The 60,948-nt window shown below is 37.7% G+C and overlaps 4 protein-coding genes across 6 annotated transcripts; 3 read left to right on the top strand and 1 right to left on the bottom strand.

Moving 5' to 3' along the window:
* Nucleotides 1-3,061: 3,061 nt before the first annotated feature.
* On the bottom strand, nucleotides 3,062-20,662 carry ZBTB49 (zinc finger and BTB domain containing 49). Of its 2 annotated transcripts, none has more exons than XM_031588373.2 (8): nucleotides 20,579-20,662; nucleotides 18,886-19,055; nucleotides 16,146-17,251; nucleotides 11,609-11,655; nucleotides 7,951-8,024; nucleotides 7,122-7,204; nucleotides 6,875-7,036; nucleotides 3,062-4,949 (listed from the first exon to the last, which is right to left on the bottom strand). In XM_031588373.2, exons 2-8 carry the CDS (start codon nucleotides 19,035-19,037, stop codon nucleotides 4,282-4,284), a joined length of 2,292 nt encoding a protein of 763 aa, XP_031444233.2. In that variant the 5' UTR covers nucleotides 19,038-19,055; nucleotides 20,579-20,662; the 3' UTR covers nucleotides 3,062-4,281. The 2 variants fall into 2 exon arrangements, with proteins under 2 accessions (XP_031444233.2, XP_089995789.1); XM_090139663.1 differs by lacking the exon at nucleotides 20,579-20,662 and adding an exon at nucleotides 20,344-20,571.
* LYAR (Ly1 antibody reactive) lies at nucleotides 20,656-28,052 on the top strand. The gene is made up of 9 exons (XM_031588374.2): nucleotides 20,656-20,782; nucleotides 21,015-21,201; nucleotides 22,331-22,445; nucleotides 22,971-23,078; nucleotides 24,309-24,392; nucleotides 25,047-25,389; nucleotides 25,629-25,727; nucleotides 26,484-26,569; nucleotides 26,871-28,052. Exons 2-9 carry the CDS (start codon nucleotides 21,080-21,082, stop codon nucleotides 27,003-27,005), a joined length of 1,092 nt encoding a protein of 363 aa, XP_031444234.2. The 5' UTR covers nucleotides 20,656-20,782; nucleotides 21,015-21,079; the 3' UTR covers nucleotides 27,006-28,052.
* Nucleotides 28,053-38,626: 10,574 nt separating this feature from the next.
* Nucleotides 38,627-44,242, top strand: TMEM128 (transmembrane protein 128). 2 transcript variants are annotated; one of them, XM_031588376.2, is made up of 5 exons: nucleotides 38,627-38,812; nucleotides 39,353-39,494; nucleotides 40,515-40,676; nucleotides 41,404-41,512; nucleotides 42,617-44,242. In XM_031588376.2, exons 1-4 carry the CDS (start codon nucleotides 38,695-38,697, stop codon nucleotides 41,501-41,503), a joined length of 522 nt encoding a protein of 173 aa, XP_031444236.1. In that variant the 5' UTR covers nucleotides 38,627-38,694; the 3' UTR covers nucleotides 41,504-41,512; nucleotides 42,617-44,242. The 2 variants fall into 2 exon arrangements, with proteins under 2 accessions (XP_031444236.1, XP_031444238.1); XM_031588378.2 differs by lacking the exon at nucleotides 42,617-44,242 and adding an exon at nucleotides 41,618-42,609 and having other exon boundaries at nucleotides 38,653-38,812.
* Nucleotides 44,243-46,648: 2,406 nt separating this feature from the next.
* On the top strand, nucleotides 46,649-58,500 carry OTOP1 (otopetrin 1). The gene is made up of 6 exons (XM_031588732.2): nucleotides 46,649-46,934; nucleotides 50,506-50,642; nucleotides 53,906-53,964; nucleotides 55,709-55,839; nucleotides 57,011-57,957; nucleotides 58,330-58,500. The coding sequence occupies exons 1-6, from the start codon at nucleotides 46,649-46,651 to the stop codon at nucleotides 58,498-58,500; spliced, it is 1,731 nt and encodes a 576-aa protein (XP_031444592.1).
* The last annotated feature ends 2,448 nt before the right edge of the window (nucleotides 58,501-60,948 follow it).

Raw genomic sequence — 60,948 nt, 5'->3', positions numbered from 1 at the left:
TCTAATAAATAATTAGTGGTTATTCAATTATGCTACACCAATTTGGATAATATCCTCTTTCAAAAAAAAAAAAAATTATTATTATTATTATTTTAAGTAGCATGTCTTCTACATTGCTAATAATGGCACTTCAGCTCTGCTTGCAACTAGCCAGTTGAGTGATGCTTATTCATACCCCTCAGCATGCTGGCTATAGATATTTATGAGCAATAGTTATGGCTAAGCATCTGTTGGTGGTAGAATACTATTGGCTCACTAACTGTGGCACGGTTTCCACCTGTTCTTCAAAGTCACAGGGTAGCTGCTGTTTTCCAGCTGTGTGGGTTTTATGGCAGCATCAGGCCTATCAGACCACATTTGCTATTCTCAAACATCCTCTTCACTGGTGATCTACAGGTTGGCAAGAAAATTGTTAGGATATAGTAGTTGCTGCGCTTTCAAGGTCACCTTCTAGAGAAGTTTCACTGAGAGGAGCACTAGATGATATTAAATTGGAATGATGTACGACTATACAAAATACACCTCTTACAAGTCAGGCAGTGATGATCTCACTGCAAAGCAGCTCCAGGGACAGGTCATCTTAACCCAAAGCTTCTTACTTCATATGTAGAAACTCATTCTTTTCCATCTGACCCCCTCAACTAATCATTTTTTGAGATCTCTCTCTTGCATAGCCTTTCTTTCAAGCCAGCTAGCTAAGTAGTAAGAATTGTTCCTGCATTATCTCCTGTCTGTCACTGCAATTCCTGCTTTTTTCAGTCCCAGCTGTGCAGAGTCAACACAGGCTGTTTTCTCCTGCTTTCTTCTCATGTAGGTATGCCACATTGCAAAATGGTGTTTTATCAAACACCCCAAATTGTAAACAGTATTCACAATCTGGTAGCAAGTCTGAGAATGTTAATGTTTTTGGTGTGATGCACTCACAGATAGAAATGCTGCCAAGCAAGAGACATTATCCTGCATGCATGACTGTCCTTTCAGCCATAAGTACTTGATGGCTAGCAGTCTAATCTACACATTTACAGCAGCACAGTAGATGTCATTTTCATTTTAAGGTGTTCAGTCTTCAGCAAGAACGTCTCTCCAAAAGCAAAGTGTGCAGACACATAGTAGTACACTGCTAGAAGAGCACAAAGGTTGTGACACAGTTTCTGTTTTAAATCTCCTCTATCGACTCCATCAAAATACAAGAGAAAGCAAAACAAGAGTTCCAGAACTAGAGGTTACTGAAAGGTTACAAGGTTTGCAAATTCAAGATTAGTCTTTGCCAAGCAACAGAACCCACTGGGAACAGGATCAAATTTCTAATTTCTCTTGGGATACGTAAATCTAAAAACAATTTCTGACAAGGGGAGAAGTACAGGTCTAGTGACTGGCAGATATCCACATTTTGCCTCTGGCACTGACACATGGAAAAGAGTGAGAGCATGCGTGAGTACATTTGGTCATCATAATACATGGATTTTTGAGCAGCATGCTAAAAATTTCCACAACAATCCACGGCATTCAAACAGGAAATAATATAAACAAAAAGAACAAGAGAAAAATTAAAGGTTCAGATACATACATTCCCTTAGTCCTAAGTAGGACTGTATTCTGTTAGCCTGCTATTTTTAAAATTTGGCATTGAGAATTCCTCTTTGTTTTGACTTCACTGGCTGGAAAGATGTGTGTACTTTAGTTTCCTAGTATATGTGCACTACAGGAAAAGAAAGGTAAACCAAGATTCCTTAATACACTCTCCAGTGCCTCTGCGTGTAATTTAATCAGTCTGTTAACACAGTTAAAGTCTTTTCAGAATATGATTATTGAAATAAATTACTATTTTTCAAGACTTACATACCAAGTATAACGTTCTGTCCCTTTATAAGGGTGCTATCTCTGGCCAACAGTATCACCTGTCTTACTTTGATTCAGGTTGAAAGCACATATAAAAAAAAAAGGAGCACAAGGAAAGGAAGCGAAGGCATAAATTGTAATGCATAACGGTAACAGGAAATTGAACAGCTAGTTTTTGTATTCCTGAATAAAAAGTAGCAAGATCTTTAAAATTTTGAAAAATATTGTATTTACAAGGCTCTAAATTTCCACAGAACAGTACACTGTAAGTCATCTATGGCCTACATTCTTGCTCTAGAAAAACTAATTTTTGCTCTACCAAGAACTATTATAACATATTTGAATCTTTATGTTTTACCTGCAGACCATTAACAACATCTTTCCTAACAGCAGAAAAATGAGACATTACATATTAACTAGTAGAAAGTACCAGCTATTGGTTTACAAAAACTTCTCTTTTTTTTTTTTTTTCCCAGCAGAGCAACTGTGATGTTATTAAATTAGTGGCAATATCAGATCTTTTTAGCTGATGCAAAAACACTTTTCAGCCTACAAAATCTACTTTTCAGCCTACAAACTACTTCCTCTCACAAGCAAAATTTTTAACCAGCTGTTTGGGATTTGTGTGATTTTGTAGTCCCAATAAATGTTGGACCATTTTTCATGCAAGTGCAACTCCGAAGTCTTGCAGTGCTCCCACATAATGCTAGAGATACAGTACTTACAGCTGTCTTGCTAGTGGTGAATACTGAGACTCCTTATAGGAAATGACAGGTATGTACTTCAAACAGCCTTTCCAGCCTATGAATGAACTTCAGAAAATAGGTTAGTACAAGGATATTTTCTTTTCAGAAACTGCAGTATCTAAATAATGTTTTACTGTAAAGCCTGACAGCACAATGCTAAAACTTGACAGACTGGAAGAAGTTAGACTAGCAGTGGCAAGCAGAAAAAAAAATGCAGAAGATCTGTACTGAAAATGAATACAAGCAGCAAAGCAGAAAAGGCCTGTAAGCAAAGTTTTTATCTTTCATTCAATCTATTCATTCCATTAATTAGCAGATGTTTTACACAAATTCACCAAAATGCAGGGCAATTTACTGGTGCATTGATTGCACTTATTTTATATTCCCATCAGCTCTGTAAAGATACTTAGAATAGATGAAATTATGTTATTGAAAAGCTTTCATAAAAAGATGAAACACACTGAGCAATTAAGACATAACGTAAAACATCTTCACTTTATTCAAATTAAGTTAGAATTTCCTGATCTTGATCTTCATCATACAAATAATCTTCTATGCAAAATAGTTTATAAAATACTAAAAAAGATTTTATTGTAAAAAAAATAAAGTTTCTAGATATACAGTTACTTTGCACTATCACAAATAATATTTAACATTTAATTTTAATATCACAATACTCAAGTCATGTAAACCAATGGTCCTACTGGTAAGAAAACCACTTTTCAAACCCAAGTTCACCAGGGATTTGTTCAATATTTTCCATTTGTCACATCTACAAGAGATGCTCTGAAAGTAATGCTTCCTATTTTATGATATCAGCCTATGACATCAAAGGATGGTGGAAGAGCAGCAGAAGTTGAATCTTCCCACTAATACTCCATTACATTTTGTTGCCATGTGACTGATGGGAGAACAAGGACAATCTGACAAAATGGTGTCTGACGTGGAAGTGCATATGAAGAGAAGGTGCATTGCTGATTTCCTCCATGAGGAAAAAAATCAAGCCCATTTGCATTCATCAATACTTGCTGAACATACATGGAGACCAAACAGTGGATGCGAACACAGTGAATGAGTGAGTGGTGCATTTCAGCAGTGGCAACAGTGATGTGAAAGACAGGCCATACTCCAGACATCCATGCAGACTGTTTTCAGTATGACATGCAGGTTCTGTTCATTGCTTGAAAAAATGCACAGCTAATACTAGAAAAAAAAGTATTTTGTAGCTGAGAACTTTTTCTCTTTATCACATAGTGTTCTTGTGCTCTTTGTATCTGTTGTAGTTTTCATGGTAATTAATAGGAGGCATTACTTTCGGAGCAACCTATGTATATTCTCACATCATTCTGATGGCCTGCAGTTGAACTGCACTCCTATAATGAAATTAAACACTGGCCCCTCCTTTCCCCTATTATCAGGTTTAAAGAAATAGTTAAATAGTAAATTTTAGTACATCAGCTACATAATGTAGTCACAGAAGAAGAAAGATCCTCAAAACTAGAACTGAACTTTACTGAGCAGCAGTGTAAAGGCAGCCTACGCTGTATTCTGGGCACGTACCTTGATTTCTACCAGTACTCAAGCTAGTGGGTTGAAGAACTAGTTCAGACCTCTTTACACCACAGTGTAATCATAATAGAGACATATCTATTGCATGAAATGCCTTTAAAAATTTTTGATTTAGTTATTTGACCCTTCACTGTTCCAATTCACTTTCATTCTGCAAAGTCTTCATAGCTAAACCCCAGAGGGTCATGCTAGAGAAGAATGGTCCTTCAGTATTCTTGTATGCAACAGATGATGTTCGACTGCCTAGTGGATCACTACAGTGACTGTCCAAACTAACCATAGAGGAACGAATCATGGAAATACTATCAGACTCTAACGTTTCTTCAGCAGAAGATCCATCTACATCTGCATAAGCATATGGTGGTGGAGTTTGCTGTGTCTGAGCTTTCTGGAGTTTAGCTGAATCCACATTCAATTTCTGTTGGTTTGCTGAGTCATGATGTTGAATCATTGATCGCAGCTTACAGTAAGAATCTGCAGAACTGCCAAATTCAGTTGAATCTGCAGTTGGACGAATGGGAAATTTAACTGACACTGGTAACAACGTAACAGACATTTCTTGGCCAAAAGAGTCAGAGCTCTGAGATTTGTCAAGATCAGAAGTTTCAATCCCTTGAGTAAATTCATCTAGTGTGTTTGGACCTTCATCAGTGGCTTTGCAATGCATTTTCTTGTGCCGCCGTAAAACAGCAGAGCGAGTGAAGCATTTGTTACAAGTTTCACAGGTATAGGGCTTTTCTCCTGTGTGTGTCCGCACATGTCTACGCAGGTCACCAGAGCCTGCAAAACATTTCCCTACAAGACAGAAGTGATAACATTATGATTTTGTTCTTAATACAAGCACATAAACAAGCTCTAATTAGAGAAAGTATCAAGTGATGAGTTATGGCACATCCCAGTTGCATACTTTTATTTAGGGTTTCTTCTGTTTCTACAAATCAATTACTTGTTTCTTCTCCCTGAACTGATTTTCTGTCTTATGCTTCCAGTGCTTTAGTTTTTGTCTCCAGAGAAAGGAATATCCATTAATATTTGAAAACCGTGAGCACTCTCAATCTGTTTCAATCTTTGTGGTGGGGAAAAAAGCATAAAATGAAGATCAATAGGAGTCCTCTGCCTGGTAAAGCAGTATGCTTCTAATTATATTCTTCCAGCTAGAACTACATCATAGACAGTAATGATTTATTCGTTAGAGAGCAACTATTCTTAAAATGCTCATAAGTCAGCTTTTTTGTTTACTGTGAGGTAGCATAATGCAGCAGTCCATTTTTTAACACAAAGAATGCATCAAAACTATTTTTTAATTGCTGTAAATATTAAAGTACGATAAAATAGCAAACTGTTTGCCTGTGTTAAGAACCACAGGTTCAAATAACTCAATTACCATATTGTAATTAAAAAAAAAAAAGACCAGGGGTGAACCAAGGCAAAGTGCAGAAGCACAACTGAATGAGGAAGCATTAATTTTCAGAATATGATTCAGACACCTCATGTTCTTTGGAAGAATAAAAATAACTTAATACCTCTTTGTGATTTTCTCATTTCACCTAGGTTAAAGATTACTTTGTTTTGTATGGACAGATACCAATTAAAATCAATTGTATTATCTGAAAGCTCACTGAAATTGCAGTCTGTTTTTGGCATACTTTTCATTCTACTGCTTTCTTTTTTTCAGAAAAGCCATTAAGCAGTAAAAGTTAAGATTACAAATTACTGGAATAGTAAATGTGGACTTTTTGCTTCTGTGAATGATAACAGTTGATCAGACCTTCTTAGTGTATTTCTTGCTCTCAAAAGATTACCTGGCTAAAACAGAAAAACGATCAAAAGACCACTAGAAAACAAGAGGAAAATAAATCCACTTAAATACTAGCAAAGCAAAGTTTTGTTTATTCTTTCACAGCCTGCATGTCTGTATTTCCTCCTTTTGATGCAAGATGTAATTAATTACAGCTTCTGTTGCTGCCTCAGGACATTGCCAATAAAACATACCACAGTTAGACATTATCATATGGTAAGTACCTTCCTCTAAAGCTGATTCCTCAGAACATGAAAGAAATTATATCAATATAGCACTTAGAGGCAGAAAAGTAAGTAGCCTGCAGGATGCTAAGTAATACATGAGATACAGACAGATTGCCATTTCTCAGAACCACGTTATACTAGGATGAATCACCGATTAAAGAGCTATTTTCAAACCATTTGGAAGTAAAATCTACCTTGCAGATTTTTAAAATGGATGTTCTCTGGTGTGAGGCTTTGATCAAGTTCTGATTTTATTACAGAAGTTGAAGCAAAGAAGCAAAATGTTACTATCGCTCTATGATTGACTCCAGTTAAATCTCAACAGCATTTAACCAGCAAAAAGAAAGGAAGGAAGAAAGGAAGGAAGGAAAGAAGGAAGGAAGGTTCTACTGATAGCCAAGTGATGCCAAACCAAGCTTTCAGTTAGAAAATGAACAGGCAGTATCAGTATTTCTATGGCAAACGTGTGTTGATTCCCTATTTCTTTTCCACATTCTTCAACTGAAATTCACTTTTGAACAGTTGAACCGTTGAGTACACCAGAAGATATATTATGAAAGATGCAAGACAGAAGATTTTGTTAGAAATTTTTGCAGTGTAGTATTTCAATTTTTTAGTTGTTATTCTGCTGACACTGTAAACGTTACTTATTTAAAAAACTAAGATACACCAAGCCTATGCACAGTAAATCTTACCACATGCTGAACAGCTGTATGGTCTCTCTCCAGTATGTCTGATTCTGTGCTTTACTAATTTTCGTTGCATGTTGAATGACTTCCCACATTCATCACAGGTGAACACTTTATCTGCCGTATGAGTCTTTTTGTGCTCCTTTAAATTACTGAAGTTACTGAATCCTAGAAAAATACGACAGAGTCTAAAATGACTTCTCACATTTCAGTCAAAAGACCATAAGAGGCAGAAGCTTTGGTTCTTACCTACCTCTGCCACAGATATCACACAGATGAGGCTTTTCTCCAGAATGAATAATAATGTGACGCTGAACATCACCAGAAGCAGCAAATCTGTAACAGAATATATAAACTGTGTAACTGGGTTCACAAGATCCTATATTCTCCTAAATATAACCACAACTATATGGAAATCAAATATAATAAATATTGGATATTCTGAAGAAAAAAAATCTAAACCACAGATGTCCAAATTATTACATTTGAAACTAACATTTTGAAGTTGGCAATGACTACTTAAATATACGCTAGGGAAAAAAAAAAAAAGAAAAGAAGAAAAAAAACAAACATCTTCCCCATAAGTGTTATTAATTTCCTCCACTTAACATAGTCTAAAGTGCTAATAACATTCCTATTCCTAAATTCCTGTTAGCAGGAGGAAGAAATATTTAATACTTTGTTTAAATCTGTCAAGGTTCCATACTGTGTAAGTCTCATATAACGGAATAACAAAGGAAATGATATGATCAAGTAATGAAAACAGAAATTGAGGTTAAGGTACAGAAAAGCAAAATTTACTGTGCATCAGACTGTTCAAAGTACACACAACAGTATATATACCCTTAACTAAAGATGCCAACATAAAAATTTATATCAGGCCACAGACTGTATATGTAGTGACATTCTTATTAACGAGACCTGCAATAAGAGGCTTACATATTTTAGTATATAAATGCAATGTCTTCTTATGAAATTTAGCAGCACACTGCTTTAGTTCTTGGCCCTTACTTTATCACAATAACTAAAGAAAACACAAGTTTTAACATGGTAACTTTACTGGAATGAACAATTCCACTCACCTTTTTCCACAGATCTCACAAATGTAAGGCTTTTCACCAGAATGTCGACGTAAATGAGTCTGGAGATTACCTGCCTGAAGGAACAGTAATTTAACATTTAACTTCAACTATCCTGTTGGTGTATTCAGATAAAAAAGACAATTAGGTTAACAATGAAACAAGCTTTTTATTTCTAATTCTGAGACAGTTATGACTACAAGGCATGTAGAAACTCCAGCAGTAGATTTAGATTACCATGTACTTCTAGTCCAAATTGCTTATGTATGCAATTATATATTGACATGAACAGAGAAGAAGAGTCTGGAATCTGACATTCAGGAAAACAGATCCAACTATAAATAAAAATGACACTAACAAGATTGCAATCAAGAAGAAAATTTAATAGTAATATGTTTGTCTCATTTTCCCTGAGCTACAAACAAAATACTGTTATAACAGGATGCCTAAATTCACCTAGCAGGAGGTAAAGAAAAGGAGTAAACACTTTCCCATCCATAGAAGAGTTAAGAGCTAAGTGCTCCAAAGCCATATTTACCCACATTAGAAGAAAATGGAATAGGGTGTATAGAAATGAACAAATAGGATTACCGCTAATTAATTTTCATTACACATCTTTCCTCCCCCAGTCCTGTAAACATCACACCAGTCTGCTGGCAAGCCAGCTAAGGACAATTTGACAAAACCATGTCACTAATGCCAACTTATTTTTTTAGTGCTTCTGAGTCGTTAAACTATCAAGAGTCCAGTGCTCAAAGAACAAGATACAGCTCATCTCCATAGAAGAGCTGCAGATGTTTAAAAAAAAAAAAATGCGTGCATACTTCCAGGGTCCATTTTATCTAAGTATATTAAAGGGATGTTTCTATCAGAAAGAAAAACGGGAATGTGAAGATTAATACACCCTCCTCAGTCACAGCAAGTCAACAAAAATGTGAACCTCAGGAATTTCTTCCTACTTCTTTAGATATAAATTACCTTTGACAATCAATCACTGTAATCACAGCTCACGATATACAGAACAGACATACTGCAGACACACATGCAAGACAACAGTAAAAGAATGAATGTACACACTGAGAGAACTTTCTTTAACCGTGCAAAGTTTTTCAGGCAGATGTTGAAATGGAAACAGAGAGGCATTGGTTACCTATTTCTGTAGGAGATAATGGATTAAACTGACTTCTCCAAGAAGTAATTTGTACTCTGCAAAGACTGAGGATTTTTTGCAGAGGTGCTTTGGAAAGCAGCATGCAAGAGACAGAACCTTAACCTTTATTATTATTAACAAAATACAACAAATGCATGTGATATTCTAGATTAAGAGAGTCTGAATACGGAGCACAACAATTATTCTGAAATGCCTCCAGTAGAGACATTTTTGGTTCAGAATAAAAATATTTAACAGATAGCAGCAAGCAGATTTATTTCTTAACTGTAATGCTGTATCACTTCTTGCTAATGAGGGCACAAGCTTAACTGCTCCAAGACAATACAAAAAAGTAAAAAAAAATTAGTCTGTCTTCTTCCTAAACCTGTAAGACTGCATACAACCTTGGCTAAAGCACAATATGCCATCCAAGTGAAAAGATGTAAGGGAACTTTTGTGAGGATTTCAGTGAAAGAAAATGTCTAGAATAATCATCTTACTGTTCTTGGTTGCATAGTATTCTTCATAAGTTCAGAGACTGGAGATGATACACTAGACTTGCTCTACTTGCAAGTGGCACGCTTTTAAAGAGAAGGAACTGATGCCTATCAGCTCCCAAAAGGAGCTCTGCAGGAGGCAGTGAGGAAGTAAGTAGGATATTCTGGATCACGAGGAAGAGGAGGACCACAATGCAACATGTTGCTTACTAGTAGGGAAAGATGCAGGCTTGGAAATTCTAAAGAACCCTTTCTCTCAAAAAATCATTTGTGGTTATTCCACATTATGAGTTGCCATTTTAATTTTCCCTGCTTTCTTCAGTTTCTGTTTCACATTCCACAAAATGGAACATCATTTCAGCTTAATTAAACAGGACCTGGCATACCAAACACAACAACTGCACTGTGTCCAAAGCCCAGAGAGCTTAAATAAGAAAAGCATTACTATTTCTGTGTCCACAAGCTGAGAAGTTTGTAACAGAGAACAAGATCTGAGATGGCCTTTTCAGCAAAAGATAAACAGTAATCATCCTCAAATCTTACTTTGGTCTTGCTTATTTGCATGATTCAGAAGCATGCACCTCAGAAGTATGCAAGCTCCTATTTACGACAGGAAGTGCAATACACAGACTGAATGCTATGGCTCATTCTCTGGAAGTTCACAGATTTCAGAGTGTACCTTCAGACAAGCATGATAACAGAAAGGGAAGTTCTATAAGAGCGTTAAATTAAAAGGCAGAAATTTCTGCTTTTTTTGTTTTTGTTTGTTTGTTTTAATTAATGAGGAAAAATGCATATTGCCTTAGAGTCTGCCATACACACTGCATATATGAAGGTTTTTTATTCCCTCTTCCTGCACAGTAAAGATCTACAGTGCAGGAAACCACGTTTGCCAGAAGTGCTTTTAGAGAAATTTGCGAATACCACTTTTTTCTTTTAATGAGTGGCTGCTCAGCCATCAAAATGAATGAAAAGGTAATTTTTTTTCTGGCTAACAAGCAGCCCCAGATTTGCTCAGAATATCTTGATAATAGCTTGCTCACTGGATGCAGTATATATTTAGTTCCAGACCAGACTGTGCAACTGCATCAGATACAGGGATCAAAGAAGCCCCCTGGTCAGCTGCAAAAGGGGCCAGAGAAGCAAAGCACATGTGGGTGGGAGGCTAAAGGCCCTATAAGTCTAATCTTTAAACCTCTAAGGAAGATCAAAGTTATTTGATAATTATGATGCAATCTTGGTATAATAATATTCTGTCTCCCACAGTTCAGCATAAATATTCCAAATAAGAAAATAGAAAAGAAATGGAAATTTCTGAAGGACAAGACAACTAGGCAACTTATTTCTAGAAATACAAATAAGTTGTACTCAGAATAGTAAACAAGCATAGCAGGGCAAGTTAAGACAACTACAGCGTAGGCCCTGTGTATAAGTAGGGAATTTCATGAGAATTTTCTTAAAAATTCTGACTTTTGTAACTTCAGATAGACTATGCTGTACTTATTCATATAAGAAAATGGAGCCCAAATTTATACACTCATTTTTCTAGACAATTCAGAAAAATCTGCTTAATTTATGTCACTTACAAAGATTAAAATTGCACTGTGAATACAACATATTATACAAAATTTTCATGTTTTCTAGACACTTATGCAAAAATGCTATTCAGAGCTAATTCCTAAACATAAGGCAACAGCACAATCTGAGAACGAAAATTCTCTCTATTTCAAATAGGCTGTGGCTCCATACAGATAAACATTCATTTGAAGATAAAATACATACCAGGCATCTACTGAGAGCAGACAGAATCAAAGGTACAAAATGTGTCAAAGACATCTAAAGCACTTAACATGTTATTTTCAGATAAGATGTTAAAATATTTTATCTCTAAAGTCAAGTCTGTCCGAGCAAAAAGTATCTAATCTACAGACACAAAACCAAGTTTATTTTTAGAATCAGAACACGGATGCATTTAATTTTCAAGTGTAAGTACTATAATATAAAATATTCCCACCTGTGAGAAGTGTTTCCCACAAATGTTACATTCAAAAGGTTTTTCACCTAAAAGAAGAAACAGAACATAGAACTTCTAATAGCTGCAGCAGAATACAAATGCTTCAAATTTGTACACTTCCTTTTAAAGCGTTTAATGTCAAAAATAAAAATATCCCCCAAAGGACACTTACCCGTATAATTAAGGGGAAATTTAAGAAGGAAGAACAGCATTTACCATGAAGCTTTTTAAGGCAGGCTTCTCAGAAACAGAATTTATATTTCAAAATAAACAGAAGAGCTTCGATATGAATAGGAATGCTTTGTTGTTTTTTTTTGTTTGTTTTGTTAATACTTTTTGTCCAGATGAAAGGAGTACCACACCGTCAGGAACAGAACAGATGTCAGGTTTCTACCACAACAGCAGAAGCTATGGAAAGTGCACCGGTGCTTCCATTTGTACATGCAAAAGCCCTCTCTTAAAAAAGAATACGGAACATAGAGAAGCTAATTTGGGAGGATTCAGTTTGCCCTGCTTAATGAGTACCATACGCCTCCAATCAGCATATAGCCAGCCATTCATTGACCTTAAATGTCTATTTGCCTTTCAGCAATACATGATAATTAACTGTAATATGTCTGAATTTGTGCATCTAAAACTTCTATCCTTGAACCTGCCCACTCCAGTATTTGAAAATAACTTGATGTCCCACCTAGAATGTGACTGTGCAAAACCTTAAGTATTTCCAGAAGGAAAAAGAGATCTTACACTTTGTTTCATCCTGCTGATGAACCAAAAAAAAAAAAAAATCAGACTATAAATTTTTATTTATGTATTTTAATATGCATTCTCCAGACTTTCAAGAACACCACTTGGCCACTTGTAATCTTATTTTTCACCAAATATTCTCTGCACTGTGATTCTTCCTCCATCCTCAGAAGTGTTACAAGTACCACCTGGAATACCCAGGCACCAAGGTTCTACTTGCCATCACTGCTGCCAAATACATGTGATACCATTTCAGCATCAAGGATCAAATGCAATTGCCTCAGATTTTAAAATCATAGAGTGAACATAGTTATATGGCCTAACAGACAGGCAGCAGTCTTCTAGTTACATGAAAAACTTAATCTAAGTCAATCTTTTCTACTTACTGAAGAATGGAAAAAGTTTCAAGAGAGTTTTTGTCCAAACATAGGAAAAAATAAAACAGTAACTCAACAGTAAGTAGCAGAGAGCGTTGACTTTATTACGACTCTAAATGTACAAATGACCAGAAATTCTGATACTGACAAATCAAATATAAATTAAACCAACAGGGGATCAGAACTCTGGCAATTTGGAAGGCTTCTGACAGCCATAAAAGCATTGAGATAATTTGGAATGGAACACAATAAACTTTAGTGGCGATTCCTGCAGAAATGACCTATATAAAAAAAAAGTTACTGTTGACTCAAAGATTATTATCTGAACAGAAATCCACCCTAAAAAAAGTGGAAGGGCTAAGGTAGAAGTCAAAGGCTCAAATTCCTCAAAATAATTGTAGTAGTCTGTATGCAGCTCCACTAGGACTGTACTGATGCACACACTCTTTGCTTCAACGAACTTAGTAGTCTTCTTTTTCCCATGATAAAAATAGAACAAAAAGGTTCCGTTTGTTAAAGAAACACCCAGCCAATTTTCAGAGAACATTTCTACACCTGCATAAAACTCCAAACAACCAGGCATATCAGGTACCTACTGCAAGAACAAATTCTAGCAGCAATGCTAGATTACTGAGTGCTGCAGGTAATGCGTGGATAATGGCTTCCTAGGCTGTGTTACTGAGAGCACAGCTAGTAAGCTGAAGATAATTCTCCTCTGCTTGTCACTGCTGAGACCATACCTGAAGCCTTAAGAAGGCAAACAGGAAATCCTACTGCTGTCTATGATCATTTAATAGGAGGACTGATGAAACCAGATACTTGAAATGATAAGACACAAGGCAACAGAGACAAGTTAGATTATCAGATACAGGATAAGACTCTTTACTCCATTGGGTAGTGAACACTGGGACTGCTTTCCTGGAGAGGCTGTGGAATCTCTGCCTGTGAAGATACTATAAACTTGACTAGACATGGTCTTGAGCAAAACAACCTAATCTAATTTCACCTGCTTTGAGCAGAGCATTTGGACTAGATAACCTCCAGGAGAATTCTTCTAACCTAAACTATTGTATGACATTATGTCTGTCATTAAATTCCAAACTAAAAACCTTATCTGAGATAAACACTCATCTTCCCAAAGACCACTGATGGATCAACAACAGTAGAGAAATTCGGAGGGAGGGAAGAAAGTAACTGAACTGCACTGTGACAATGCTTAAACAAACATCCAGGAGACTTCTTAACCCTTGAATTGACTTCTGTTTTTTATCTTCTGTTATATCCTCCTTGTTCAACACTGCAAGATGAAATAATTATAAAGTGCACAACAGTGAGACCAGAGCTCCACAGGAGAAAGACAGCAGCAGTGTTCCTGAGGCGAGGAGCATAACCCACTAGGCATGGAATACTGGCAACTTGCTCAAGCAAAGCTCAGAATGAAAAGGTTGGGGATCAATACTGCATTCCATGACAGGGTAGCTGCTCCTGCTTTTTCAATCCTTCTATGAGTTCTTTCCACTTTTTAAAAATGACACATTGTCTGAAAATATGTTTGTTTTTTTTAATAACTGTTTTGTTTTGTTTTTTTTTTTACTAGGTAGGTAAGGAATGTGTTAAGAGGGAACGAGACAGGTTCTACCACAGAAGTCACACTAATTAAAACACATTACAACATTCAGTCAAGTCAAATCCAATAGACTCTACTTCACTGATATGCAGCTGTATCTACAGAAACAAAAATTTTAAAACATTTCTATCAGGAACCCTAAAGTGATTCCTATAAAGTTTAGTACCCAGTCCATCCCCTTAACATTTAAGTTACAATGCATTACACAAGGATCAAAGCTAATCTTACACCTTCTAAAATTATTTTATATGGTTTACCAGACTCAGAAGCATACAATAACACAAATCAATTGTACAAGCAACACACTCTTAAAACAATCAAGAAGTCTAATGGACACCACAATTCATGAAATCTAGACTCCTCCCAATGATTAAGATATCTAAGGGCAAATTATAACACATTTCTCACAGTTGCAGCCTCTCTCCCACATTTATTCTCTAGCAAAAACTCACATTTTACCAATTTCAGAGTCTCTCCCTCAGTTGGGACTTCTCTAGATGCTCTATCTTCTATCTGACCACCTATTCTCCTGAAATTTGTAAGACTTTAAAATATACTTGGTAATGTCAGTTTAAATTCAACAATAGATTCAAAATACAAGTCGAAGAAAGAGAGGATGGAGATAAAACACATGCAACTGTTTCACGGGAGAACAAATTAATACAGTATTACTAGTACATGTAACTACACACATGCAGATGCATTCAAAGACACTGAATAAAAACTTCAAAAGACCAATGGAAACTGTTCATATTTTCAGGTTCTGACTTTCTTTTCTACTAATCACATGGATAACTAAATTCATAATACTCAAGATTAATTAATAAAAGCAATTAGTGTCTGCTAAGAGGGACTCATTTACAGTCAAGGTAGCAATACCTTCCATGTTCACTTGCAAAGAGACGTTTATCTGACAAGACCTAGAGAGATGCATTTATGTATTTAATATGGGGAAAGAAAAGGACAAAAAGTATTCTACAGTACTCATTGTGAATAATGCCATCTCAAGGACGTGGAACCAATGGTGTTACTTGACTAGCTACAGTATCTTTTAAAATCCCTTTTAAAAAGCATTCCTAGTTGTAGAAATAAAATACAATATGCTAATTCAAATGAACAAACTAGTTAATTCAAAATTAGACTCAGCCTTGTTTTTCACTAAAATAAAAATGTACTTACATTTATGTTATGTTTAAAAATAATATTACCAGTAAGTATTTAAAACAAAGCAATTTCAAAATTTCCATTCATTCTGTAACTTGTTTACATGAGTATTACTTTCTAGATAAATATCATGAAATAATATATTTTACAGGTTAAAAAGAAATGACTACCAAGCTCTGATCAGTTCTATTTTACAATGAATAAATCATAATGAAGAAAGGACTATCGTTGCCTAGAACTCTTACAATATCTTCTTCTACTTCACTTTTGTTGTTATCTGCCTTACGATTTCCGGACTTCCAGACAACCTGACTCTTTTGAAGTAATGGCAAAAATGACATTTCCATTAAAATAACACACAACACTCCTTGAAAAAGAACCCAAGAAACAAGCATGAGGCAGGAATCTTCAATACAACAAAAACTCTAAACTAAAATAGACTCAGACTTCCAGTCTTTATTTACTACATGATTATTCACTGAAAATAAACATTAAAAAAAAAACAAAACAACACAAAACCTTTGAAAGCATACCCTAAACCAACATTTCTGAATCAAGAGACACAAGACATTCTCCTCAATCCAAATATTTGGTCTGCAGACCAAGTTATCGGTAACTGTACCTGTATGAGACCTTTTATGGAGCTCCAGATTGCTTGGATGTTTGAAAGCCTTCCCACATAATTCACAAGTATATTGCCTCTGTGACTGAAGAGTCTGTGACTGTCCTTCTTGTTCCAAAGGACCTTGAGATCTTTCAATGTCGACAGTTTGTTCAAAATTCTCAGAATTCACTGAGTCATCAGCTTCTTTTTCTTCAGCAACTCTGACATTCGTCACGCCCATGGTACTTTCATTTACAGATTCATTTACTTGTGTTATTCTACTATCATCTCCTTTAGGCTCTGGGGGCTGCTCTGCAGATTTCTGAGATCTCAGAAAATTCAACTTTTTGAGGTGTACTGCCTTTTTCAGCCTCATCTGCTTGGTGGGCTGCAACAGTACGCTTTCTGTATCTTGATCTGGAGCAGCTTCATTCAAGGGCTGAACCAGAAAGTTTGATGGTAAATGTTCAGAGGTTTCCAGAATACATTCAGGGTGACTGACGGGACAAGAATTACTCTGTACTGTGTTTATTTCTGTAGATGTATTGTAAGAAAAGGACTGTTCTGCTACTCTCTCATTATTAGAGCAAGCATTTTGCTTATAGAACTGTTTGCTATAAAAGTTGCGCAGTTTATAATAGTAATTTGGTTGTTTAAATGGAAGTTCTGTGCAGTTGCCATCTAAGGAGTTGTGTGACTGCTTCTGTAAATCACCTGAGGGTGTGTGAAGATTAACAGACTGTGATGTATGAGAGTGGTGGTCAGCCAAGACTTTGCTAGCTTGTGTGTCGGATGAACATTCTTGTAACAAGTTTGTTCCATAACTGTCATTGGTACAACTAGTATCTGCAGTCAAACTATTCTGCAGGGAAAATACACTATTGCAAGGCATGTTGGTTGTCTGCTCTATGGCTGTAGAAGATTTTAAAAAGGTGTGGCAAATATTCAGCACATTTTGCACTTGAAGACATTGCGCAATATCCAACATAGCTTGTACATTGTCCTGACTAAGATCCAGATGGGAGGTATACATGAAGTCCAAGATCTGGCCAATCCCACCTACATTTTTAATGTCCAAATGAAAGACATCATTCTTCTGGCCTGAAGAATTCTGAAAAAGGGTCCTGACAAAATAAGGCAGATGTTCAAATACACAAATAATTCACAACACTTTTGTAGGAAAAGAAAAAAAATCACATACACACACACACAAACATCTCAGACTGTCTGGTATGAATAAAAAACTTGTGCTACGTAGTCTTAGCAAATTTGTTGTGGTTTTGCAGATGAACTTCTCATAACTGCTCAAATATTTGTTTCATACTATTATCCCTACACTATTACACTTAAAGTAAAAATTAAAGCAGCAGACTCTTTTTATCCTACACTCACAGATTCTTACCCAATGCTCTTTAAATATTTGGTGCAGGGATGTATTTATGGACTGTTTGCAACAGTCTACAGACTCAGAATGGTGTTTTCCCTTCCACCATAGCAATTAGGACATGAGAAATTTGCCAGTAAAAAGGATAAGATAGACCCCAAAGTCAGCAAAATTGCTCTCTTCTAACAATCAAGTTTATCTATCAACCATCATCAGTGAACCTTACTAAAGACAGTTCATTAGTTCTTTTTATGCAAGTAGACAAGAGGATGATAATAGTAAACAAAACAGAATTATTTTCCATTATTTTCAATCCTTTCTGTCATACACCAAAAAAAATTTGGTGCTGAATGACCAGGTACTGAATGAGAACTGAGTAAAAGAAAAAAAAATTAAAAAAGAGTAAATGTATATGAGCCTAAAACAGCATCACACACTGAATTTTATCTTCAAAGTAACTGAATTCACAAGACAGCATCAAAGCTGCAGCTCTTCATATGCATAACCAGTCCTAGACTGACCAGCTTGGCTCTGCCTCAACCAGGACCTTCACACTTTCCATTAAAATCCCCAGTCCCTAACTTGACACTCCCCCAGAAAATGATGATGTATAAATCATGGTTTTGGGTTAACTCACAAATTAGCTTTGTTGAAAGATGGGCATAACATCAATGAGCAGTGAATCTTACACAAAAAGGCAGTTGAGGCTTAAAGAAAAGCAGTTTTGGGTTTTGAAAGAATCTCCTCTGGGAGTTCAAAACTGAAAGCAATTTTGAAAGGATCTTCTCTGGGAGATCAACAGTGGGTGGGCTATAGCGAGGGGAGAAAAACAGGGAGTGATGTTGCTTCATTAGCTACCTGCATACTTTAAAACACGTACTGTCTCTCTGACAATTTCTTCTATGCAGAGGTTCAATATTACCTATGTAATCAAATTTTGTTTTGGACACCATCAAACAGAAATGGATAACATGAACTGTCTGGCTCAGCTCACATTCAGTAATACTCTTCATGTAAATAGTTACCTTTGCATGCTGAAATACTGACTGCAGTATTTCATGCCAGAATCCCCTGTATGAAGCAAATAAATGTAAGCAAATAAAAAATAAAGAGTTTCCAAACTCAAACACTGTAGTAGTTAATGAGGCATACCCAAAAATTAAATTCGGATGATCACTGTTTTTAATTAGGTACAATGCTTGATGTAGGTTCATCTCTGGACAAATAGTTTAACTTTTTACCTTCCACTCTAATAGTTGCTTTGTGTGCAACTACCAGAAAAAAAACCATAATTAAACCACTTCTCATGTAAAACCTCAAAAAACAGCATTTAGTTCACTTTTTTTTTAAACAGAAGAAATTTCTGCCACATACCTGAAATACTGACTAAAAGCAGCTAACACATTTTTGTGTGCTTTGAAGCAGACACCTTTCACCACCAACATGCAGTCACAGAGAAGACCCTGAATGCGCTGCTCGTGTAGCTGCTGGAGTAGATGACAACTATGGCTAGCAACAGTGTCCATGCTAGAAAGTCACATTACCTACAATAAAATAAAATGCTAAAATGAATTTTAAATATCAACTCACAAAATGAATTTAGAACATGAAGAACATTTTTAGCATTTTTTAATCTCCTACAGGAAACACTAGTTTAGACTTGCCATGTGAGCTCTGAAGATATTTCTCTGTTTAAAAAAATCAATCACAGTATCACTCACCAGAAGAAACACAGCAGCAGTTATGGAAAATATTGATTTTAATGAAGTATCTCTTACAACAAAAAGCTTCTGCAAGAATGTGCAAGCGGTGCTGCAAATATACTGATCTCTATATCCACAGGAAATGCAAAGCCAACAACTTTAACAAGATTATATGTCAAAATTGTATCAGACCTATAAAACAGTAATATTTATAGAGGACAAGCTCATTTATTTCATCATCTCAGCTGGGCAGGGAGAACTCTGGAGCAGCACTGTTTGTAGCACATTCACTGCTGTTGCAGCTAAGCACATTTCTCACAAATCTGGTTTAATAGACAAGCTAGAATGGCAACTCTTTTATTAAACAAAATGCAAAGCCTCATAAAAGTCACTTTTTGAACATGTTGAAGAGAATGCAACTGATATTAATCTCACACAATATATCCACTTTGAGTTCAACACTTTTTTTTTTTTTTAAAGGATGAAACTCCAGCCTTACGTACTGGTACACACAAATGGAAAACTTAAAATCTTAGGACAGTGTTAAGTTGTAGTCTTTTAATTGACAAACGAAGCAGAAAAAAACACAATGCTTGAATGTGAGAAGAGCACAGTTATCCCGATTTTCAATACTGATGACAGGCTATAGTTCTCTATTTTAATGTACTCCGTTACAGAATCACAGAACGGCCAGGGTTGGAAGGGACCCCAAGGATCATAAATCTTCAACCCCCCTGCCACAGGCAGGGCCACCAACCTCCACATTCAATACCAGACCAGGCTGCCCAGGACCCCATCCAGTCTGGCCTTGAACACCTCTAGGGATGGGGCATCCACAACCTCTCTGGGCAGCCTGTTCCAGCACCTCACCGCTCTCTCTGTAAAGAACTTAAACTTACCACACGTTTCCTTTCCTCCTAGCATATCAAAGTGGTACTGCAATGTACATTTTTATCCCCCTACTTCACCTTGTCTTTTACCAGGCTTTAAAATAAGCTAGCCGCACCTTTTGCTTGTCTCCCCCCCCCGGAGGCTTCACAAAGCCGTTAGCAACCCACGAATTCGGGCCTCCTTAGCAGCCAGACGCCCCGGTGTCCGTGAAGAAGGGCACCCACGTCGAGCTACTCACAAGCAAGAGCAGCCCCAGCCCCACAGCCGCTATTTACGCGCAAATCGAGGCTTCAGGATCCCCTCAGACCTTCAGGATCCCCTAAGCGCGGAACAGGGGAAGGGCGGAAGGTGACAGAGGGACAGCGAAGAACGAGGCAGGCACAGAAGGGAACAGGCTGGGGAGACAGCGGAGCGCGGCACGGCTTAACAGACGACCGAGGGAAGGAGCCGGCCCTGCTCAGCCCAGCGCTTACCGGCTGCGGTCACCTCGCAGCTCCATCCCAGCGCCAACCCCACGCTCAACCTCCGCCCGCCGCTTCCGGTACCGCTCCTTCCGCTTCCGCTTCCGCTCCCGCTGCCGTTCCGGAGGTGGCGCATGCGCAGAGCGGCGGCCGAGGCGGGAGCAGGGTGGCGGGCGCACGTGTGGTGCCGGCCAGCAGTTGGAGGCGGCGGTTGCGGTGAGAGGGAGTGCGGCCGGGGATCGTAGCCCGCAAAGCGAAGGCAGTGGGGGGAGGAAAGGTCTCGGAGACGCGGCGGTGCCGCTGAGGAGACTCCCTGAGCTGGCGCTGGGAGGGGGCAGCAGGAAAGGGAGGGTGTAGGGGAAAGCCGAACTGCGAGGCTGTTAAACGGGGGAGATAAGAGCTGCAGTGCTTCTTGCAAGCGGTGGCAGCGGGGATCTTGTCTCGCCAGGGCTGTGCTGTGTGGGGAGGAAAGAGATCAGCCCCACCTCGTAGCAGCTGCTGACCCTCACCGCCATGGTCGTCTTCACGTGTAACGCATGCGGGGAATCCGTGAAGAAAGCGCAGGTTGAAAAGCACGTGAACATTTGCAGACACTGTGAGTGCCTCTCTTGCATGGACTGTGGCAAGGATTTCTGGTAGGTAAATAATGGCAAAGCAGCCTTGTTTGCTCCTCAGTGGTTGTCACACATCAAAGGTTTTCCTACAGTGCATGAGAGTTTGGCAGTTTCTGAATAATTCAGATTTATGCTTAAAAAGCACACAGGTTTGTTTCAGGCTCAATCATCCAAGTGCGAATGAAAGCTTGGAGGTTCTCCTGTACTGGCAGGAAGATGTGTGGCACTACACTCACTTGTCCAGAGCATCTTTGTGCACCTCCCATGATCTCACCTGGCCCGAATCACAGAATCAAAGAATGGCCAGGGTTGGAAGGGACCTCAAGGATCATGAATCTTCAACCCCCCTGCCACATGCAGGGCCATCAACGTCCCCATTTAATACTAGGCCAAATTGGACTAGTATTGGACGGACTGGACATCAGTGTCAGACTGACAAGTGTCAGATAGGATCAGTGTTGTTGCTGAGAAGGCCATCAGCAGTAGATAAAGGTGTCATCGGTACTGAGTACGTACATTAAGACCAGGTCTGCAGACTAAATGCTACTTCTGGACATTGCCAGAGGTTATATGAGGTTGGCAGTAACATCCAAAATTGTGAATTTGCCACTTCTTATAACTCAGAAGACAGCAGTGCTACTATCTGCTTTTTAAATATGAATGTATGAACTTGCATTAAAAAAGTAAGCTCATCCTCAGGTAATCACAGTTGGCTTAGGTTGGAAGGGACCTTAAAGATCATCCAGTTCCAGCCCCCCCTGCCATGGGCAAGGTTGCCAGCTGCTAGATCAGGCACCACATCAGGTTGCACAGGGTCCCATCCAACCTGGCCTTGAACACCTCCAGGGATGGAGCATCCACAGCTTCTGTTTATCTCTCTCAGTACTTTGTTGACAACAAAATTGTTGTTATTCATTTCTTTTTGAGGGTCCACACGCATTGATTAGAACTGCATTACTGCAGTAGTGTAACCACATTTGATGTAAGCAGTCTTACAAGCAGGTACTTTAACCATGTTGAACTTCTATCATATAAGAGTTAACAGTATTGAGGCATAAACAATAGATGCTGTTACTTCAATTTATTGATTACTGAGTCTGTTTGGAGGATTGAACTTTTTAGTGAACTATACTTGAAAATCTGTGTTCAGGGGTGATGACTATAAGGACCACGTGAAGTGCGTAACTGAAGATGAGAAGTATGGTGGAAAAGATTTTGAAGCCAAAACTAGTAAAGGAGATGCTAAACAACAGGAGTGGCTTCAGGTAATGTCTATACTGTATACTGATATAAGTAACTCTTGATTGTTGAATTGACTTGATCGTTGTTACTGAAGCAGGCACTGCTGCCAGAAGAAACGCATGTCAACTGTGGCCTCAAAGATGGCTTGTTTTTCACAGTTAATTCCAGAAGTAAAAACGTTTGCAAAAGTTTGCAAAAAACAGTCAGTTGAGAGTTCATTTTCTTAATGAAAGCACTTTTCAGAGTGCAGGGCTCCCCTTTATGATGTGGTTACCTTAATTTCAAGTGTAACTTGTACAACAGAAAGTATCAATGAGCAGTCCTGCTTGCCTCTGCTCAGTATCATAGTATAAGTATTTATACAGGTAACTGATGCTTATGATAAAACTATGGGATAGTGTTTATTCTCAAGCTTATTGAATGATTTCAGTTGGCCTATACAGTCTGTGGGTAATTTTTGTCCAGTGTGTTTCCAGCTTTCATCCCTTGCATGCGTCTTTTGATCATTATGCTTCTTCACTGATTTCATCCTGGTTTTCTTCGTTCAGAAAATTCATGAAGTAATGAAGAAACCCAATATAAACCCGAAAGTGCGGAACATTTTGGAGCAAATGCGTTCCTTTGGTAATATTCCAAGAAAAAAAGTAAAATTCCAGGTATGTTTTAAGAGCTTTGTAGTAATTTGTGAAGTGAACTTAAAAATTGACTTTCCTAGTGTCTCTCTCTTTTAAGAAAGGTGGGACAAATTGTTTTATTTTGAGCATCAGGAAGTGGATGCTGTAATGTCCAACTTTCAAATAGGAGATGTTTGTAAATTATTTCTCCTTTCATAAAAGGTGTCTAAATGCAATTTATCTAAATGCAATTTTAATTAGTTATTAGGCCAGGGACTCACAAAGATGATTCCCAGACTAAGGGATTAAGGTTGGATGTGTAGGCTTGTTCTTTTTTAATACTTCCTTTTTTCTTTTTGCAATTGCTTTTGAATGTCCATATTCTTAGACATATTTGCAAAGAATTTTAATGTCTGTGCCTTAGGTTTTGCCTGGGAGATGCAAGAAACTGTTTGATATAGGGAGTTTTCCTGTTGATTAGTGTTCTGAGTCCCTCTCCCACACAGGGTGCTTAACTGAAGTGCTTCCCAACCACAGCAGACTCCAAATGCTTTATGTGGTGTCTGTGAAGAAATACAAGTTGACCTCTTCTCCACCTCTTTTTGTGTCTCAATTTGTAAAGCTGAGAGAAAATAATGATTGCTTCTAAGTGATTCAGATAGGATGTAATAAAACTGATGTGAACTTGCTACCAGAGAGCTAGCTAGAAGGTTAGACTAGTTGGACAAAATTGACAAAAACATTCTAAGCAAGGGAAATTTTCTAGAATTTTTTTTCTTTTTGGTAAGATGTTGCATTGAAAGATCAAAAGTTTTTGCAGTCCATTATTCCAGTTTACCAGTGCAACCTTCCCAGGTATCCCTAAAGGATTATTTGTCTCTAGTGAAACAAGCAAGAACAGACCTTTAATATTTTAGCTCATATAAACAGTCAAAAGTTTTAGTAGGGCATACATACAACCAGCTCTGTTCAAAAGCTTGAGGATATCATTTTCTGTATATTGATCTTATCTGGATTATTGTTGGTGAGGCAATTGACAGGCATGGCATAGACTTTTAACAATATGCTATACAAAATGCTAACACAAATTAGCATTGAGTTTTAAGGGATTTGTAGAGAATAAACATCGAACAGGGTCTTCATCATGCAAAATAACAAAATTCTTAAATTCAAGAGCTAAATATATGGTAAGAAGAAGAAAAGAGGAAAAAAAAAAAGGAAAAGGAGATACACTTTTTAAAGTTATTGGTAGTGTGTTCTTTTCCTTCACAGAACTGGATGAAGAACAGTTTGAGAGTTACTGACAGCACTTTGCAAGATCAGGTGTGGGATATTTTTTCTGAGGCAACTGGAGATGTAAGTTAAATTAGGGGTACAACATTGTACGACTGGAATGCAGTAAAAAAAATGTTTATCTGCAGAAATCAAAGCTTTGTATTGCCTGTAACTTGATTAATTTTAGCAAGTATATCTTAAAAAACTATACAGACTCTTCTTTAATCTGCACATTCCTTCTTCCTTGTATTCTGATAATGTGACTAATTGTTAATAGCAGTGTTTCAGAATGGTATCTTTGCCTGCTAAAGTACAGTGTTTTAGTTTAGGAAGTACATAATGTTTTGTCTCATCACATTTATGTTTTCTAGCATTCATGTTGATTGTGTGCCCTTAGAAATTCTGATACTGTATTTTAAATGCCTTGAGAGTGGAGTATTTAAACATGGACCCATGCAACAAGTACACCATTTTCATAGTGCAACATGTACCATAAAACATAGGAAAACAAATTAAGCCAAGTCAAAGATTTTTTTTGCAAGATAACATTTCTGCTGTGATGGTGAGGTTATTAGTTAGAAGAATCAAGCCACAGTGTTTACTACTGGTGTTATCTTGTGTAATAAGCTTGGCTGGATTCAGGATATTGGTGTATTTCAGAAATGATGTAGTGGAGAAAAGTTGAACTATCAATAAAGGCATGTCAAAACTGTAATACTCTGTCTTTCAAAAAAGGTGTCAGGTAAAAAAGAACATGACAAACCACAACAGGATGGAGTACAGTCTGCAGAAAGTGGGCAAAAAACAATGGCAGAAGAAAATGGAGTTACAGATGGTAAAACCGAGCGGAAAAAGAATAAGAAAGAACGAAAAGAAGAGAGACAAAAGAACAATAAGAAGGAGAAAAAAGATCTGAAATTAGAAAATCAGCCTGTGAGCTCAGAAGCAAAAAAGAATAAGAAGTCCAAAAAACAGAAGGAGAGCTTGGAGAATGAATTTGAAATGAACGGAAATGGCTATCAAAATGAAATAGAAGAGGAAACAAATGTCAGGAAACGCAAACATAAACATGTAGAAGGTATCTATCCTTACTGTACTATTGTCTCCAGACTTTTGTCAGTGCCTAACAGATCAATAATCTACCTCAGTGGAATTTTTAAAAGGAATTAATATTAATATATTAATAATTAACACAAATTTAAGAGAACATGAACATCCTAGCAAATACAAGCTTATGTTACAAGAATAGAAACTTACTCCTTATAGAACTTTTCTTCTAATTTTATCACTTTTTCTGTGTGTGTATTTCATCTCTAGAGGAACCTTGTATCACAAAAAAGAAAATGAAAACTGAAAGCATGTCAGAAGACATGGAAACAGAAAACACCAATGGCAATGAAGAAACTCTTGGAAAAGGTAAAGATATTCCAAAAGGGAAAGTTTAGATGGTTACAAAACTGTGCTACAAAAGACCTCATGCAGATTATGGTGCTTTTGTAGCAAGCCATGAAATAAGTTGTGCCTCAATCATAACATTCACCTTTCTGTTCCAGAGGAAGAGGCCTGTGCTACACTTTACACCTAATTCTGAATTCTTATGTTACTTTTGTGGTGGCAACCTCTAGCTACACTTAATTTTAATTTAGTGAGGAATTTGGCATATTTCTTTCACCACATTAGGTTTCTTCCCTGCTGCCATATGCTTTAGTCATCACAGAGGAAAAACAATTAGCAGCTTTGTATCTGTTTTGTCTTTTACATCACCATTTTTTCTAATTGAATCATAAATTGGAGTTTATCTGTGTTTGACTTGATTTATGCTTTGATAAGCCAAGGCACTTCATTATCTTTGGGGAATGCCTGTCCTTGAACATGCAGATTGTATACTATGTAACAGTTTCTGATTTACAGCTGAAACACAGAAGCTAAGTAAAGGCCATCTTGACCCTAACTGCTGAAGTTGTACAATGATTCTTCACAGACATCCAATTAAAATATTCAGAAACAGCCTACCTGACTTTATGCTTAAGACACTCTGCTGTTGTAGAGTCAGTAGGATAACAGTGAACTGTGATGGCAGCTGAACTGGTTCTAAAAGTAGTAGGTTGAAGGTTCCTACCACAAGAAGATCTGTATACTTTACAGTTTTATTATTTTCTAATTATTTTCTAGGTAAATTCAATTGGAAAGGAACCATCAAAGCTGTTCTGAAACAGGCTCCAGACAATGAAATTTCAATTAAAAAACTAAGAAAAAAGGTACAGTACAACATCCTTTTTTTAGGTTTTAAGTCTTCTTTGGTCTTGACATTTTTTTTTCCTGGAGTGCTGAAGCTTGTAAAATCCTGTTCCTGTCAAAAATGTTTGATATTAGCAGAACATCAGTTGACAGAATGACTAGAACTAGACTTGTTCTTTAGAACTCAGTAGAATACAGAGGCAAGTTCTGCAAAGGCATAGCATAATAGATTCTGTGCTGCTTTTAATACGGTAACATGAATGTATTACTGCTTTAACTGGATCTTTACTAATTCAAAGCTGTTCCTCTTTCTTTGTGCAGGTTATAGCTCAGTACTATGCAGTAGCTGGTGAACATCACAAATCAGAAGAGGATATTCTAGTCATATTTAATAAGAAAGTGAACAACAATCCCAAATTTAAAGTTTTAAAGGACAAAGTGAAACTCCTGAAATAAGTTTTCATACTTTCCATAGTGTTTGCATTGCAGACTGAGTCAAATTCTGCTGTCAAGTGCACAGACATCATATATTAGTCTCAGTTTAAATTGTTTGTGTATGAGAGAACAGAATTTAAGACCAAATTCCTCTTCTTTTTCTAGATTTATCACAGAATATTTTAGGAGTGCTGCATATCTGTTTTCAGATATTTTTTAATTTTTAAGGAAAATGTATATTTTTTGTACAAGTTTTAAGAGACATTGAAAATAGTAGGCAACAGCTATATTAAAATTTTTCCAGTAATGGATTTAATTTATAGGCATGAATGTTTATCAAGACCAGGGTTGTGTGGCTTTTTGTAGAAACTACTGTAAGAGCAATAGGATTTTCATATTCAAAACCTCACCACAGAAAAATGTTTTGTTATGATACAATTAAAAAATTGTATGACTGATAGTTCCTTTATGCACTGTAGCTTTAATAACCTCTTAATTTTGTGTTGTGAAGTGCATAATTACAATGTCTGTAAAATTTGTGTATATAATACTGCACATTCAGTGAAAATCTAAAGACTGTTACCTGTACATGCATAGCTACATAATGTTATAATTAGCACTACAACTGACTAAATAAGTGATGTCACTTAGACTAAAAATTGACCAATGAAATAAATGACTGTAAAACACCACCTTAAATGTATTAAATCTTGTCAGTTGATGATTGTACCAAAAAAAGAAACAAACCAACCCAGAGGAAATCTGTGCATGAAATCCACAAACTATACATAATTTTTTGTATTGCAGTCAGTGAAAGAATGTTAAAAGGGCAGCAATCTTAAAATACCTAAATTTGTAAAACTACTGAATATTTTAGAAGTATGAAAATGTTAAATGTCTGGGTCCAGTTTCTCTGAGTACATATTTGTCTTGTTTATAAGAAAAAAATACAATAGAAGTCCATAATAAATTTCTCTCTTCACTAAATGCTTGTTTCCCAGTTCATGAAAATGGCTTTGGATGTATGTGAATAAAGTTTATTTATTTATGGCCCTGGGGAAACTGAGTTCTTTCAAAGCATTCCAAAAGCTTATTTTTACTTTTTCTTTTTTTTTTTTTTTTCCAAATATAGGAAAGGACATAAAACTAAAATGAATACACTCCCATTTATCTTTTCACTATTTATTTTACTACAAATATTAATGCTACATAGAGATATTAAGTAGTTTTGTTGGACTAATTGTTAGAGGTTTTAATTTTTGTTTAAAATTCATTTCAGGTTATGCCATTTTCTTACTTTGTATCTTTGAAAGATAAAAAGTTCTTTTGTTGACGATATGATGGTGACAATGTTGACCATGTTGTTGACCATAAGAAATAATAAGAAAATAATAAGAAAGGGAGAGAGAAAGAATAGGCTTTGTGAACCTGTATGTTTTTCCTTATGAATATTGCTGGAAGTACTACAGTATGGTAGAGGAGTCTATGTCCCTATAGATCACTTCAAATGCTACTTAAGTCCAGCACAGTTGCATTACTGACATGTAGCTCAACATTAAAAATAATAATAGAAAAGGAAATCTATATTTTTTTCATTAGACAATTAAGAGATTCCTCGGAGGTCTGAACATAGCTTTTCTACTTAAAACACATTCAAGATTCAGTTTACTACTTGCAGCTAACGATGTCTCTATCCAATTGAAATTACCCTCTTAATAATTACCTGTTTAGTGGTCACCATTTCAAAGGGGGGCATGCTCCCTGGCATTCCATTCAGAATATTTCACCAAGACAGAAAAACAGCAAGACCTTCCTACTTTTATCTCAGAAATGATTTATCAACGTATTTACTGATTTTGTTTTTGTGTTTTTTTCAATCCCATGGGTCTGTTGCAAGGAAGTTACATACATTGGGTGCTCTTTTGTTCTTACGTGAAGGTTTTAGCAAATCCAAGGGGGGCAACAGTATAAGTTTATCTGGAGATCTTTAATTGCATTCAGACAGCATGCAATATTTTAAAAGGATTATTCTAGGCAGTATGAAAGTGCAGCAGTGTACAACCCACAGTGGTAATTTGGAAATTTGCTGCTTGGAGTTTAATTAATATGCTCATTAAGCATTATCTGATTCCAGTTTCTTGGTCAGATGACTAATTTTATTGAACAGCTCTTAAATCTTTTGAGTGACTTTGGGGTCTTTCACCTTCGAGAACTAATGACAAGCCTGACAGCCATCTACACATGCTTGTGTTTCATAGAATCCTTAGAGTTGGAAGGGACCTTTAAAGGCCATCTAGTCCAATTCCCCTGCAATGAACAGGAACACCTGCAGCTAGATCAGGTTGCTCAAAGCCCCATCCAGCCTGGCCTTAAACATTCCCAGGGATAGGGCTTCCACTACATTTATGGGCAATGTGTTCCAGAATCTCACCAGCCTTATTGTAAAAAAAATCTTCCTTATGTCCAATCTAAATCTCCTCCCTGAAACGATTTCCCCTTGTCCTGTCACAACAGACCCTGCTAAAGAGTCTGTCCCCTTCTTTCCTGTAACTCCCTTTAGACACTGAAAGGCTGCTCTCCAGTCTCCCTGAAGCCTTCTCCAGGCTGAATAGCCCCAGCTCTCTCAGCCTGTCCTTGTCGGAGAGGTGTTCCATCCCTTGGATCATTTCTGTGGCCTTTCTCTGGATGTGCTCCAACAGGTCTATGTCCCTCTTAACTGAGGACTCCACATCTGGATGCAGTTCTCAAGGTGAGGCCTCACCAGTACAGAGCAGATGGGAGGGATCACCTCCATCACCCTGCTGGCCACAGTTCTTTTGATGTAACCCAGAATATGGTTGGCTTTCCAGCCTGCGAGGGCACACTGCTGGCTCATGTCCTTCCATTTGTAGCAGGAAGATCTAACAGCATAACTGCAATGGTTTTGTGCATGCTGAACACAACTGCCATCCTTCCACTGCGCTCTATCTTTGACCATCCAGGTCAACTGCAGCATGCTACTGCCATCAATACAAAGTTTGATGTCCAAGGAAATTGAGCTGATACAACCTACAACTAACATTTTAATACAGTTGTTAACAAACACATGATGAACCAGAAAGCTCATCATCTTTGACCTAGTTTCTTAGCAGCAGTCAATTATTATTTTTGCATGGACAGGAAAGTTGTGGGTGCATTCATCAAGCACACTACTGAACTCCTGTTCAAAATACACAATAAGTACAGAATATGTTAAAGAACATCATGACAGTAAACTAAGCAGCCTTTTATTTTAACCTTTTATCTGACAGAAATGCTGTGGTATTGAAGTTTCTTTTAACAGCAAATCAGTGTACTGGGTTTGTGATGCCATGGAGATCTTTAACTACTAAACCTCTGTTTTCAACTTTTGTAGCTTTTTTTTAAAAAAAAAAAAACAAACAAAAAAAACTTCCCCATAAATTATATGTTTAACAGTCAATTGGTAATGTTAGCAGTCACAATAAAGTGATGAGAAACCATCAGATATCATTAACAACATTACAAAGTATTTAAGAATGTTCTGTTCATTGATTTTCTAAACAGCATAGTATATCTCCGTAAGAAAACATGCTTTATCGCTAAGATTTTCCTTTCTAAAATATTGCATTGGAAATTGAATGTCTTTGGATGAGTGAGAAAGATGGAAGTATTGTAGATCAGAAAATGAATTGTTTAAAGTTAGTGGCTTTCTTGCTAAGTATGGCATCAGAATTTAAACAGGGATTTTAATCACTGAAAAGAAGAAAGCTTCAAAGGATGTCTACTTGTTTGTTGTACTCAGCACTCCACCTTACGGGTGCATTAGAGTATTTCACTCTCCTTTCTCCCAGTGAAAAAAGATCCTCCCACCTGTTGCTCAATCTGATTGCATCAGTACAATGTAGTCAGCGTCCAACACGAGTACTGGCTTATAACTGATGACCACATGATACATATTCCCAATACATTACTCCATTCTGAAAATTCTAAAGCTGTAATGCTCACCCTTATTTAGGAAATGAGAGGGCAAATATTAAACTTCTTGTGCAAGATAAGCAAAAAAAAAGGTATATTGTTCTATACATTGGGCTGTGTTCACAGGTCACAAGATATCTCAATCAATATATTCAACATCTATCCCTTTCTTCTCCTGGTTTAGCTTTCAAGAAAAAAAAAAAAAAAAAACAACCAAGAATAAGCCCTCTAAGTTTCTTTTCTGCTCTGTCAGCCGAGAAAAGCAGCTTATTGTGTTCCCCATTAGTTCTTTTTCAGGAAGTGTTATTTTATATTTAATACTAAATTTCACTTGGAGCAGAGAAAGTTTCAGTGGTAACTGTTCTTTGCACTTAATGACATACAATTCCTTTTGCACCTGTAACCTACTGCTTTTCTTTCTACCTGTTGAGATATAATTCCTTTTGCACCTGTATTCTCATGCTTTGACATTCTCACAGGCTGAAACAACTTGAAGAACATATATTGTTTCATTGCTGTCTCCAATTTATTCTAGATGACATGGAACAGCCATTTCTTCAGATAGACTGTATACTCTGATCTTCTGATTTGAGATTTTAAATAGAAACTTCTCTCAATACCGCCCCCCCCCTTTGAGTTTACATCAGAAGCAAAACAACTCACTTTGTATAGAATTTGTTTTATAGTTCCTGAAACAACTTAAAAGCAGCAGTATAACAGAATAGGTATGCCTACCCACTAATCAGGTAGAATGCATTACTAATAAACAGCACTGAAATCCTTAGTGAGGCCTGATTACAAAATCAATCTCAGCTCTCACATGCGTTTGCTCTATTAGAAAGAAGATGCTTTAAAACATACTGAGATATTGCTCTAAGGCAGCATGAATACAAAGGGAAGAGAATGATGTGTATCGCTATCTCATAGAACGTGCAGGTTAACCAGCAAGAAATAAAGGGAAACTTACATCTCATATTCTCTTTTAGCCAATAAAACAAATAAAAAAAAAACAACTTTTATCAAGAACTCAGAATGCCATTACAAATTATTCTGTAAATGACCATTTCATTCCATCTTTCCATATTGGTTTCCCTCTCCTGAAAAATCAGGGTAAATCTACGCTTAAACCTCAGCATTTCATTTTTTGCTTTTATACTTTAACACATCTTTCTCCTACTGGATATCAGAACTTCAGCACAACAGCCTCCTCTTTCCACTAGAATGCATGAGGCACTTGATCCATATAAAAGCATTGAAATCACTACATCTCATTTAGATGACACACAATGAAAAATAACACCAGAAACTTGCCTGCATTGTAAATAGTTCAAGATATGTGAATTTTACTCCTTTGATCTGTTCTTTGCAGTAGCCATGTAATGAACTCTTAAGATTCAGGCACTAAGTTATAAATAGGAAGCATGAAAGTTATAAATAGGAAGCATGAAGTGCACTTTTATGCGCTTGATTTTCTGCCTTTCTGATGGCCTTTGATTCTTGATAATGAGAAGGAATTCAAGGAGGAATATGCAGCTTTTGACACTATACAGTACCCATGCATGACAAAAGCTGATTTTTTTTTTTTTTTTTTTTTTTTTTGTGAGTGAGACAGGGCCAGAATTTTCTCCTAGACTTTTATTGTTGTTTTTTTTCTTTTTTTTTTGTTTTGTTTCAGTTTGATTTGTTGTTGTTGTTGTTTTTTTAATGATTAAAGAAAGTGCTTCACTGACTGAAGTCAATATATTGCACCAGCATTTTTGCTTCGGACTTCTTAATCAACTGCTAGAATGAAAGCTTTTACTGAATTTATAGACATTATGCATACAGATTTTTATTGATTCTTTTTTCCATCTATCCACTCTACCATTTATTATATTTTCATGCACTCTTCGTTCCTACAATTTCCCTATTCTACACCATGAAATCTGTTTCCTCTTCCTTTCCTGCTGCAACACATCTCACTCACCTGCTCTGTGTTTGAAAATTCAGCTTTTTTGTGAACACTTGGCAATTTCAGGGGTTAGCACTGGGCAAGTTCTCTGGGAGAAGAAAAAAATATCAATTCTGTCTTAGTTGTACGCTTTTAAAAACCTGTTAATATGAAGCAGATTTATCAAAGTAGTAACAGGAATTGCACAACATCTCCCAGCTAAAACTTCAGATTGAGATACTGCTGAATTTAGTTCTCATACTAACAAACATCTTTCTTTCTCCCTGTGACATTATAACATTCTGTTGGCTCCCTCTAACTCAGCTGTCCGATCAGGTTAGCAAATCGAAGTACATATAAAAATTGATCTTACAGAAGAAGTAAGTAGCAATGGACTGTGAAGGACAAAAACAAACAAAAAACACCCCTTAGGAACCTGAATGAAATTTATAAGAACTTTGTTTCATGTTTACTTTTGCAGGACTCCTTGGAAAAATTTCCACCAGCGAAGAGCATGGGCTGCATTCCATGCTGTATACATCAATGAGAAGTTCCTATACTGTAGGTGATACAATGTTTTTTCTGTACTTTGCAATCTTGTAGCAGTGATGTCCACATGCCTGGGCAACTTTGTTCCACTGCCTCTGGCAGTGAGGGCACTCTAGACAAGGTCTGAAAAATAGTTGATGTGCTACCAGCAGCCTTAAAAAAAAATGCTCTTCATAACTTCTATAAAGTGTCAAGTCTAAAAAAAGCAATAGTCCTAGAGTAAGCCATTCCAAGTCTAAATAGAGCAAAAAGTTCTATCAATAATAAACCTGAATACTCGTTCCCCCGACTGATACATAGTCTTTCCTATGTAAAGGAAGACCTAATCAAGACCTGCCTGGATTATTCAAAAAAATACTTTAGATGTACCTATGTGCAGTAAGGATGCAGATCTTGTCATAGTTTACAGATGTGCATGGCTGCACAGGCATTTTCCTCAGCGAGGACATCAGTTTCAGTAATTCATAAGTGTTCCCTTTCCTACCCTCTCACATCTGGCCATTTCCTTTTGCCTCTTTGCCATTCCCTTGCATTTTTTTTTCGAAGGCTTTTCAAACCAGATCAAATCCTCAAACTGAGAGGTATTATATACCACTACTGCGAACTGAGTAGTCAAGAACAATTATAGCTGGAGCACTGCTGCCAAATGCTTTGTATCTTTAAACTGTAGTCTTGGGAAAACATTTTGAGAGCCATTGTACTCCCTAAGAAAGTCAGCATAGTTAAGCGAAACTAAATTCAAGAGATGATTTAGGAGACAGACTAGGAAGATTTACTTACCAGCTTCTAGGAGAATGGTTTGTCCAGATTTCTTTCATGCCTTTTTTTTTTTTTTTTTTTTTTTTTTAAACACATTTGAAGATTCAAGCTGGAGTGAACAAAGTTGTCTCATTATATATTCTTAATATCAATTATAGCAAAAGGCAAGAGTATAACACTGAAGCTACCTAAGATTTTTAAACAAGATAATTGAAGGTGTTGAAATGGTCTTTCATCAAAGATACATTCCAGACTAAAGTGATGTCCTGGACCAGCCACATTTTTGTATTTGACAACTTTCAAGGTGAAGAATAAAATAACTAGATAAATAAAATCAAATGATGTGGTTGATTCTTTTTCATTTCTCTTAGATATTTACTTCCTGGTGTTAACTGCCTTTACCTTTTCTGCCTTCTTTTCCTTCAAAAATTTCAAATGTTTGCATGCTGACTGGTAGTGCATTCTTTGCATCAAGCACACTATTATGTCTATTGCTTCCTCCCTTCCTCCATTTAATACTCAACCTTAGTCCTATAGTTTGTATATGTACAACATTCAGATCAGATTAAGTTTAATCTCTGCTTGATTTTCATGTTAATATGAAGACACTAACACCATGTGCTTTTTTTTTTTTTTTTTGTAATATATTTTTTTTTCCATTGACTGAACTGAACAATTATTCCTCAAAATAAAGAATACACCTACACTACAGACACCCTCCTTCAACTAAAAATGCCCTCCCTAGATAAGTAATGAAGGCAGTGCCGGACAAGCTTCTTGTGAACAAACAGCATTTGGGCTCATACAGTTACTAACTTTTGTAACGGGGAAAAAATTGCAGATATTTGATAGAATACTAGGAAAAAAATTTTACTTTTTTAAAAGTAAAATTAGAAATCTAATTCTAAAATACACATGAACCTACACAGGGAATATAAAAAATTAACACTTCTATAGTAAGAGTTACTTGTAAATGAACATTAAAACAACGGTCAATAAGTGGGAAATATCAAGTGAACACCAAGAGAACAAACTTAAATATATGCAAGACTGGAAAACTCAGTTTTAATTTATAATTGCAAAAGCTTGAATGTTTAAAAGCACTGAAATAAAGCATGCTTTTCTCTTTAAGAGAAAAGAACTTGAAGGCGTTGAATGCAATTTTCTGAAACTTTTACTTGCAAGAATTATCCATAACACACCCACAGTTTGGATGCTTTGATGATTATGTTGTTGATTTTGTAACAGCCTCAGTTCAGCTCCTGGTCATTATCCTTTAGCAGACTAATAATGACTGAATCAGAGAAGCTCTGTGAAAAGATCACAGAAAACATCTCGGCTCTACAAACACTGAACATGAGTGGTCTAGGTTAAGGTCAAAAGAGTCAGGGAAGGGAAGCTCTTATTTCAGCTCTTTGCACAATGCCTACTCTGTAGGTAAACAGGAGTCTTCAGTTTAACAACACTAACAGATCTTAACCTTTTCAAGCATACATATTTATTTAATTACTACATTTAAATCAAAGATATTTCCTATGAATAGCTTTAGTAAAGAGAGTGCATGATTTCCTTTGTTTCCTATTTGAGTTACTAGCATGAAAGTGAAGGCTGAGGTAATCATTTCATTCAAAGGAAGTAAAACAAAGAATCCTCTATTTCATTGCTAAGAAAGCTGAGATCAGAGACTCCTATAAGCTGTTAACTTCAAAATATTCAAGTGTACAAAATGAAACATAATCACTGTAGACATTAAGGTCCTTGATGTGAATGTAAGGCACGTTCTACAGCAAATGAAGTAAGCAAATAAATAAATAAATTCTTGCTTTTTTTTTTTTTTTTTTTTTTTACACTGAATTTACTCAGAAGTCAATGCAAAGTAATAAAAAATAATCAGAACTCTTGCTTCATTCAACATGAGAAATTCCTATAAAACAGATGATGGGACATTTAAGAAAATATACTGTGTGAATCACTGTTCGCAGCCCCTTGGCTGAAAAGATAACATCTCCTGCAGATGATACAATGCAGTACATCTGCATACCAGGTGACATGGCAAATAGAATCACAGAACAAGGATGAAAGGGACCTCAAAAGATCATAAGATCCAACCCCTTGTGGGAAAAGGAAGTCTAGATGAGATTATCCAGCATCTTACACAATTGCATCTTGAAAGTCTCCAATGATAGGAACTCTACCATGTGCCTAGAGAGATTGTTTCAGTGACTGATTGTTATCACCATTAAAAAAAATGTCTTATATCAAGACAAAGCCTCACCCAGTGCAGCTTGTACCCATTACTTCTTATTTTCCCCATGTTATCCCTTTGTGAAGGAAGTGCCACCATGCCTTCTGTAGCAACTCTTTAAGTACTGAAATATTGTAATGAAGTTCCCCCTTTACTTCTCCAGGTTGAAAAGCTCTCTTTCAGCTCTTCCTCATAGCCAGGTGTATAAGCCCTTTCAAAGGCCTTCCTCTGGAACCTCTCCAGTCTGCCCACATCTTAATTGAACTGGGGAACAAGAACTGGACTCCAGGTACAGACTGACAAGCACTGAGTGGGATGATTACAACTCCATCTCTGCTCGTAATGCCCCTGTAGGTACAGCCCAGGATCTGCTACGTCAGTACAGGTGCAGGACTTTGCACCTCACCTGTTAAATGTACACCTTGAGTATCATAAGTAATGAAGCCTCATTTCCTTTATCACTGCAATTATTGCCACCGTGTCTCTCATCATCACTCCTGTGCCTTGCTTCACCTGTATGCTGGGCAGGACGTAAAATGCAGAGGAAAAGTACATGCTGATGAGCTAGTAGAGACATGCTATTTCAGCTGAGGAGTCATATAAATGAAGAATTATTTTTCTTCCACTTGGAAAATGCACAGATTAAGCCAAATTCTCCAATGCTTAATCACCTGTAACTCAAACCAAATATAACATAAATTGTTAATGTATTGAAAAACTTGGTCATAACTACTGTTAGGGTTATCATTACACAACTTAGATTAGTGCAAGTCTACTGAGTTGTAAAGCTGCTCTAGCACTGTACTGAATTAGGCTGTATCTACAGAAGACCTATTATTTCTTAAAGATTTATTCAAATTGGTTGTTTGGTTTTTTTTTTCCCCATTTCAAAAGGCCTTTGATAAGGTCACAATTATTAACCACTGCCTATATGCCATTCATCTTGTTTTTCCTGTTTTCTGAACGTGAAACTACAGAGAAAATATCTGCAAAACATTTATGCTGAAGAATGCATGTGGTATTGTGAAAACTTATTTTTCATACTCACTGATTTCATGCAAAATACTATTTACCTTCTAAAAGGGAAAGTAAAATCAGATAATGAAACATTTAAGTTCCGAATTTCAATTTATATACAGCTAGAAGGACGGTAAATATGCTTTTGTTAACTAGAAGATGTACTGAATTTTTTTCTTCAATCTACATCATATGAATCTCAGCCTCTATGGAATAGCTCTCTGAGATCTTTATTTGAGTCCTGTGCTACCTCAATCATACAACCATTAAGGCTGGAAAAGATCTCTAGGATCACCTAGTCCAACCATCAGCCCATCCTCACCATCCCACTGACCATGTCCCTCAGTGCCACATTACACATTTCTTGAACACTTCCACGGACGGTGATCCCACCACCTCCATGGGCAGCCCATTCCTCTCTTTCAGAGATTTCTCCAAATATCCAACCTGAACCTCCCCTGGCACAGCATGAAGACATTTCCTCTCATCCTATCACTGTCATTTGGGAGAGGAGGCTGACCCTCACCTCTCTACAACCTCCTCTCAGGCAGTTGTAGCAATTAGGTCCCCTGAGCCTTCCCTTCTCCAGACTAACCAATCCCAGTTCCACGTGGTCTGCAAAATACGAACAGCAAAATATGTATATGCTACCCATTCTCTGCCTACTTTTCCTATTTTTTTTTTTTAGCTACTTTGATAAAACAAGCCTCATTTTTTGCACTTGGATTTACATAGCACAGTTTGCCATTTTCAATGACGACTGGCATCATCCACAACACCACTAATTTGTAATATATTGCTGGTCCATTATCAGAGTCAACATTTGCTACAGCCGCATTCATAAGACACATTTTCATCAATTTTCTTTAGGGATGTGTAATATGAAGTGTTGTTGTATCAGGTGTGCATTAATTGGTGAATCCCAGAAGGCAATCACTTGGGTGAAACAGGCAAGCAGCTACACCTAGAACAGGTAAGCAGAAGTAGTTCCTGGTAACACTGCACGGCAGGTACTTCTGCTCGGTCTGGTGGGCTTACGCAGCCGCAAGGTTTGACCGCACGAGGCGAAGCACGGTGCCCACAGTACCCACTTTGGAGAGGTAACAGCCGTAGAACCGATGACGAACCTAGCTGGCCGCGACACCCTGCACGCCCCGCAGCTGGCGGCCATCACAGCAGCACTACGCACTGAGGGAACCGCCCGCCCCGTCGCGTCACTGCCGGAGCGGCCCAAGATGGAGGGCGGCGGGCTGCGCGGGGAGCCGCTCCCCAGGCTCAGGCGCCATTTGCGGCAAGAGGCAGAACGTCCGGCCCCGCTGCCGCAGCCGCTGCTCCGAGGCGGCGGGACGGCCGGTGGGTGGTGCCCGGAACGCTGGCGCTGCTGGGAGAGGCTGGGGCTGTCGGTGTTGAGCTGTGGGGCTGTCGGTGGAGCAGGCGGGGGGGACGAGCACGGTCGGGATGTTCGGGGGTTCCCGGAGCCTCGCCCCCACGGCTTGCTAGCGCTGCCTTCCGGCTCCTCCTCGGCCGTAAGGTAGAGGTGCTGCTGATGGTGGCGGTGCTGAATTGCAGAGCAGAGGTCTGAGCGCTTGTAGGAGGCTCAGCCGGTGGCAGTGCTTCTGCGGGCTTCAGGCTGCTGAAGGCAGGGAAACCACCAATAACGATAAGTGCAGTGCATGAAGCACCACACACGCAGCTCAACAGGTACCTCTGTTCCACTGCTTTTGCCCAGCTAAAAGAGCAGCCTATCCTCGCTGTGCATGTCCCCATTCATTGCGAGGGAGTTGGACTCGAAGAGTTTTGAAGGTCCCTTCCAACTCTGCCAGTTCTATGGTTCTGTAATGACACAGCAGTTAGTAACTGGCTTTGGTGGTATCATTATGTTCATGTTTACAGAAGAGTCTACAGCTGGAGAGAAGAAAAAGAAGCCCTCTCCTAGACTGAACGTTCATTCTGCGTTCTGGATTTTGGCTTCCATTGCTGTGACATATTACTTTGATTTTTTTAAATCTATTAAAGAAACAATTCAAGCAGATAGGTAAGATGCCTTACAAAGATTTCTTACAAAGAAAAGTTGTGTTTTCAGCTTATGTTCAGATTGTTACGTATAAGCTTTGTGTTTTGAATCTTGGATAAACAAGATCCACAATAGGAAGAGAGAGAGCAGGGTCTGTTCAGCCTGAAGAGGATAAGGTGAGGAGGGGGGAATCTCATCAGTGTGAACAAATACCTGAAGGCAAGGTGCAAAGAAGATGGAGCCAGATGCTTTTCAGTGATGCACCAAATTGAGACAAAGAGGTTCCATCTGAGCATCGAAACACTTCTTCATTGTGCACTGGAACAGGCTGCCCAGAAAGGCTGTGGACTCTCTGTCTTTGGAAATAGTGCAGAAAAGCTGCCTGGATATAGTCCTGGGTGACCAGCTCTAGGTGGCTGTGCATGAGCATACAGACTGGAACAGATGACTGCCTGAATCCTTATTTATTTTTCTTCAGGCTTGACTGAACCATTTACGTGCATGTAAAATGTGTTCTAGTAACAGTATATTTTAATATGGTACCTTCGTATTTGTGCTTAAGTACAAGAAGCCACTGCCTATTTTGTTGAAAATGTTGAGGTTTTGATTTTAATAAAAAAATAAACAACCTGAAATTAATCTCTAAACATCAGAAGAAAGGGTTTTTTCCCCCTTTTTATTTAGACATCTATTGAGTAGACTGGGAAAATTAGAAATAATTGCTATGAAATAGTTCAGAAATAATTTCACAGAATTATATCTTTTTCATGAAGTTAATTCTCAGTGGGGTTGATAGATGTTTTCATCTATATTTTCAGATAACTTCACCTGGAGGTGCTTTTTGAACAGGAGTGATGTATTTTGAAATTAAACTCCACTAGCTATGCAAGTGTTTCATACAAGTAATTTAAGAAAAATATTTCAGGAGTTTTAGGCTATTCTGTAAATTTAACAGATATCATCAGTTCTGTTTGTAGAATAGAATGAAAAGTAATACATGAACTGAGATGTTACTAAACATGTTTTTCCCTTCTATTACAGTTGGTGGTTTGCCTCTGGCAGTTGTTTATTGGCTGCATGTTTATCTGTTGCCTTTTACTGCATAATATATCTTGAGTGGTATCGTGGAATTGAGGACTACGATGTGCAGTATCCTGTACTGATACCTGTCACAACTGTCACTTTTATTGCAGCAGCAGTTTGGTAAGTTGAAACGTGTATACAGACTTTTGCTACACCTGAGCAGTTAAACTGTATTAATGGGTTCATTTGATCAGAAGTATCATTTCTCGAATTCCACTTAATGTACTGGAGATAGTATAGCATGATTTCTTCTGTTTTCAACATTCATCCATGATGCAAGATTTATGGTATTTGAAGCTGTCATTAAAAAGCTTACTTTAGATATACTGGATCTTTTTTGGTTGAATAAATAGTTTAGAATTAGTAAGATCCGTAATCCTTGTAAACCATTTGTAAAATAAATTTTCTTGCTATCCCTTTGTTTTAATTCATTCTCAAATCTACTTGGCTGTAAGTATAAATTAAGGTTTGATTTTCCTCAGACACTGTGCTTGCCCATGGAAAAATTAAGAATGTTTCTCATAACTTTTACTTTCATAATTTCTGTGCATTTTTATCCTTGATGGGTCTGAGTGGTTTAATTTGTGTAAAAAAAAAAAAAATCTGCAGGAGTTACTGAAGTTTCAGGATGAGATGTCAGTAAATAAGCAGTAAACGAAACCATCCATTTTATAAGTATGTGATCTTTTGCCCTTTTTTTTAATCTCTGAAGTTGTAAAGAAATAAGTATTCCTCAGGTTGATTTGTTTGAATTTCATTTCTTCTTGTGCTATGATTTACTTCTGTGCCTGGTTTTTCTACAGCGAGACAGTTGAACTTCTCTAAAGCTTTCTTCTTTTATTCCCAGTTTTAATGTTGCCTTATGGCCAGTCTGGTCATTTATCACACCTGTGGTGTTGTTCATTCAGTTTATGGGCGTTGTGATGCTTGTGTCGCTCCTAGGATAAATCTTACAGGTAAATAATTGAATTATTTGAGCACATAGAAGTGTTTATCTTGTTGCATGAGTTGCTTTCTTATATAAACCATCTAAAGATTCTTTCTTTACATTTTATATACAGCTTTAGAATGCTGAAATTTTATGCCATATGGAATTACCTGAAAATATGCAAGTATCTTTAAGGGAAGAATATTCTTTTCTTCTTCTGGAAGATTCTCTTGTGGACAGTGAAAAGAAGACATGAGTGAGAGTGGATGGTTTTGAGGAGTATAGGCCAAAAACTTGCAGTTTCTATCCAGGCTGGGAAAACTTCTTAGGGAAGTTGCTTGACATGATAGTAAAGGGGAGAAGCTATCCAAATGCAATTGTCTTCTCTTAAACTCAGATTGTCTTACCTTTATCAGTGAGTGCTTTGATTTTTGTGGTGAGTGGTCTAGTTCTTCCTTAAAAGCAACCTTTTTATGGCAAATACAAACAACTTCTCAACTTGAAAAATTCTTTCTCAACAGCCACCATGTTGAAAAGGGCTTTTCAGATTTTGTTGATATTCTATTCAAACGAATCCTGTGAAAATGGAAAAACTCAGTAGGGAAAACATTAAAGACAGCTCAGTAAGTAGGGTGAGAGATGTTCCCGCAATCACAGCTGTATCATCCAGTGAGGTGACTCCTTCAGAACTGCTTTAGTTTATTTTGGGAGCTTGAGTTACGTTTGCTAATGCAAAATTCTTCAATGCATGTTTGTTCCTTCTGTCATTAGCAATGTTCTGTTTAAGCACTGGAAATGTGGGAAATAAGTACATTGTGAGCTGTTAGAGCTGTGCTCATATTAATAAACTAAAACAATCATACTGCTTTAATTTGTTCTTAGAGGTAGAAAGTAAGAAGTATAACTGAACTGTGATATTCTGAACAGCTATATCTTAGGAAAACATCCTGTTTTTTTCAGTGAACAGCCAGGTAAATTATTTTATACAGTATATTATTACTTGATGATGTAAAATCATCCAAGTAATGGTATCAAATTGGTACAGGATACAGTTTGTGCAATATATACAGCCTTATAGTGTGTGTATATATGTGTATGTATAACATTTGATGTGTTTTTTCTTTTCTTTCAGCTTCGTGTGGAGGATCCAAGTAACAACTATTCTACAGAGTGGGTGTTGCTTTAGTTCCATTCCAGACTTCTGATTACTAAGCTACCTGATTTTATAAATGAAATTGGCATTAACCCATGGTTCGACCAGTGGCTGCAAGAAGGCAGATGATTAGCAAGTAATTGAAAGATGGATAGATTTTATCTTAGTAACATAATGCATTTCATGCTTTCTTTGTAACAACATTATAAAACTGACATAGTCATTCACCTGGTCTTAAATCCCATCTGGGGACTCCAGAGGTCACTTAGTCCAACTTCCTGCTTGAAGCATGTTGATTGGTTTGAAAATAAGTGATGCTTAAATTTAAGTGTTATCGGTTTTTAATATGCTATTTTTACATTTGAATTGATAGCTAAAATACTAATATTTAGAATCTCTTTGAGCTTATAAACTTGGACATAGATGACAACAGAGGAGACATTTATTGATCCACTAAATTTGTAATGTTATGTGTGTTTTAATGAAGGAAATATTTTGTTGATCTAACCCCTTGACTTCAAATATGTAAGTATTTGAAAAAAATATATGGATTTGAGTAAGGGTCTAGAAAACTGGTTGAAATTTACATCACTGATAATCTGACAGTGCCAACAGTGAAATAAATGGATTACACTAGTATTGACATAATTTGTCTACAACCAAAGGCGAGCTATCAAGCTGTGAGTAACCAGCAATACAATGAACAATAGGAACAAGAAATTAGGAGCACGAAGAAAATTATTTTGATGTATGCAGTATGGTTTAATGTTCTGCATGTTTTTATTCAAAAAGTAACTTTTCATTCTTTAAAGTGCCTGTTAATAAAATTGCCATTTTTCCTTCCTCAGCTATGGAGGTCGATATTAAATTAAAAGCCATTACCCACACACATCTGGGTAAACAAAATAACATTGTCAGTTTGTTCAGCTTGGCTATGATTCTAAAGTATCTGGGCACCATTTAGTTTCCAGACCATTTGGTATATGTCATTGTGTTAAATACTTTTTATGGGTGATAGGAGAACATAAAAGCTGGGTATTGAAACTTGCTTAAATTTACTCTTTGTGGTTGTTGCTTGAAGTCTGGACAGTTAGAAGAGCCTGCATTTGTTATTCTGACTTTCAGATTCACACCATTACTGAAAAAAAAATATGTGAAATTTTTAGTAATAAAAAATGTAGGCATCTGAAGTTACTGCTGTTTCATTGAAGAAAAAATGTTGCTGTCAGTGTGCAGTGTAAAGGATTAGTCAAACCAAACCAAAATACATCTAACACTACTGCTAAGTAGGTTGTAAACAGCTTGATTTTTTTTTAAATAAAATACTTGAATTTTCAAAAAGTTGTACTGAAAAGATCTTAAAGTCTTCATCTTTTAATAAATTCCAACAATTTTATGTCTGCAGAGATGTGTACATTCAGTTACTTTGTTCATTGTGATATTTAATTCACTGTTGCTCAGGGATGGTAATAGTCGTATTTTTATTTATCAACTGTATAAATGGGTGCTTTAAGTTGCTTTGTCCTATGTAATATTTGCTACATGTTTGTTTCAAATGTATTCTTCTGGACATCTTAATAAACTTCGTATAAAAGTGATCAATTATTGGTCAGTACTTAATTGTTTAACCATCAAATTCCATTGTTCTTGGTCTGTCAGCCCATCATTTTGCCTGTGTTTGTCTTTTATGACCTCTCAGCTGGGTTAACTGATTGTGTAATACCAGTTTGTATTACTTGGTTAGAGGTATTTGCCCTCTGACTACTTTGTCTTATTCTGAAAATCCCAGGTAGAGAGAGCAGCTTACTGCACAGAAGTCTTGCAAAGTCTCTTGATAATCATTTTGAATATCAAATCGTTGTATGCTCAAAAGCAAGTAGTGGTGAATCTGGTAAAAATGATGTTTGCTGCAATTAACAACCTGACAAAATCTTGCTGCTACTTCCAGTTCTGTCACTCCTTGCTTTCCTTATTTTCCTTCTACCAAATCAAGAACTTAGGGCAAGACATCAGAAAGAGATATCTTGATGGTTTCCTGAAAACAAAGATTAGGTTGTCAAAAGCCTTACTTGCACTAAGGCTTGAATATATTTGCTGGCTTCAAACCATGCTCTCTCTCTCTCTCTATATATATATTATTTTTTGTCCATTTCCATTGATTTCATTTGAGAATGAGAATATGTGCCAGTGTCAAAGAGCTCTTCTTCACAATTAAAATAAGATGCTTTAGAATCCCCTGAAAAGGAATGGAAATAAAATAGCCCAGTTACATGTAGAAGCTCTGTAAAATGAAAGCATCTACCTTCCTTTTCTTTAGATGTAACAATTGGGTAAGATACCAAGTAGGACATAGCAGTTCTACAAACTTAAGAAAAGGATGAATGTAGTTCTGAGGTGATGGAAGGCTTCTGTGTTCATCTGTTACCAGAAATATCCTGTTACTTTTGTTCTTTGGCTTCAGAAGAGAAGCTTAAAATCTTAAGTTTTGCCTTTAAGTTTAAGTGGGAGTAAAATAGATGCCATCTTGTTATTCCTTCCAGTTGTTTAAGTAGTTGAGTTAATAGTTTAACTTCCCTCAGCAAGTTTGCTGATGATACGAAGTTGGGAGGATTGGCTGACACGCCCGAAGGCTGTGCTGCCATTCAGCGAGACCTGGACAGGCTGGAGAGCTGGGCAGTAAGGAACCAGATGAAGTTTAACAAAAGCAAGTGTAGAGTCTTGCACCTAGGGAGGAATAATTCCATGCACCGGTACAGGTTGGGGGATGACCTGCTGGAGAGGAGCTCTGCAGAGAGGGACCTGGGTGTCCTGGTGGACGACAGGTTGGCCATGAGCCAGCAGTGTGCCCTTGTGGCCAAAAAGGCCAATGGCATTCTGGGGTGCATTAAAAGGAGCGTGGCCAGCAGGTCGAGGGAGGTGATCCTCCCCCTCTACTCTGCCCTGGTAAGGCCTCATCTGGAGTACTGTGTCCAGTTCTGGGCTCCCCAGTACAAAAAAGACAGGGATCTCTTGGAAAGAGTCCAGCGGAGAGCCACAAAGATGGTGAAGGGCCTGGAGCATCTCCCCTATGAGGAAAGGCTAAGTGAGCTGGGTCTGTTTAGCCTTGAGAAGAGAAGACTGAGAGGGGACCTGATCCAGGTCTATAAATATCTAAGGTGTGGGGGGCAAAGTGGCGAGGCCAGACTCTTTTCAGCAGTGTGCGGAGACAGGACAAGGGGAAATGGCCAGAAGCTGGAGCATAGGAAGTTCCGCACCAATGTGCGCAAGAACTTCTTTACAGTGAGGGTGACGGAGCACTGGAACAGGCTGCCCAGGGAGGTTGTGGAGTCTCCTTCTCTGGAGATATTCAAGACCCGCCTGGACGCCTACCTGTGCGACCTGGTGTAGGGATCCTGCTTTGGCAGGGGGGTTGGACTCGATGATCTCTGGAGGTCCCTTCCAACCCCTACGATTCTGTGATTCTGTGTGATTCTGTGATTCATTTGAGACATAGATCGCAGAGTGTTAAAAAACAAAATAAAAGCAAACACCAGTGCTTTGGATGTTTGATATGCTACCAGCAGGGTTAGGGTAAAAATGTGAGACCTGCCTGGCCAGAATAAGGACAAGTCTATCTTTGTATTTGGCCTCCAACCTATGGCTACGTGAATACCTAGGATTAGGAGAATTTGTGTTGTACGCAAACAAAATACCATCTGAAATATTTCATGTTTTACGCAGGGATGAATTCCTGTCAGCGCCCATAGGCAATCAACTGGTGTTCCTGATCTGGAGGTTTGCGCGCATAGTCTACTGGCTATAGGTCACAGAACGTTTTCTCCTCTGGTCCTGCTGCCGGCCCCAGCTATTGGCCGAACACGGGGCACGGTGCCCGCCGCCCCTCAGCGGTCCCGCAGCGGCGAGAGGCACGGCGAGAGCCGGCGGTTCCGCTCCGCCCCCGGTGCCGCTGTGGGCCGGGCCTGGGGCTGCCCGGGGAAGCGGGGCCGGCTGCCCGCAGCGAGCGGCTGGGAGATGGAGAAAGTCGGCTGTTCGTCCTCCGCGGGAGGCAGCTACCCGCAGAAAAACGCCGAGATCCTCAGCAGCCAGTACGGCATCAACCTGTTCCTGGCCGGGCTGCTGCTCACCTTCGCCTGGGCTGTGCACGCCGTTGGTATCAGCAAGAGCCACCTGCTCTCCTACCTCATCACTCTGATGCTTGTTCAGCTGCTGTGGATGCTGTGGTACCTGTGCAGGAGTTGCACGCAAAGGAGGCTGATCCGGGACAAGGACACGCATGCTGGAGCCCGCTGGCTGAAGTGTAAGTACATGGCATGCAGGTGGCAACGGGCACGGGATGTGTGTGCCATCACCCACCTCCACACCGCTGTCAGGGAGCATCCCGGTGCTGGGGATCCGTGCACACACAGCGAGTGCTAGTTAAATACAGGCATAAAGATCCCTATTGAGGGACTGTGTGGGAAAACTGTCTCTAAACATACCCACTTCCCAACGTGCTACTTACAGTGCTGAAAGGTATGGAGCCTTTTTTTCCCCTTTCCCCCATGTACCAGGCTACTTTGGCAACATGTAAGAAATAAAATACAGATTTTGGAAGAGGCAGTTGTTACATGCAACATTCCCACAGGATTTATCACCTTTTCCAGGCAATGAAATAGTCCTTATACTAGCACCAGTCAGAAATGTCCTCAAGGGCTCTCTCTACTCATGTATTCCAGATATTCCCATTTGTACGTGTTCAGTGATGCCTTAGAATAATTTTGTGGAATCATAGAATGGCTTAAGTTGGAAGGGAACTTAAAGATGAGAAGTTTCAATCCTCATGCCATGAGCAGGGCTGCCAACCAACAGGTCTGTAGGCTGGATCTTCAAGATCACCAAATTCAACCATCAAACCTTAGAATAGCCTAGAGTTAGAAGAGGACAAGATACTTGTCCAGACCAGTGTATAGTTTAGTAGGTAAAATATATAAGCATGTAATCACAAGCTAGCATTACTTTGTAAGAAAAATATACCATTCCAGAAGGATAATGGAGGGTTGTAAAGGCCATTACTTGCAGTTCAGGTGCCTATTGTAAGGACACATGTTATACCAAGAGACTGGTGGAGCACACTGCATCCCACCAAATGCCATATTTCTGGTTCCCAGGAAAAGGAAACTGAAATCAGCATTGCACACAAGAATAGGCAAGCCCAGCTTTACTGACTGCTTTTCCAGTCTTGGTAGTGCAAATAGTAGGTTGGAAAGTAAGTATGTTGAGTGCTATAAAACAGCCTAAGCATTAAATATTTTCTTGGTGCTAGCAAAGATACAGCAATCAATTATCACAGCATCAGCTAATGAAAAATTTAGATGAAAATCCCAAGAACATTTAAAATTTGATTCGTTTGAGAAGTAAGGCTGTGCTGTGAAAGGCTAGTTTAGTCTCAGTGGCTGTGTCTTCCATTTTCCTTGCACCTGTTAGCAATTATTCTATAAAAATGACTCCAGAGATTTTTTAGGGGATTTTTAAAAATTATTATTTTTTAATGTATAACAATATACAGCCATGGTCTGTTGACTCTTTCTTGATTGTATGGACTTATGTGCCAACTGTTTCTTTTGATATTCACTGTTTTCCAAAATAATATTCAGTTCTCAGACATTTTTTTCTTTTATTACCTTTTGTGACTTAAGTCCTACCAAAATTCATAATTGCAAGCTTTAATTTGATCCTATTTTGGATCAAGCTATGCTTTTCTTACAGAGAAAAACTTTCCCTTCCTAAGTATGGAATAAATACTACTTAACAGCAGAACCCCCTGCCCTTTCTTCTATTGGCAAAGAATTCACAGCATTTCATTTGTCCTACAGGATGTAAGGAGCTACAGACATTGAGAAATAAGATCCTGGAATGCACTACTTGGTTACCTTATCCATTTCTTTTACTAGCACAGGGTTGCTCTTTGTAATATGTTCTTAGCTGTGGCGGCTTCCACGGCTTTTCTTGGATGTCTGTGCTGCAATTCAATCAATTCGTCCTTAGGGAAAGTCCTACTCTTTCCTATTCTTAAGAGTTTCTTGTAGTTACATCAAGCTCATAAAACTCCTTTATCCTGTATTAGTAAGAGAAAACTTAGCTGAGCTAAGGTGGCAGTTCCTCTGCCAAGATCCCTCTTATTCTTCCCTGTATCAGTGGTTTGGCATAGAAATCTTTTATCTGGCAGGGAAGTCCAAAAATGAGGGGAATGGACACATTTTCATCAAGTCTTTCCACAGAAAGCTCTTGGCAGTTCTTGACTAGCTTTATCAGCTGCTTTTGAAGAAAGTGTTCTTGCTTTCATCACTGGAGAAAATGTCTGTGAATCAACTAGTACAACATGTAAAAACTGGCTCAGCATATTTTCATGATTCCCTTCAAACCATGATTATCATTTTGGTAAAAGAGGTGGTAGGTGGCTATGGCAAATATGGGAAGAGAATGAGTTAACAAAGGCCTCCTGTAGCAGAGTCCTGGCACACAGTTAACAAAGCTAGCAGGAGAAATGGCCAATGACCAAAGAATTGCTTAAGGAAAGGTTTCCTGAAGTCTTTTTGTGCTTAAATGTGAACTTTGTGAGCTAGACCAGTTCCCTTCCAGCTTGCATGGCAGATCAGCCTCTTCTACTTACTGTGACAAAAGTTCTTGTGAGGTCTTTGTCTTAAACAAAGTCCTGTTGTCCTGACCCAAATAATCCCAGAAAAACTGATGAAGCCTTGTATAGATGGACTCCTTCCCTTTTGATGTTCCAAATTTTATTCCCCTGAGGACACTTTCCTGTAATGAAAAACTCTGTAATCATTATTTTGAAGTTCAGCCTGCTGAGACAAAGAACTCAAAGGGGAAATTGATTGGTTTCACAAATGGCTTTATTTCATTATGTTCTCCAGCAGCACATCTTCTGTTTAAAGCATAGGTGGCTGGTCACCTTACCCAGCTCTTGGCAGACTTCAGCTTACATCTTTTTCTTACTTGGATTAAGTTGTCCTTTATTTAAACCCAAATTCTATTTTTAGAATGACATTTTCACGACTGTATCATCTTGGTTTCCTGCTTCTTAATGGCTAATAGGAAGAATTAAGCCAACTTTGCAATACTGAAAATCCTATTCTTGATCTTCTAAAATACAGAAATTTCAGTGAACATTCAAAAAATAATCACATTTTCTTAGTACAGTGCTCAATAGAAATTATATAATATTTCTTAAACTTACAGATATAAAAATAGTTGAACCATCTTCTAAATTTTTAATAATGGTATATATCAATAATTAGGATTAGTTTTTAATACTGAAATTTTGATCTTTGGCTCCTTTTCAAAAAACCAAACTACACAGCTTGTATCTGTAAGTTTTGGTCTCTGACATGAAGTGTAGCCTCCAAACAACGGAGATGACATATCAAGTGATTGTGTTACTGCCTGCTGTAGAGTTCTGGGGCCCGGAGACTGTAACATTATTGTTCAATTCCCCTGATTTGTGTAGTTGGCTTGTGACTACACAGAGCATTAATTCGCACACTATATGGCCGCTCCAGTGCTACATTTTGAGAGGCTGATCTTGCAAGGACTTAAGAGCCATCTACAAGGTGCTGAGAGTCTTCAGGTCCATCTCTAGATGCACTAGGTGTGCACAGTGGTATGATTTAGTGATGTATTGGGCAGAGGCTTTCAGTAATCTTACCTATTACTCTGAGTGAATTGTCCTCATGAACACAGATCCGCTTTTATTTCCCTAAACAAGAATATGAATAGCGATTTGCATTTATTTTCCTAAACAAGATTTTGTCATGAGGTACAGATTGTCTCTAGTCTATGTACAATGACATTTTCTAATATCTTTTCATTTGCAGGTGGAATTACATTATTTGCAGTGATTACTTTAATTCTGGACTCCTTTAAAATTGGATATTACGTTGATTTTTCAAACTGTTTGTCGCCAACCGAAGGCATCTTTCCTGTAACACATGCAGCACACACCATCTTACAGGTAAAAGTCACCAGTTGCAATTTTATATTATAGATGTATTTCTTACTAACAATATCTTTCTTTTTTTTTTCTTCTCATCATCAGTGGATTTTACACTATAATTTTGAGGGCTAAGTTTTAATGCATGTATATAAATTTTATGTGCACATTCAGACTATGCATCCTGACATTTCAGTAATTGCTCAGCTGGAAAACTCCTATGGATTCAAAAAAGAAATTAAAAAAAAAAACCCTCTGTTGTAGTTGAAGTTATATGCTTTTCAGTTTGTTACGTATAAAGCTTTCAGAATTTTGTGGCAGAAGAGAGTAGCTTGATGATAAGACAATTCACTTGTTTCTGTATGCACAACTTGCCACACAATTATCAACCTATCTGTTCTGATATCCCTGATAGGAAAGAATGCCTGATTCTTCAAGTGGAAAAAAACCAACTTTTTCTTTGTGGGTGATAAAATACTTGCACACCTTTTGTGTAACAAACAAACATAGATTTTGCTTCCAGAAGCATTTGATCCTTCTTCTCAGTAGCTGTGCAGTACCAAAGATGGTCAACGACTCCTGTAAAGTACTCCAGCCACTTGTTTACTTTCAGGCTTTGTCTCTGTATTACATTGCCATGTTCCATAGCAGATTCGTTATTGCATGAATAAATGTTGCCCTTTTCTTAACTGTATGGCAGAGCATAAAAGGAGCTGGCTGGTTTTCTTAATAGTTTTCCTTATTTTGAGTGCCTGAATCATGAACACTGCCTACTTCTGTTGCAGCTTGTTATCCAGTCTGTGTGAAAGCACAAAAAAATGCAAACTGTTGATATCTGCAGGAGGTAGGTGCGTTTCATCGTTAGGTGAAGATTGAGATTTTTATCCCCTTTCTTGTCAGAACACTCTGAAATTGGAATTCCTTTAGGCCTCTATGAGCAGATTTGTGGTGAAGAAAGGAAGAGCCACTAAAGAACGATAATCAGTTGCAGCCAGGTGATCTGATGCTCTTTTGAAGATAAGTAGCGCACTGATGAGAGCGAGAATAGGAAAGAAAAGAATGTTTTTTTCTAGTGATTGTGGTTGCATGTAAATGAGCCATCAAACCACCTACATTCTACTCTTTTCTGTAACAGACAAGAAAAAACAAATCATTGAAATTTAAGCAGTAGATCTCTATCTTTTCATCTGAGAGCAATATTCATATTTGATGGAAGTAGACATAATTTTACATTCTTGTACTATTCATTCTCAATAGAATCACAGAATGGCTTGGGTTGGAAGGGACCTCAAGGATTATCAAGCTCCAAGGCCTGCTGTAGACAGGGCCACCAATGTCTAACAATTTCTTTGCTTTACTTCTGAGAAACAAACCTGAGAAGTTGAGCCTTTTTTTTCCTACTGATCTGCATGCAGCATTCTTCATTACATCCAGTAACCCCTACTTGATGGTGATTCCAGCTACTGTGAACTAGAGTGTGGAATAGATGGAGCTGAACAAACAGAACAATAATTTTGTTTGATTTAATATTACATCACTCATGTTGCTGATTTTATCATTTGCTTAGCTTAAAATAATGAAATCTTGAATGTTAGTATGAGCACTCAAAGACAAAGTAAGACGTGTAATTTACCACATACCTCTTACTTAAGAAAAATGTCATGTCCTTGAAATGCAGGCTGAAATTACACCAGAGAGGATTCCTAATTACTTGTCATCTGAAAGCCTAGGGATTCATTTTCTACAGAACATGTGTTGGATGCTGTTGTATTTTACTCTAATGAGACATCCTATTACTTGCCAGTAAATGAACAAATATATCCTGGAACTGTGCAAACAATGAACTAGCACCAGCCTGCCTCTGATCTCCACCGTTCCAAGGCAGCCTTTGCATTAAGCTCTTTCACAGACAGAGCCCTTTGTTCCTTTGATGCAACATATGCTCTGGGAGCAAAAACTGGATTTTGTGTAAGTTCCTTACCTTAGTTATTTTTCTATTCCTATTTTCCTTCCACTGTCTTGAGTTCAGTGTTTGAACTAAGCTTCTTTTTTATTTTAGTTCTAAAGAATGTTTTCACATCTTCTGTTAGATTTTACCATATCCATTGATGGCAGAGATAAGGCTAAGGTGATAATTATTCATTTCAGTTTGAACTTCCATGGCATCTTGTAGTCTTTACATCTGGAGTTCTCCAATGGTTATACTTCCTTTTGTGCTTAATTGGATGAGTAGGTGGTTGGATTCTTGGATTTGAGCAAACTCAATTCCAAATGTCCAGTAGTGTCGTCTGAGCCCTGAACTTCTAGTAGGAGCTACAGAGTACTGCACAATCATGTCTTACCAGCTGTGAAGGTACCGTACCTTACTGAGAAAATGTATCTCCAGTCACTGTAGCTGCTGCAGAAGTAATCCAAGTTCTTTGTACTTTTCAATCCATTTCTGAAACACCACACCAAACAAGTCTCTAAGACAAAACATTTGGATCTTTTTCTCTCCTGCTAGTTCACCTACTGTCAAGTTCAGTATAGTAGGAGCTTTTCTGAGTAAATAGTAATCCCAGTTTCACACTAACATTGCTGAGGTATATCAATGTAATTCATCTTGCCCCTGTCAGATTTTAGAACAGGTTTTGTATTAGTAACAACCTGAGGTTTTCATTTTTCCACCACAGAGATAGAGAGTAAAGGGGAAAGAAATATTATAAGCAACTAACTCAGTACCATTCTCTCTCTTTTGTTCTCCAGCTTGATCTTTCTGCACTACATTTGGGTGCAACTGCATTTGTTCCTCCTAATGCAGTCATCTCCCAGACTGATAGAACAGCCTTTTCTCTTGCTCTCTGAACATCCATTGTTTGCTCCATCAGTTAAGTCTCTCTTGTCTCTTGTCTCTCCACTTGTCTCTTTCCCTTCATAGAATTTCATGTGTTTAGTAAATTATTCAAACATAGCATCAGCATGCTCTGCAGCAATCAAAACATTGTCTATTTTATTTCCTTTGTCATTAAAATAAAAGTCTCTCCAGATACAGAAACGTAATATGTTTTGTTGAGTCATTTTGAAACTTTCTACTCTCGATCCACTAGCTTAAAATCCTAGTCTCCTCATGCCTGGGAGGTTATGGCTGAATGTTGGAAAGGGTCAGGAGTGGATATGGAGCCGCCATGGTATAAGTCATCAGTAGATTTAATCATCAAGGTTTCTGTCTTCAGATATGCCTTCCTTTTTTAGTTTCATACATATGCATTAGTATAATGACATTTCTCTTTATTTCATTCATTTAGGTATACTTTCTATGGTGTCATGCAAAGGATATTATCCAGTCTTTCAAAACACTTGAAAGGTAAAGTACATCTGATCCTAATCGAGAATGCAATAAGTTTTAACACATACAGTTTTACTGTATAAGGGACACTGAAAATTAACAGAGCTTGATTTTCCTCTTAATTGTGTTATTGTAAATAAAAAGTAACACTGTCCACCCAAGTTGGAAGATAATAGTCTGAACTATTTTTTTCTTCTTTTAAGCATGCTTGTGTTTCATAATACAGAATAGACACAGAATAAGCATATATTTATTACAAGAGAGGGAAAGAGTAACGTATGACATGTCCAAAATCATATATGTTTGTTAGAGGAAGGAAGCACCAGATTTATGTCTGAGAACTATGCACAACTATGCTGTTTTCTCCTGCTGAGATGGAATCTGCATCATCAACCTGCAGGCAATGCGGTGTATCTGGGATATTTTACATTGACCTTTTAGGAACTCGCCTTTTGGAGTGAGGTGCAGGCATGCAAATACTCTGACAAACACAGCCTCCCCATCAGTATCCTGTGCACACACTTCAGTAAGGGTTCTGCATATTTCTGCCACCAGATCTTGATTCTCATGCTGTAATTAGTGTGTCCTCTGAAACAACTGAGTACATGCATTTGGTATGGAACTGAGTGCTGGTCTTTGAGGCCAAAGAGCTAGCTCTGTTGTATTTTGGTTCTGTGAAAACATAGATCAGTGAATATGAATGTCTTGACACAAAATAAACAAACATAGGAACTTTTTAAATAATAATGTCAAATTGTCAGTGAGCTGACCAGTTCTTATAGGAAGTAAGAGAAAAGTAGTTAGATACTTCAGCTATGACGATGACTCTCCTTTTTTCAGCTCCCTTGGGTAAACATTTCAGCCTTGTAGCAGAAAGCAGAGTGATCGCAGAAGGCTTGCAGTGTCACATGGAAGAACCAGCTCTGTTTATATGTAGAATTTCTGAAATACCTGATTACAAGTCATTCACTGCAAACAGTTCAGTAATAAAGAACTGTTCCTTGGTGAAGAAACATCACAAGTCTTGGGTGCAAGAGAATAATGCTTGACAGAACAGTGAATGAAAGGATTGTGCCCAGGAAACAGATACCACGGTCTTCTACAATAAAAAGGAAAATGCTGGGCAATTAAGAACAAGTATTATATGGGTTTTACTAGAAGGTTCAGAATCATTAACCCACTTCTTTCCCTGATGCCATTCTGTTTCACCAAGCCATGACATGGCTTGTCCAAGACCAAGATTCTTAAAACCACTTGGAGACCTAGCCTCACTGTACCAGTACTCTGAATGGGATAAACCCCTCTGTTGTCTTCAAGCTATCTCCAGGAGACAAAAATGCATGGACTAGAAGTTAGATAAAGCAGTGAACTTTCTTAGAAGAAAGGCCAACCACAGTGAGTATGGAGAAGCACCACAGAAATACAACTTGCAGAACAATTAACCCTGGTCAGAATGTTAATTCACTGTCATTAACATGTCCAGTCCAAAGAATAAAAAACATCACAAAAGAGAGCATGAAAGCATCCCATCTGTGTTTTAATATATTAACCCATTGTGTTTTTGTGCTAATTTGAAGGTCTAACGTTGATTGTGCTTCACTGTGGAACATGTTTAGAGAGATCATTTACTATTTTTTTCCTCTGCACTAACTAAATAGTGCCACATGTGGTACTATTAATCCATTGTATTTAACATACATTCATATACATAGATGTAGATATATGTTGTGCAGATTCATTCAATAATTACCTTGTTTTGTAGGTTTGGGGTTATCCATTCTGTGTTCACAAATTTACTCTTATGGACAAATGGAGTGTTAACAGAGTCAAAGCATCAACTGAATGAACATAAGGAAAGACTAATCACACTTGGCTTTGGGAATATAACAATAGGTAAGATGAAGTGTTGGTACATTTTGGAATTCCTGCTCCCACACAAAATGCTCCATCTCTGGAGGGTAGAGCTGGGTACTTCCTGTATGGGCAAGAAGTCAACTGATACACAATCTGTTTATATAATAACTAAGATGATGTATTAGCATGATCATATATGCAACTCAAGCTGTGGTTTTCTGTCAGTTTATCTACCCACTGGTTGAGGTCCAGAATAAAAACAATTTCCAGAAGATAAAAATGAATCTTAAAAAATAATTATTTTGAGGAATAACATCACTGGATAACCCTTTATTAGTAAATGAAAGAAGTAAATTCAATACAGCTGTTTCAAAAATATAATTTACTATTTTCTAAACTATCAGTAGAGAAACAAGAATGGATAATCTTGCAAATTCTCCTTCCCAGGAGAGAGGTAACGCATGGTATGCAGACCCATGGGATTTGGTGGAATAATTCAGAGTGTTTTTAAATGAAAACATTGTAAAAATAGTATCTTCTGCCACCATGGAAATATATGCTTTCTTAAATTATTTGGTTGGATTATAAGTACACATTAAGTACATTTATTTTATGCATATGTGCAATTTGTTCTCTGAGTTTACAATGCAGGTTATTGCACAGCAGAGAGAGAATGATTTCACAGGTTCCTCTCAGAAGGAGTAGATAGATTCATAGTTATTTTACCTTCAAACTATATTGGAGTATCACAAGAATGTATCTGTGGTTTATTTTATCTTTTTCTTAAACATAAACAAAATTTTAATGAAATGCTGTGGTTATTAGAAATGACACTAGTGTAAGTAACTGATACAAATGAGAGGAGCCTTTTTCTCATTAAATTTGTTCTGTCCAAATGATTGAGGACTCAGTCCCTAGGAATCTTTGATATTTGTATAATAGAACAGTATTTCTACAAAGGCTCCTCTGCACTTTGCTGCAGCATTTGTTCATGGTGTGATTATTGCTAAGCAGCTAGAGACCACAGTTTGGGGACCATGCTAATGACTTAAACTACCTGAACCCATTTTAGATAGCTGAGTGGATAGTATGATGTGTTGTCTCACTGAAATCTTACCCTTATATTTATGTTTTATTTATGTTTTATTTGTTCATGTTAAGCAATAATTCTGTATAGTTCACAGTTCTAATCTCTCTCCCCTTTCTTTAGTTTTAGATGACCATGCTCCTCAATGCAATTGTACAACAACAACTCTCTGTTCAATATTTTCTCAAGGAATATATTACCTGTACCCCTTTAATATAGAATACCACATTCTAGCATCCACAATGCTCTATGTCCTGTGGAAGAACATCGGCCGCAAAGTAGAACACCATCAGCAATACAAAACTCCATTCAAATTCCACGGCATAACCGTTGGGATGATTTTTGGACTAATTGTGTTAACTAGCACAATAGCAATTGTTGTGGTATATTTAATCCAGATTGGACGTTCGAAAATCAAAAGTGAGTTAGCACTGACAATGTTTTACCTCCATGCAATCTTTGTGCTGGTTCTCATGTGCACAGCCGGAGTCATTGCCCTGCTGATCTACAGACTGGACGATAGGTCATTGGACAACTCCAAAAATCCTGCTCGAAAACTGGATGCAGAGCTGCTGGTCGGCACAGCTGCTGGGTCTTGGCTCCTGTCCTGGGGCTCTATCCTAGCAATTATCTGTGCTCAGGCTCACCCCAAATACACGTGGTATAATTTGCCCTATTCCATCCTGGTCATCATTGAGAAATACATTCAGAATCTCTTTATCATTGAATCCATACATCGTGAGCAGGAAAAGGTGAATGATGATATTAAAACACTTCGAATAGTGACAGTGTCTCAAGGGAGCACTTTGACACTTACACCCTCGTACAAGGAGATTTACAATGGCCATGCTGCCCAGGATGCTGGGGAGTTGCCATGCCTATTCCGTGGCAGCATCTGTGCCAGAGAACGTGTTGTGAGCAGTGGTGACAATGAAGGGACAAGTCAGGGAGATGGTTCGGGCATACATTTTGCCTCTGAGTTCTCCCTCTGCAGCAGGAGCTCGGTGGCTGACAACAAGAGGAGAATTCTGAAGAACATTGCTGCATTTTTATTCCTCTGCAACCTTTCGGTAAGGCATTTTAAACGTAAATCACAAGCTAATACCCAAAAGCTTCCTAACCCTTCTAGCCTGGTAAGTATGTTAAAATTACATGGTTTGATAGTCTGTAGCAAGTAAATTTTAGTTCTTCTGGAAGAGTAAGTGGATATGCCTTTGGGGAACAGAATTTATCTAAACATGGAATCTAACTTTTTTAGTCATCATAAAGGAAGCATAAAAAGGCTATTAACAGTAAAAGCTGAAGTCTCTGCCATTGTGCCCTGGTAACATGGAAGGCTCAGATATTTGCAAAACTAAACTGCAGGCTTATGGGAGCACAGTCACTATGGGCTGGTCCCTCATCATTTATAATTAATATAGCATTGCCTTCTTCCCGTGCAGCTTTGGATACCACCGGCATTTGGGTGCCGCCCAGAATACGACAATGGGCTGGAAGAAATCGTTTTTGGCTTTGAACCTTGGATAATTGTTGTGAACCTTGCGATGCCTTTTTCTATTTTCTATCGGATGCATTCAGCTGCCTCACTCTTTGAAGTCAATTGCAAAACATAGATCATACACGGTCCCTCAGTGAAGAATTGATTGAATAATTAATTAAACAAATAACAGATGAAAGAGTGGATGAATGAGTGAGCGTAGCAACAGCTGCTCAATAGATAGAAGATTCAATACATATTTCTAAAAGAAGGGATCATAGTTAATAGCATGTATTTTTTTTAAATCTGTGCATTTTGTTACATATGTAGAGTTATCATTTAGACTTTTCAAAATCATATTAGTGTTAACCATACATAGGCAAGTTAATTTAATCTAATTAATCTTTGTTTTGGTCATCAGCAATTTGTCCTGAATTTGAATAGTTTGTACTGCTCTTTTTTTCATTCATTGTGACCTGTGAAAGTTGTTTAAAAAAGGAAAAAGTAACTGCTTAACTTCTGTGGGAAATTCCCAAGGATTGCTGTACCAACTGATGTCCCCGAGTCACAGACACTCTGAAAGCCCCACTTTTTAATTCCTAGACACATTTTTTTATAGTAAAACATGAAAATATTTTCTGCTTTGTTGGGTTAGGGGAATTATATTAAACTTTCTGAATATTGGTGGAAAATCAATATTTAACTCTTTTTTTTTTTTTTTCTCCTAACTATATGATATGAAATCCAAATAACTAACATGTAGGTTAGATACCATGCTGTGTATAACTTCTTCTGATAAAATATATTCCTATTAATGCATCTCTCTTGTCTTGTAATTACTCTGTGACATAACTGTGAAATAAAGTCTTTTCTTCTATTCTTTATTCACACATCCTTGAAATGTTTTGAAAGAGAAAAATCTAGTCTTGTAGTTTAAATTATATATCTTCTGTTGCCGTAATGCTGTAAATTCCCTGTACAATGTCTCTTAGTAGCTGCTAATTTCTTTGTACTTCATTCTCTTGGTTGGAAGGTAAGCATGTATACTACAGGAGTCCGATAGAACGCAGCTTTCAGCTGCTTTGTTCACAATCACGGATCAGAACGGAAATTTTGGCTTTGTACCACTAGAGGGCAAACAGAGACCATTACCTGATGCCTTCTAGGAGTTTCTACCTGTAGTAGTTAGATTTCGAATCTATTCTGTGGCAAAGACAGCCATAACATACGTAAGAGTTTTTCTTACCTTCTTTACCTGATACAAAACCCGTATCAGGCAAAGCAACCTGAAGTCTGAATTAGGTTCACCACCACTGAGGTTGAGCATGAGAACACCTGTGTTCCTGCAGAGCAATTTCAGCTCCTTAGAACCACCCCTGATCACATCACTGTAACTTCTGCCTCTTTTTAGTGCTGCTTGTTGTGCTCGTTTGTCACATTGCTACTACTTCCTGCCCTCATTCTCTCTCATAGCGTTTTCTATCTTTCCCCTGGAACACACTAGCCTCATCTCACCTTTCATGCTCCTTTCATGAAGCTCTCACCATTTGGTTCTCTCAGACCAGTTTCATTTCAAGCAGAATGAATTGGGCAAGCTGGAACATCAAATAAAGCTTTCTTCTTCCTCCCAAACCAATGGCTGGACCAACTTTCCAGCTACTTCTGGTACTGGAGAAAACTCATTTTGCTAGGTAGCCTCACAAATTCCATTTCAACCCTTGAACAATAACAAAGGTTGGTTAAAGAAAGATTCCTTTGGCTTCTGTTCTGTTTGTGTGATGGGTCGCATGTCATTCTTCAGCCAAAAGTGGTGCTCTTTCACTGACTTCAACACTTGTGTTCAACCAAAGCACAGCTCACTAATCCCTAGGGCCAGAAAAGGGTCCATATGCTGTACTGGGAACACTTGGCACACATTTGGAATTTTCAAAAATAAGTAACATTAGCATTTTCATCTGTCTTCTCTTTTTCTCAACATCACTATTGAAATACTTTCATTTGTCCATGGTATTAAATTGATTTTTAGTGCTAAAATTAAAGTTTATTTGGAGCAGCATTCTGGCTCCAAATGCTTTAACCATGCTAATAAGCAAATTTTGCTCCAAGCTGCACTGTTGAAACCCCACTGACTTAATTGATTCAGGGAACTGGAGAACAGATTTCAGTCTGAGAGACATAAGAGATTTTCACAAGAGGATTTGACCCCAAAATATCATTTTGCCCAAATAGAGAATATCTTCCAGAACGAGACCTTAGTATAAATTATTCTTGATGCAATGGTAAGTCACGAAGTGAACATTTTAGAAGTATAGCTTTTGAAGAAAGAAATTTTTAACCAGGAATGTTAATCAGATTGTTTAACTTGGTGTCAATCTAGCTCTGATCAATGTTCAAGCTGGTCTATTCCAAACATCTGCTTTCAAACTTCTTTTTTTTTTTCTCTCTTTCTCTTTGGTGTAACTCCACAATAGCAGTATATCATACTTTATATGCTCTATAAGGAATAGGAGAAAGTTAGCCTATGTAATCAATCACTCAGGCATGTAGCTGGAGGCTGGAGAGCAGGCTTACCCAAGAGAGGTCT

The sequence above is a fragment of the Phasianus colchicus genome, chromosome 4, assembly GCF_987193195.1.
Source record: "Phasianus colchicus chromosome 4, bPhaCol1.hap1.1, whole genome shotgun sequence".
Taxonomy (NCBI): domain Eukaryota; kingdom Metazoa; phylum Chordata; class Aves; order Galliformes; family Phasianidae; genus Phasianus; species Phasianus colchicus.
Note: the sequence above shows the minus strand (reverse complement) of the source record. Positions and strands in the feature narration are given on the sequence as shown.

Excerpts from the sequence above, each read along its gene's own strand:
- ZBTB49 (XM_031588373.2), bottom strand. The coding sequence starts at position 19,037 with ATGGACACTGTTGCTAGCCATAGTTGTCATCTACTCCAGCAGCTACAC. Across the intron at positions 17,252-18,885 it reads GCTTTTAGTCAGTATTTCAG|GACCCTTTTTCAGAATTCTT; the intron begins GTATGTGGCAGA and ends TTATTTTGTCAG. Across the intron at positions 4,950-6,874 it reads ATACAGCTGTTCAGCATGTG|GGAAATGTTTTGCAGGCTCT; the intron begins GTAAGATTTACT and ends TCTGTCTTGTAG.
- LYAR (XM_031588374.2), top strand. The coding sequence starts at position 21,080 with ATGGTCGTCTTCACGTGTAACGCATGCGGGGAATCCGTGAAGAAAGCG. Across the intron at positions 21,202-22,330 it reads GACTGTGGCAAGGATTTCTG|GGGTGATGACTATAAGGACC; the intron begins GTAGGTAAATAA and ends ATCTGTGTTCAG. Across the intron at positions 25,390-25,628 it reads CAAACATAAACATGTAGAAG|AGGAACCTTGTATCACAAAA; the intron begins GTATCTATCCTT and ends TTTCATCTCTAG.
- TMEM128 (XM_031588376.2), top strand. The coding sequence starts at position 38,695 with ATGGAGGGCGGCGGGCTGCGCGGGGAGCCGCTCCCCAGGCTCAGGCGC. Across the intron at positions 38,813-39,352 it reads CCGAGGCGGCGGGACGGCCG|AAGAGTCTACAGCTGGAGAG; the intron begins GTGGGTGGTGCC and ends TCATGTTTACAG. Across the intron at positions 40,677-41,403 it reads TTTATTGCAGCAGCAGTTTG|TTTTAATGTTGCCTTATGGC; the intron begins GTAAGTTGAAAC and ends TTTTATTCCCAG.
- OTOP1 (XM_031588732.2), top strand. The coding sequence starts at position 46,649 with ATGGAGAAAGTCGGCTGTTCGTCCTCCGCGGGAGGCAGCTACCCGCAG. Across the intron at positions 46,935-50,505 it reads TGGAGCCCGCTGGCTGAAGT|GTGGAATTACATTATTTGCA; the intron begins GTAAGTACATGG and ends TTTCATTTGCAG. Across the intron at positions 50,643-53,905 it reads CAGCACACACCATCTTACAG|GTATACTTTCTATGGTGTCA; the intron begins GTAAAAGTCACC and ends TCATTCATTTAG.